At 38.2% G+C, this 72,089-nt stretch overlaps 1 protein-coding gene across 1 annotated transcript; it reads right to left on the reverse strand.

Moving 5' to 3' along the window:
* Positions 1 to 17,504: 17,504 nt before the first annotated feature.
* LOC122755174 (protein unc-93 homolog A-like) lies at positions 17,505 to 53,964 on the reverse strand. The gene is made up of 8 exons (XM_044003516.1): positions 53,854 to 53,964; positions 46,033 to 46,214; positions 44,905 to 45,134; positions 38,174 to 38,299; positions 34,713 to 34,924; positions 29,990 to 30,125; positions 27,566 to 27,697; positions 17,505 to 17,788 (listed from the first exon to the last, which is right to left on the reverse strand). Exons 1-8 carry the CDS (start codon positions 53,938 to 53,940, stop codon positions 17,505 to 17,507), a joined length of 1,389 nt encoding a protein of 462 aa, XP_043859451.1. The 5' UTR covers positions 53,941 to 53,964.
* Between the last annotated feature and the right edge of the window lie 18,125 nt (positions 53,965 to 72,089).

Raw genomic sequence — 72,089 nt, forward strand, 5'->3', positions numbered from 1 at the left:
TGAGCCTAGTTCAGCAGATTGGGGACTAGATGGTCCTGCACATCATCAGAGGCTCCTGATTGGTCACCATGTATCCTGGTGTCTAAAGGCTTCTTGAAAAAGATAACTGGTAGGAGGTGAAGCCAAGTTAGCAGAATGGTAGGAGATAGTATGATAAACTTGCCACAAAATTCTGTTAAACAGATCTAAATAATATGCCCTTGGGGGCAGCTAGATGGTGCAGTGGTAAAGCACCAACCCTGAATTCAGGAGTACCTGAGTTCAAATCCGGCCTCAGACACTTGACACTTACTAGCTGTGTGACCCTGGGCAAGTCACTTAACCCTCATTGCCCTGCAAAAACAAAAAACAAAAAACAAAAACAAACAAACAAACAAACAAAAAAAGAAAATAATATACCCTTTCTACCCTTGATCTTTCTACAGTAACAATATATATTTCAGGAATAAGTTGGCAATGTGTATAAATGGGAGATAATATAGTGCTTCCTACTCTGGTATATATCCATGGTATATTTATAAGAGGGTTCTTAACCCTAGGTCCATGAACTTTTTTTTACTCTTGGATAACTGTGTTTCAATATAATTGGTTTCCTTGGCAATCCTATATATTTTACTTTATACATCTAAAAACATGGTTCTGATGACCAAAGGAGTCCATGACACACAAAAAAAGATAAAGAATGCCTCATCCAAAAGAATACCTCTCCGTACATGTTATTCCTTCATACCAATGTGCCCCCATTCTGCCCAGAACTTAAACTTCCTTAGTCCAAGGATTGTTCTATTTTTGTTATGGTTCCCAGCATTTTGAGAAGCAGCATAGCATAAAAAGCTGGCTTCAGAGGGAATCCTTCTGGACTTAATTCAAATCCTACCTCTGACAAGGACTGACTGTGTGATCCTAGGCAAGTCACAACTTCTAAGAGCTTTGGATTACTTACTAAGAAGGGTGCAAAGAAATTCCAGGTCTGCCTTGTTAGAGAGAGATTCTTCATCTGGGAGTTTCCCATTTCAGTAAAATCACATAGGGGCAGCTAGGTGGCACAGTGGATAGAGCACTGGCCATGGAGTCAGGAGGACCTGAGTTCAAATCTGGCCTCAGTTACTTAACACTTACTAGCTGTGTGACCCCGGGCACTTAACCCCAATTGCCTCACCAAAAAAAAACAAAAACAAAAACAAAACAAAACAAAACAAAAACAAAACTCAGTAAAATCACAGGTCCAGTTTCTATCTTTATCTCTATGTGTCTCATACCCCTTCCCCCAAGCAGACTACGAGCTCCTTAAAACTAGGAACTATTTGGTCTTTTTGGAGTCACGGAAGAAAGAGTGGGGTTTCCCTTTCTATGTATTTCCAGCACTTACCACAGTGCTTGGCACATAGTAGGTGCTTAATAAATGTTAAATAATTTACTGTTACTGTAGAATAAGGAGTGAGACAAGGACACTCTCAAGGTCTCTTTAAAGAACTTTGCAGTTGATTGCATGACATGGGAGATACTGACAAAGGACTGTCCAGCATGGCACGCCTGCATCAAAGAAGGTATTGTGCTCTATGTGTGAAGCAGAATTTTAATAGCTCAAAAGAAATGTGAGATACACAAATTTAGAGACCTCTCCAACCCAAATATTCAAATGGACCATTTGTGCCCAACTTGTGGTGGAGCTCTCTGAGCTCATATTGGTCTGATCAGTCAGAGTCAGACTGTACTTTGACTCCAACATAGGGATGCCATTTTGTTCCTCTTTGAGAACTAAGGACAACAACCAACCTTCCTCAACCAATATATTTCCAAAGCCTGACGAATTTATCTATAAAATATCACTCAAATCTATGCCTGCCTTTCCATTTTTACTGTTAACATTCTTAATTTAGCTAAGGCCCTTATGACCCCTCCTGTGAACCAGTCAATGCTTCCCAATCAGTCAGTCTCCTTGATTGCAATCTCTTCTCTCTACAATTAACTCAATGTAAAAATAGTCTTTCTGATGCACAAATGATTCGATCCTTCCCCTACTCAAAAATCTTTCAGTAGTGTTCATTGCTTAACAAATAAAACTTCTGATCTGACTAGAGTTTCTGCAGGCTGACTCTAGTCTAGCCTCCCTGCCTCCCCACACACCATTTGATGCCTTGGCTAAAGTAGCTTACTAGTTGTTCCCTGAGTTGCACCCCCTTTTGGAGTCATGATTTCTAAAAGTACTCACAATCATTTCACTGATTTCATATTTTTATATTTTACTGAGGCAAAAGAAAAAGGATTATTTTAGTCTGTATTCTTTAGTTATTCAGAGCGCTCTCTGATGGGTCCTAAAATTCTTATAGTACATTCCACTAGGAAATTGATTCCACAGACTAGGCAGAATGTCCAATCACTGGTTTGGAGCCAAAAGAGAACTTGAACATCATCTGCCACACCCCACACCCCACACCCATTTGACAGATGAGGAAACGTAAACCCAGAGAGATACAGGGACTTGCCCGGGTCACACAGTCATATGAAAAGCAAATTCTTGTAGCCCATAAGATCATAGATGTTGAGTAGCAAGGTATCCTAGACATTATAACTACTCTCATTTTGTAGATGAGGAACCAGGGGTCTAGACGGGTCTAGTGACTTGCCCAAATTCACACAGGAACTAAGTAGAACCAGAATTTTGGTCAATGTTTGACAACCAGCTCTCTGGGGGAAAATGTACTCATGACACACTTATAAATTTCACTTGCGCTTATTAACATTTTCTCTGTTGCTTTCTTAAGTCTAGATAATCACCAAAAAACAATAAATCAAACCCTGATTTGTAGGGTTTGCCAGTTTGGGGGGTGTAAATGTTTACATTGAAAACTTAACAATTGGCTTTTGTAAACTGATAAGATTTGGCTCCAGCATACCCCTCAATTCAGATAACTTTCCATTTTATCAATGCTATCTCCATGGCTCAGACCCCTGTCAATTTTTTTTAGCAGTAGATGGAGATATGACTACTAGGAACTGACATCTTGGAAAAAGCCTGGAAAATCAAGTAAAACTTCTTCTAGCTCTTTGGAATTTAGTGTTGAAGTGTTTGATCAGGTCTAGAACTAGGGAAAATTCTGATGGGATTCTAATTTTCAGTGGAAGAACTGGCAAAGGGAGAACACTGGCAAACAGTGGGAGAATAGGGGCAGCTGGGTGGTACAATAAATAAAAAGCTACAGCCAGAAAGACCTGAGTTCATACCCAGCCTCAGACATTGACCAGTTATATGATGCTGGGCAAGTCACAACTTCTTAATTTCCTCATCTGTAAAATGGGGATAACAATAATACCTAATTCCCAGGATGGTTGTGAGGAGAAAATGAATTAATATGTGAAAAGTATTGTATGAATGCTAGCTATTAGTAATATGCTGGATAAAAGAGCTTATGAATCTTTTTGCATGATGAAAGGACAATTGTATAAGCCAAATGCTTTACCTCAAGTATTATGTGGACCATAGCAGTCTATAATAATATTCTCCACTGATTCCCTTTCTATATCAAGATCATATTGTATACCTTCCATGTACCAATTTGGTAAATCTCACTACTTAAGTCTGGTAGTTAAGTAGATTGTATGTCAGTGGCAGCAATAACTGCTCTTAAATTATTATGGCTTTCAAAGCCCAAAATTATGACTTGGTCTCAGCTCCTCACTCCCTCCTTTTCTTGTTTTGACTTTTTATATGTATAATGCTAATAATATGGGGCAACACAATAATGGCAGGAAAAAATCTACTTTTGGGTTTCCTTAAGCCTACAGAAAGGCAGCATGTAGATACATTCATTATTAAGAAAGGGAGTGTGATGGGGGCAGCCAGGTGGCACAGTGGATAAAGCACTGACCCTGGATTCAGGAGCAGCTGAGTTCAAATCCAGCCTCAGACACTTGACACTTACTAGCTGTGTGACCCTGGGCAAGTAACTTAACCCCAATTGCCTTATGAAAAGAAAAGAAAAGAAAAGAAAAGAAAAGAAAAGAAAAGAAAAGAAAAGAAAAGAAAAGAAAAGAAAAGAAAAGAAAAGAAAAGAAAAGAAAAGACAGGGAGTATGAGGGGCAGCTAGGTAGCACAATGGATAAAGCACTAGCCCTGGATTCAGGAGGACCTGAGTGCAAATATGGCCTCAGACACTTGACACTTACTAGCTGCGTGCCCCTGGGCAAGTCACTTAACCCTCATTGCCCTCCAAAAAGAAAAGAAAAGAAAGGGAATGTGATAGCTGATTTAATAATAATAGCTAGAATCTATATTGTGCCCACTATGTGCCAAGCAATGAGCTAAGGACTTTATGAGTATGATCTCATTGGAGCCTCACAACAACCCTGAGAGGCAGATGCTATTATTATCCCCATTTTACAGATGAGAAAACTGAGGCAAACAGTGCCTTGCTCAAGGTCACACAGCTAATAAGTATCTGAAGTTGGATTTGAAGAGTGTTTCACCCACTGTGCCACCTAGCTACTTAGATTTGTCCACCATGTATCTCTCTTCTTGAGTAGCCACCAATTCAGTAGCCAACTTAGTTTCTCTTTGGTACATGTGTGGTATCTCTTCCAAAAGGGCTGCAGTATGCTAAATAACTACTGGGAGACAGCTAATAAATATATAAATACTTAGGCTACTCTTTCACCTCTGTGGCCAATAGCTTTAAGCAGCGATGCCAAGAAGTTGAAACAATACAACCTGGCTTTGAATTTTAGCTAGTCAATAAACATTTTAGGTAGTCAGTAAATATTTAAATTGCCTACTATGTGCCCAGCACCGTGCTGAGTACAAAGAAAAGTAAAATGTAGTCCTTGCTTTCAAGGAGTTCATGGTATAATGGAAAAGAAAATAGGTGAGGGCAGCTAGGTGGCACTGGCCCTGGATTCAGGAGGACCTGAGTTCAAATCCAGCCTCAGACGCTTTACACTTACTAGCTGTGTGACCCTGGGCAAGTCACTTAACCCCAACTGCCTCACCAAAAAACAAACAAACAAAAAAGAAAAAGAAAGAAAATAGGCAAATAACTATGCACAGACTATGTATAGGACAAATTGGGATGATCAAGGAAGGGAAGACATTAGAACAATAGGGAATCAAGAAAGGCTTCCTGTAGAATGTAGTGTTTTAGCTAAGACTTGAAGCTAGGAAAGCCAGGAGGCAGAGATAAAGAGAGAGAGAATTCCAAGCATGGGGGACAACCAGTGCAAATGACCAGAATTAGGAAATGGAATATCATGTGCAAAGAATAGGAAGAGTAGTGTGACTGGATCACAGATTTCATGGGGGAGGTAACAGGAAGGTGTGGTGGTAAAAGGGGTAGGAAGTTATGAATGCCAAACAGAATGTTCTAGTTGATCCTGGAGGGGATAGAGAGCCTTAATAAACTGGAAGTTATTAGGGAGGGGCGATGCCTACAGGTAGGGTAGGTAGGGTAGTGACATAGTCAGACCTGGGCTTTAAGAATCTCATTTTTGGCAGCTGAGTGGGAGATGGACTGGGATGGGGAGAAATAAGGCAGCATTAGTCAGCAGGCTCTTACAGTAGTTCAGGAATGAGGTGATGAGGGTCTGTACCAGTGGTGGCAGTGTTAGAGAAGAGAAAAGGGAATAGACAAGGTGATATTACAAAGGTAAAAACCAACAGTATTTGGTAATGGACTCATATGGGGTGGGCTGAGAGAGTGAGCGAGAAGTCAAAGTTGACTCCAGTTGGAAGCCTAGGTGACTGGGGAGGATGGTGGTACCACCATTGTTGAAATTGTTACCCCAACAACAATAGGGGAGATGGGAAGAGGAGGAAGTTACGGGGGAAAGTGAATGAATTTAATTTTGTACACATTGACATGTACAAAAGGGATTAAAAAGAAATCAAGGAACTTATAATAGATTGTCTTCTCAAGGTGTTTAGACACAAAAGAGAGGAGAGATATGAGATGATAGCAAGGGGGTATAGATGGATGCAGAGAGAGGGTTTGGGGAGATAGGAGAGACATAGGAAAGTTTAGAGGCAGTAGGGAAGCAGCCAGTAGAGGAGAGATGGAAGCTAAGTGAGAGTTTGAGGGTGATAGAAGACGCATTCTGCTGGAGAAGAAGGAATGTTATGGTGCCACTTGTGCCTCAGAGACATTTGCCTTGGCAAAGAAAAAACCACCTTATCATATGAGACAAAAGGAGCTCAAGACAGCTTATTGAACAATACAGTAATGAAAGGGAAAAGATTGAGAGTTTCTATGTTTCCCCAAATATGGTGCCACTTGCCCTCCTACTTCCTTGTAGTGAAAATATTTTCAACCACTGTATACCAGTAGATGATTTTTTTTTTGGTGGGGCAATGGGGGTTAAGTGACTTTCCCAGGGTCACACAGCTAGTAAGTATCAAGTGTCTGAGGCTGGATTTGAACTCAGGTCCTCCTGAATCCAGGGCCGGTGCTTTATCCACTGTGCCACTTAGATGCCCCCCCCCATTATTTATTTTGCAAGCATTATTTCCCAGTGAGGTATGTAGTATCGAATCTCCAAGCTCTCTTTCTCCCCAATCATTATAACCTCATGCCCAGAGGCTAAATAATAACTCTCAAAAGATAGAAGGGCATGGTATAGACATTGTGGCAAAATATTTGTAAAGGTAGAGAGCCAGATAAATCCTCACTGGTCAATCTCCAGAAACTATTACAGAGCCACAATTATAAGCCTAGTCAGCATGTAGATTTATCCAGCCACGATTCATGCTTTCGGACAGAGCTAATGCCACAGATATAAGGCCAGGGTGGTGGTAACATTTTTGCGATGAACTTTCTGAGTCCATCTCTCTATTCTTGGTATTGAGAAAGCAGTTCCCCTCCAGACTTGGCAGTGGGCCTCATTTGGGAACAGAACAGATCTGTTCCTAATAACATTCTGGCCTTTTGGGAATCAGAACATGAACCCTCCCTTAGTCTCATGTGACATTCAAAATTTGTGAAATCCTTTCCTCCCTTTGTTCTTGCATGATTTTGTTCTTCCTAGTCTTTTTTCTTCTAAAATAAAATCTAAAATAGAATGAGACATTCTATTTTAGAATAAGATATTCTATTTTAGAGTTTCCTCAAGTATTTCTGAGGAAAGATGATAAAGGCTGCTAAGTTAAAAGAATAATCATAAAACTTCCAGCATGGCTGTGATGAAAGCATATAATCTCTGAATTAAGAAAGCTCCCCAAGACAGAGTATATAATGCTTGTGCCTTGAGTAAAATTTTGTGAATATCTCTTGGAAAACCTACTTGTTTAAATACTGTAGTTCTACCCCCCCCCTTCCTGCCTCCTTTCAAGGTAGCTCAATATTTTGAGTAGTTTCTGATCTTGTGCTTTTTCAGTTAGGATAGCTTTTATTAAAAAAAAAAAAAACAAATTCCCAACAATCTGTATGATATCAAATCCTAGACGATCTAACAGTGTTGTCTTTATGCAGACTGATGTGAGGACACCTGAATTATTGATCGTCTCTACCAGTTTGTATATTATAATAAGATGACTTCTGAATTTGAGGTTCCTTTTTATTGCAAATTATTTCAGCTTGTTAGATGAGAGAGAGATACATCACTTGTTGCTAGCTGTTTCATGGTTTGGAAATTGTCCTGGAAACACCAGACAGCTTTATTTGGTGACTTTTTTTTAATAGATGGGGCATGGTGGTTATGTGGGATTTTTAAGTGCTTCTGTACTGAGAATTCTTTGCTCTGAACAGAAAAATCTTTGCTAATAGTGAACAAATATGAGGAATTTATTTAAATTTGTTTTCTATCGAACTAAAATCATATTTTTAAAAATTTTACATGTCACATATCTACTCAAACTGGTAAAATCGGAGTTCAAATATCTTACAATATGAGGATCTGAGTGCAAATATCTTGCAATTGGGGAAGTAATTTTAAAATAAAAGACTTCTAGTGTCTTTAAAAAAAAAAAAGCTCCCCAGGAACCTTGCACAGAAAGTCCACATTTAGCTTTGTGGGTTTGACTGGAGAAAAAAAATATTGCAGATTAATTCAAATTCAGCAAACACTGAGCATCTAGTTTGTGCAGAACATATACCATGAATCTGAAGTGCCCATCATCCCCATGGCTGGTCTTAGCATGTTTCAATTTATGGATTCTCTGCCTAAAGGAGCTCCCAGGCTTTGTACAGCTAGCTCCCATTTAGTACAAATAATGAATCCAATGAAGTGGTTGCACATATTCAAATTCATACCATTTGAAGTTATAATTATGTAAACTATGGTCATTGGTTTCGGCCCAATGGAAACACATGGTGCAAATTTGAATAATGTGGCCACTTCAGGGAATTCATTATTTGCACTGAGACTGAGCAGTACTTATACACCTATACTCAAATATTTCAAAAATTGAACTCAGTATGTGAAAAGGAACTTTAAGCTTTAAGCTGCATCAAATAAAACAAGTTAGTGGCTCCCAGGGTCCTTGAAGAGTTCATTTGGAAAGTTTATAATTTACTCACTTTTAGGCCAGTTATAATTTCTGTTATTACTCTCCTATTAAATTTCTTTGATTTAGAAGTACTCTTCTACCAATTAATCATGATTTCTATTTCAGGGTTTTAAATGGTTCCCATGAGGCCTATTTCCTTCTCATCATTACTATTTGGATTTCACTTTAAAAAATAGATGCTCAGAATTTTAAAACTCTTAAAGATGAATTTAACTGAGACATCATTTGCATCAGAGAAAAATACTCATCTAAGTGCACTTCTTCACAGTGTGGGCCTATAACCATTTTTATGTTCCATATTATGTAATGTGCTTTGAAACTGGAATAAGAGAGTGAACAGAAGACTTCTATGACGATGCTCATAATTCTAGGTTGTTTTCCTTTTCATTTTGGTCTGGTCTTTTGATTTCATTGGTGTAGAGAATTCTTGTAAGGAAACACCCATTGCAATTTATAGTCTTGTTGTTTGTCCGTTATTCTCCAAGAGGATTGGGGTGATGTCATAACTTGCACTGAGTTGAATGTAAGTGAGGGAGGCCTGTGCAAGGTCAATCTCTCCTCCAGAGATATCTGGGTCTAGTGACAAGATATACATCAGGATGACTGGAGATGGCTCTGAATGTTTGAGGCAATCAGGGTCAAGTGACTTACCCAGGGTCCCATGGCTAGTAAGTGTCTGAGGTGAGATTTGAACTCAGGTCCTCCCAACTTACCGGCCAGTGCTCTGTCTACTATGTCATCTACTGCATTTATGTTCTTAGAGTTTCCTGGGACACTAAGAGGTTAAGTGACTTGGCCAAGTTCAATCAATCAACACATGTCCGAGGCTGAACCTGAATTGAATGCAGATCTTACTGACTCCCTTGTTGGCTTTCTCTACACTATGCCATATGACCGCTCCTAAGATAATAGTCTCGGGCATAGTGGATAGAGTGTTGGGTATAGTACTGTAGTAAAAATTATTTGTGGTAAAGATTAATATTCCTATTTTTAGCTAACTCATTTGGGACGGGCCACACCTGGCCCACCCTGAGCTTAGGAGGTTACATATGCTACTGAGCTCAGAAAGGCAGCTTTTGAAGGACTTCCGTTTTGGGGGTAGAAGAGATTGAACTCTCGCTGAAGGGAGGCAGGCTGCTTCCGGAAGGGGAGGAGTCTTCCGGAACTCAGCCTTTTTCCTGCTGGGCCCTTGAGCTGGGCCTTGAGTGTGTTCATGCTCTGTCTTGGTGAGGCGACTTTGGTCCGGGTGGTGCGCCCACAACCTTAGACTGGTGGGCTGTTCAGGTGTTTGGTGAATTTAATTACAGAAAACCCTAATAAGCTAAGTTTAGAGTTAAGAGCATTTCTCTGTATTTCTATTTTCCTATTTCCTTATCTTTGATTTTTATTAGTTTCACCTTTGTTGTTTAATTCCCAAGTAATAAAATCTGATCCTTTTGTGAATTAAGCTTAGAGGCTCCTTTCTTATTGGGAGAAATATCTAAAAAGGGCAGTTCAGAGGGGAGGTTAAACCTAAAAGGGACCCTCATATTTCTGGGACCCCAATATTAAGGTAAGTCACCCAAATAATGCTCCACATATCAAATTTTGGCCCTCACAGTACATAGAGTGCTTGAGCATAGTGGATAGAGTTCTGGTCCTGGAGTCAGGTTCATCTTCCTGAGTTCAAATCTGGCCTCAGACACTTTCTAGCTGTGTGACCCTAGGCAAGTCACTTAACCCTGTTGGGCTCAGTTTTCTCATCTGTAAAATGAGCTGGAGAAGGAAATAGCAAACTATTCCAGTATCTTTGCCAAGAAAACCCCAAATGGGGTCATGAACAGTTAGACACAACTGGAAAATTACTGAACAAGATAATAGTATTGCTACTCAAATGTAGCATTTCCAAGCATGCTGTTTTATGTATCCTTTTGTTCTTTCTGTAGTATTCAATTAAACAAATTTACTAAGTTCTAACTGTGTGTGAAGCAGTGTTCTAGGAGCTGGAGTTAAAAAGACAAGGGGGGGTGGCAGCTAGGTGGCGCAGTAGATAGAGCACCGGCCCTGGAGTCAGGAGTACCTGAGTTCAAATCCGGCCTCAGACACTTAACACTTACTAGCTGTGTGACCCTGGGCAAGTCACTTAACCCCAATTGCCTCACTAAAAAAAAAAAAAAAAAGACAAGGGGGGAAAATTCTTTTTCCTTTAGAAGTTTCCATTCTCTTGGAACAGAGCATTTACGGTCCTAGTAAATATATTTAACCAATAAGATCTTTGAGTCATTTTCATTGTACTGATTGCAGGACCCCAGAAACATCATTCCAGTATGAATCAAGTATTCTCAACAGCCATAGCTAGTCTTCCTTTGATGCTGTTTCTCAAAAACATTGATTTATTATGTTTTTAGCAAGACTAGCCTAAAGCAAATTCTGAAGTAGACACTATTTGTCTTAGTGCCCCATGTCATCCCTCTCCTCCCTTCTCTCCCCACCCCTTTAAAAAAAAATGCTTCCCTCTACTTTCCTTCTTCCTTTCGGGTGCCTAATATTCATATTCATTTACCTTTCCCCATCAAACCCACCAAAAAAGGTGTCTGATTTATACTTTAGTGTGATATCAAAGATTTCTGCTTTAGGGTGAATTCAGGTCAGATCTCACCCTATTGTATTTATATTTTTAATGAGAGCCTAATCTATAGGAGCCATTTTCTCAGAGCATTTTCTCTGATTTCTGATGATTTTGTCTCTAAGGCCCCTCTAAAAGGGGCCTTTTAACTTGGCTGCTGAAGCAGGACTGAGAGGTGGACAAAAGATTCCCCCAAGAGTTACTTCACCTCTTTCCACCTTGACTTTTATTGAGGGAAGTCTTTGGGTAGATACACCTTGGGCTTTAATGTCTTCACACAGGTCTTTCCACACGACTGTGAATATGAGTTTGTTCATTTCTTCTTTGCTGATGTTCTTTCTAGATCTTGGCTGAAGGAGCATTGACTAAACTATGACTTTGTCCACTTTGAGCAGTCAGGAGAGGAAGCTTCTTAGCTTACTGGAGTCCAGGACAGATGGACTAAACAACCCGCTTGTCTTAGGACAGCAATGGATCAAAGGTGGCCCAAACAGAGCATTCAGAAAAGAACTCAGTGGGGTGAATGCTTTAATGTTGAGCTCATTCTCTCCGCAGATTGAGATGGCACAAGAGATTTTCTTTGGTTTGGGGAATACCTGTACTTCTCTTCTTGCTACATTTTCTCAATAATCTGCCTTTGTACAAATCTTGATCTTCCCCTTGTAAAAATTGATGTTAATTCATGATTGATATTGAGGATGCCAATCAATGGTGTTGATTATATAAGGAAGATGCTAAATATAACTAGCAATCGACATTGGGGAAAACACACTGGAATAAGGGCAAGTCAATAGCACTAAAGAATAGCCCTACTTCTCCCCATGGGTAACCTTAGATCTCTAAGGAGGAAATGTAGTCTTGTTCTGAGAACTCAACTATTAGTGCAAGTAGAAATTGGGATAAGGATCTTCAGAGCTTGTAAATCAATTTTAAAGCTTTATTACTATTATGGAATGGAACGTTTTGTCACTTTTTCAGAAATTTCAAGTGCAGCATACCTTTTTTTTTTTTTTTTTTGGTGTTTTATTTTGTTTTGTTTTTGCAGGGCAATGAGGGTTAAGTGACTTGCCCAGGGTCACACAGCTGGTAATCAAGTGTCTGAGACCAGATTTGAACTCAGGTCCTCCTGACTCCAGGGCCGGTGCTCTATCCACTGAGCCACCTAGCTGCCCCTCTCATTATTATTTTTAATGAAATTGTTATTTCTGATTTATTCTTTGACCTACTATTTAGGATGAGGTGGTTTAGTTTCCAAATGATTTTTAATTTTTTTTTGGTGAGGCAATTGGGGTTAAGTGACTTGCCCAGGGTCACACAGCTAGTAAGTGTTAAGTGTCTGAGGACGGATTTGAACTCAGGTCCTCCTGAATCCAGGGCCAGTGCTCTATCCACTGCGCCACCTAGCTGCCCCGCAGCATACCTTTTTAATAGGGCTTCCCAAAGCCCAGGAAATCAAAGTAGTCTATTTGGCCAGGTTTCCAAGAATTTCTCCTACTACCTATAATAACTCATAATACTCAGGAGCCAATTCTCCATTGACAGTTAATTGTGAGGCAAGATTTACAAAGGAGCTATTTGCCACTCATGAATCACACACAAAAATGGAGACAGGCAACCTATGTATGACTGCAAGCTCAACCAAGGAATAGTTTCATGGGATCATAGAATGTCAGACCTAGATGATTAAAGATCATCTCACATAGTGTGGTGGGAAAAGCAATGGATTTGACATCAAGGGATCTGAGTTCAATTTCTGGCTTGAGTGATGACACCTGGAGTGGAAGTGGCATGGTGTGGAAATTGTCCAGAATTATTTTGATTATAGCCTCCAGATGTTCTGTAGCTTATCAATTTCTTTCCTAAAATGTGTTGGCCAGAATGGAACCCATTAATCTAGGTGTGCTTTGACCAGTACAGTATATATTGAGGACTAGCACATCCCTAATCTTGGATCCTGTGCTTCTCTTAATGAAACCCAAGAGGGTCTTAGTTTTCTTGATGTCCAGGTTACACTGTTCACCTGTACTGACCTTTCAAATTGCTAAAAACAAAGGTTAGCAAACTAAATCCCAGGGCCAAATCCTGCTTGGTGAATGTTTTCATACAGCTTGCAAACTAAGAGTGTGTGTGTTTGGGGGGGGGGTTGTTTTTAAATCATCAATATTTTTTATTATAGTTTTGGGTTCCAGTTTTTATCCCTCCTCTCCTTCCTCCCCTCCCCCTTCCTTGATTTGGTAAGCAATGAGATATGGGCTATACATATGCAATTAGGTAAAAGCTCAAAGATGCAAAAGAACAGGGCTGGATTTATTTGGCTCTAAGGCCATAGTGGACTGACCCCTGCACTAAAGGCAAAAAATTTCTTTTTTCAAATAAACTGTTGTTTAGCCATGCTTCCCTCAACCTACACTTGTAAAGTTGTTTTTTTCTTGAACTCACGAAAGATTTTATATGTATCTGACAAAATCCATATTAATTATATATTTGGTATTCCTTTCCTCTTTTTGTCATTTGTAACTATGATAAATATACCACAATTGCCATTGTCCAAGTCATTGACAAAAACACCAGCTTTCTGCTCTTTCCCCAAAGATCCTATTGTAGGCCTATGTTTCCCAGAGAGGGATGTAATCTCTAGGCTCTCATTCTCCCCAAATGATCATAACCCCATGCCCAGGGATAAATAATAATTCCAAAAAGATAAGAGGACATGTTGTGGACTGATTGCCTCAGTCTTCCCTTTCCATTTCCTCTAAGATGTAAACATTTTAATTGTCACAGTGACAAAATAGTGGTAGAGAGCCAGGTAAATCTCTATTGACAGTTCTCCTCAGCACCACTTGGGGCGTTCCACCAGAGACCTCTTTTTCCACTGATACTGACCCATCAATGACTATTAATGATTATACTTTGAATCTGGCTATTAAACTGGTTCCCAAATCCCAGTAACTATTCTCATGTAGTCCACATCTCTCCATAATGTGTACAAACATAGTATGAGACACTGCCAAATGTGGTGTAAAATCTATGTAAATTGTATTTACACTACTTGCCTGAGCAACCAGTATAATAACCCTGTGTAAAGAGAAAGAGAGAGAGAGAGAGAGAGAGAGAGAGAGAGAGAGAGAGAGAGAGAGAGATGGGGTTAATATGGTATAATCTATTCCTGTTAAATCTATACTGTCTCTTTGTCATCTCTGCTTTCTTTTCTGGATCATTTATTCAATAGCATTTATGAAGCATCTCCTCTATGCTAGGCACTGTGCTAGGAGTTAGGAATACAAAATAGAAGTATAAAACCGATAAGGATATTATGTTCTTTTAATATCCCTTTAAAAATGCTGTTTCTGGAAGGCAGCTAGGTAGTGCAGTGGATAAAGAACTGGCCCTGGATTCAGGAATACCTGAGTTCAAATCTGGACTCAGACACTTGACACTTACTAGTTGTGTGACCCTGGGGAAGTCACTTAACCCCCATTGCCCCCCCAAAAAAATGCTGTTTCTGGGGGGCAGCTAGGTGGCACAGTGTATAAAACACTGGCCCCGGATTCAGGAGGACCTGAGTTCAAATCCCACCTCAGACACTTGACACTTACTAGCTGTGTGACTGCACAAATCACTTAACTGTCATTGCCCCACCAAAAAAAAAAAAAAAAGGAAAAATGCTGTTTCAGATTGAACCAGGAATCAATATACACTGTTGTAGACTCTATTCTCCTCCTGTTTCTTGAAAAATATGGACAATGTTTGCCCTTCCTTGATTCTGTAAAAAAAAAAAAAAACATTATCTGCAGTCTTTTCAAGATCACAGCCAATGGCTCAGCAACCACATCTACCTGTTCTTTCAGTACTGTGGAATATTCATTTGACTCCATTAACTAGAGTTCTTCAGGGTCAGCTAAGTGTTCTCTTAAAATCTTCTTCTGTGTCTTCATTGCCCTTAAATCGACCTAACAAGAGGTATTGAGTAAGCCTCTACTGTGTGGCTGAGGATGGAAAAACAAATATGAAATAGTCCCATTTATCCAAAGAGCAATGCTAAGCACCATCGTAACTGGGTTGTCACTCTATTCTGTGAATGAAAATGTTCCCTTTAAATATTTATCTGTATTATTGTTCAGTCACATACAACTCTTCCTGACCCCATTTGGGATTTTCTTGGCAAAGATAGTGGAATGGTTTGCCATTTCCCTCTCCAGTTCATTTTACAGCTGAGGAAAATGCAGCAAACAGGGTGAAGTGACTTGACTAGAGTGACACGGCTACGATGTATCTGAGGCTGGATTTGAAACTCAGGTCCTCCTGACTCCAGGCCGAGCACTCTATGCCATCTAATTGCCCCTTTACGAGTCTATGTTATTTAATATGGCATGTGAACAGAAGTTATTTGCTATTATGTGGGTCCAAGTTCTTGAATGCAAGGTTTGAGAGAGGGGCACTTATCCTTTAGACTTTTTTTTTCATTTAGCAGAAGCTTAGGATAGATTCTAGAGCTAAGAGACTATAAAAATCAATTTTCTTCTTGAGTACAAATGAAGAATTTGTGCATACGGTTTTCCTGTCATTACTAGAGAGAACATGGAGGAGACAGAAAAGAAATAATACCTTCTTTTCTGATGAAGCTGTTATTACTTTGACTCGCAATTTAAGGTTTGTAAAATACAATTATTAACCACATTTTCCAGATGAAGAAATTGAGGCAGACAGAGGTTAAGTGACTTCCCCAGGATCACACACCTAGAAACTGTCTGAGATTAGCTTTGAACTCATGTCTTCCTGATGTTCCAGAGTTCTTACCCATTGTACCATCTACCTAGCTGCCTCATGAAGTTGATTACCGAGAGAAACTGAGTCATGTGGGACTGTGTTTCCAGAGGTTAAGAGAAGATAGTTGTAGTTACAAGTTATAGTTTGAGATCACTTGGGGTGACATTTCTCATAGCAAAAACACTGTTAATGATTATTGTGTTATCATTGCTTATGTTGTTAATCAAATGTATAGCTGGTACTTTTTTTTTTTTTTTAGTGAGGCAGTTGGGGTTAAGTGACTTGCCCAGGGTCACACAGCTAGTAAGTATTAAGTGTCTGAGGCCGGATGAACTCAGGTACTCCTGAATCCAGGGCCACTGCTCTATCCACTGCGCCATTTAGCTGCCCCCAATAGCTGATACTTTTGATATGAATACAGATGAGCGTTTTTTATATATAAGCAATCATTAATGGGAAGAGAGGTTTCTCCAGTTTATTAAATAAATACTATTTAATGAATTGGGGGAGGTTCAAATTAATTAATGAGAAAGAGGACATAATTTATTAATTATTAAGAACATATCAAAAATACACCTGGATCATCTTAGAGATCATGAGAACAAAATTGAAAATAGGCAAAAAATCAAATAGAAGAGGGAGAGGTGACATAAAAGTGAGCTTGTCCAGTCCCTGGAATCTTTAAATTACTACACACACACATACACACACGCGCACACACACACACACACACACACACACACACACACACACACACACCCCCTTTGGATACTTCCCTTTGCAGATGATAGAGGTCTAATTTATTAAGCCCCAGAGTAATATGATACCTCACTTAGATATGTTATTATGTAAAAGATTTGTATAACAATCTATCCAATAAAAAAGAAAAAAATCAAACGGAAAAAATGGTTATCTCACAGCTTATGACAAGAAATCAGATGGTTATTCCATTAAGTTAATCCTCTGGTACATACTACTACAGGTATTACAGATAGATGCTGATTTGGGGCCAGAATTGAACAGGAGGAAGAGAAAGTATTATATTGCATTTGGAAACTTGTGCATCAACTTTCAATCATGCCAAGCTATTCCCTGGCATGAAGACTCAATTCTTTCATACAAAATTTCTTTCAGAGAAGCTGTGCGGTTTTGAATCTCCTAACACTACAGTCTCTAAAGAATCAAGACTGACAGGGATTGGCCAAAGTGGGCTGAAGCACATTTCCAACAATGAGCCACATGCAAGAAGTGGAATAAGAAATACAATTGAAGAATTCTATACAAAAAAGGGAAGTGGGCCAGTCAAATAGCAAGAGTAAAGGAAAAATAGATAGACAGTCCAAATATTTATATCCTTCCTCCCCATAAAAAGGTCCAGAGGAAAGTTTCCAGAACATTGTACAAATTCCCTATGGAATATCTATGGGAGAGTATGGACAAGAATTATACAAGATGAAAAGGCCTGGATGGGTCAAGATCTGCACCAATGGAGGGAGAGAATACTCACATCCATGAGATCACAGGTACATTGAAGTATCGTTACCAATGCTGAAATTATTCTGAGAAAACAATTTAATACTTTGGTGCCTCTATAGAGAACCATTCTGAGGCCTTCTAACTATCTCATCAAGCAGTTTGTCATTCTGTTGAATTTGTTTGAGAAACTGTTTGAGAAACTGTTTCTTCTGGTTGACTTTCCTTTTTATCAGCAAGTGTCTCACGGGACTTCCTATATTCAAAGTACTCAACACTCCCATAGGACACCATTGACAAAATCAGTACCCCGAGAAGGATATATAGCTTGGTTTTGACACACAAAGATGTGCTGTATCCAAAAGCAATGACAAATCCGAGAGAGTCCCATAAGCGGTAATTGGCAAAAGCAGCCTCTTTGTTCTTCACAAATAGAACTCCATAGATGACTGCAAGGGGAAAAAAAAAAGAAATGATAAATTTGTCCTGAAACCATGCTATTTTTTTTTTCATTTCTGAGACTAGGAAACCATATATCACCATCCCCCAAATAGTTCCATCAAAATGTGTTTTTTTTCAAGTAAATCTTCCATTTTTGTACTGAAGCTAAAACAAATTATTGTTATTTGTTCAAGTTACCTTTTTCCATGCTTTTCTAGAAGTGAAGAATAATAACATGCTGTTATTAATTCATTATGATCTAGGTCAAATATAATATTTCAAAAGCAAATACAAACAAAGGAAGCAATAACAATTAGCATCAAGTATTTATCCGTTCACAGAAGTAGACTCAAGAATCACCCACTTTGTGCCTGGCAGCAGTTTTAATTGTTAGGTATACATATATGCATGCACAAATGCATATACATGCATGCATGCACGCATGTATTAATACACATGTGTATGCATATACATGTACACACATACAATATATAATACACATGTACGTGTGCATGTGTGTGTGTGCATATACATATACCTAAACCTATAATATACATACATTAGGAATGCTGCCCATCAAAAAAGTCATATTCTAAAATAATGTCTCATCTCCCTTAAGAGATGGTTAGCTGTGTTGGCTGCTAATTTAGGATAAAGGGAGTAAGTATATTTTCCTTGCTTGTGAGAGAAAGCATGAAGAAAATCTTCTGAGAAAGTAAGGGGAGCTTATCAAAACTTGGGGCTCCTAGTGCTTTGCTAAACTGAGTCTTTGTTTTGAAAGCAAAAAACGAATCTACCATTTAACCCAGACAGAAACAGGTTGGTTGACAGTAGAGATAACAAGTCGAATTGAGAAATCAGTTCCATGAAAAAGGAAACACATGACTTATTTCTTCTATGTGTCTGAGACCACCAAAATAGACTGAGAAGACCTCTATAACTCTCTTAAACTATCTTCTTATTGTGATTCCTACTCCAACCTCACACCATGGCTTACTCTAGGAAAACTCTTTAAAAGACCAGAATGTTCTAATATTATTTAAAAAAAAATTTAAATAATAATATACCTTTTATGTAAAGTTTTGAATTCTAAATTCTATTCCTTTCTTGTTCCCTGCTTCCCCCCTCCCTTAGGCGGTAAGCCTCAGGTTTTCAGATATGTTATACATGTGCATTTATATAAAACATTATACCATCTAATATTATTTTTAAAGGATAGAACAAGGGATAAGAGAAAAAACTGTGTTCTCTCTGCAAGGTTACAGTGATTTGAGGGGAATCAAGTATATAAGGAAGAGACTGACAGCTAGAAAGAAAGAAACACCAGGTTATTTTTGCAAAATTCATTTTAAATTCCAACACTGATGAAAATGACAGAAGTAGGTAACATTTACAAATTGCTTATAGTGAAGTAGGTGCTATTATTATCCCCATTATCCTATTCCCAAACCAAACTTGCTTCACTGGGTATTGGTTATTCCTTCTCCGGGGCAGCTATGTGGCACAGTGGATAAAGCACTGACCCTGGAGTCAGGAGAACCTGAGTTCAAATCTGACCTCAGACACTTACTAGCTGTGTGACCCTGGGCAAGTCCCTTAACCCCAATTGCCTTAAAAAACAACAACAACAACAAAAACAACTGGCCTCGCTCCAGTCATCCTGATATATATCTTGCCACTGGACCCAGATGGCTCTGGAGGAGAGAATGAGCTTAGTGACCTTGCACAGCCCTCCCTCACTTATATCCATTTCATTGCAAGTCTTCAAGAATGAAGGACAAACAACAATGATTATTCCTTCTCTTATATGCTATAAGAGAAGCAAATCATCTCCTATCTCTGTGCTGTTGTATTGGCCATCCCCAATACCTGGAATGCAGCCCCAGCTCATATATTCTTTACAGAATAATTCTTTTCATATGTCTTTAAGGTTTGCAAAGTGCTTATCTTTTGTGATTTCATTTGATTTTCACAACTCTGAAGGAGATGCTGTTCTTATCCCCATTTTAGAGAGGAAGAAACTGAAGTTGGGAAAGTGACTTGCCCAGCATCACAGAGCTAGTAAGTATCTAAGGGAAGTTTTGAACTCAGGTCTTCCTGATTCAAAGACCAATACTCTGTCCACTGTATCACGTAGCTATCTTTTTTTCTGGACATGGAAGGGATGAAGAGGAAGATCTTATTTTATCAATTATCGATTAACTTTTTTTAATGAAAATATGGCATCTAAGCACTGAATAAATGAACTTTTGTCTTTCTGCCTTCATCGATATTTCTGAAATAGTGGAAATGAGCCCTCTCACAACTTTCAGGCATACCTTCCTGAACAGAAGGTTGTTTTTCCTCTCCTTGCCTTAGGGCACCTGCCAACAGACTACTTAGCAGCTGTGCATCTGGCAGCTGCACAATCTCATGTCTTAAATGCCAAAATCTTTGGAGAATTATCTAAAAATAATCAAATGGTGCAAAGTACTAGGATTAGCACACTCCTGGGAACATTTTAAAACCCTCTCATTTCTTCCCTTTCTTTTTTTTTTCTTTACATAAGTCTTTAAAATTCAGTCCAAAAACAGAGTCAAAGAGAGGGAAATTTTAATTGAGTTGAGAGGCTTTGTTTAATATTGCATTGGTTATATTTTTAATGCCAAGTGCATTAAACTTGAACCAAGTGCAATAATTATTTGGTTTAGGGACAGCTAGATGGTGCAGTGAATAAAGCACTGCCCCTGAATTCAGAAGGACCAGAGTTCAAATCCAGCCTCATACACTTGATACTTAATAGCTGTGTGACTCTGGGCAAGTCACTTAACCCTTATTGCCCTGCAAAAAAAAGAAAAAGTGGGAGAACATAAGTCCTAGCCAGTCAGAACCAATTGAGAGGTGATGAGTGAAAAGGCAGATCTAGAATGATACTGAATCTGATATTCAATTATAGATAATATAATATATACTTTATTTTCTTAAAAAAACTCAAGGAGGTAAAAATAAGATTGTAAATTTGGCTCAAAGATTACAAATAATTAAAAAGTGGGGAGAGGAAAAGGTAATTTCAGAAATTTGGAATGGTGGCAAAAGGCTGTGTGCAATTTCTGATGCCATATGGTCTTGACTCATTTCTTTCTTTTTTTTTTTTTTTTTTTGCAGGCAATGGGGGTTAAGTGACTTGCTCAGGGTCACACAGCTAGTAAGTGTCAAGTGTCTGAGGCCGGATTTGAACTCAGGTACTCCTGAATTCAGGGCTGGTGCTTTAACCACTGCACCATCTAGCTGCCCCCTTGACTCATTTCTTTTTAATGGACACAAACTTACAAATATAAGATGGTAAATACTGGAAAGGACAAAGTGAAAATAATTCAATTCACTTATTAAGATATTATTTAGAGCTAAGACAAAATATAAGGTGAACTAATATTATAGCCAGAATGTGATTGATAATGATTCTTTAAGCGCGATTTTACTGTTTTCCAAAAGTTTGTTTTGTTTGTAATTAAAGATAGGGAAGAATTATTCTATTCACATTAACACTAGTCAAATTTCCATTCGATTAAAGCCCAATGGGTCAATAAACGTTTATCAAGCACCTGCCACATTCCCAGCATTATGCTAAGCGTTAGGGGTAAAAAGACAAATATAAAGCAGTTCTCACCCTCAAGAAGCATATATTCTGTTGGCAGAGACTGAATTCATGCATGAATATATATATGTAATATATTATATATATATATATACACATACACAATATGAGGTATTGGGGTGGGAGTGGACTAGGCTGGGGGGAATTAGGAAGTCACGTCTGAGTTGAGTTTTGAAGGAAGCCATATTCTAAGAGTTGGAGGTGAAGGGTGTTACAGCGAAATAGAATCTGGGGCCTTGAGTCAAGAAGTTAAAATCCAGCCTCAGAAACTCACTAACTGTGTGACCCTGGAAAAGTCACTTAACCTCTGCTTTCTTCAATTTCTTCAACTGCAAAATGAGAATGAAACAGAACCTACCTCTTAGGGTTGTTGTGAAGATCAAATGAAATAATATCTGTAAAGTGCTTAGCACAATGTCCAGCACATAGTATGAACCATATAAATACTAGCTATTATTGTTATTGTTATTATTGTTATTATTATTATTATTAATGGACAGGGTAAAGTGGTAGTAGGGGCAGTCTGTGAATTGGAGAAGGGAGAGACCTGAGTCAAGTAGACTGATTTAGATACTACTGCAACTATTTAAGAGAAAGGTGAAGAGGACCTCAACAATACCGATAACAATGTGAAAGAAGGTGACAAATGCAAGAGATTATGGAGGTAGAATCCCTAAGATTTAGCAACTATTTCTATAGGTGGAGTGAGACAGTGAGGAATCAGGGAGTACTCTGAGGGTGAGACATAGTGACTATCCCATGCCAAGTGAAAATGATTCTTCTCCCTATAACCAAGCTCCATATTCCTTTGACCCTTGATCCCAATGTTTTTGCAAATCTAATGGTAGCTTGTGGAGACTTCTACACCGCAAAATTAATCCTGTAATTCAAGGAAAAGAAAGTCAAAATACTCTGGTCTCATACATTGAATGGGTATTTAAGTAATCATTTTTTATCGAAACTACTTCTGTTTACTTCTACTTTTAATGTATAGATAGATATTCTTGAAAAAGAATAGAGACTTGACCTATGATTTCATTGATGTAGTGAAGTCATAGATGAAGAAATTCAATTCACCAGTGCAAGTCAGCGCCTTCTCTGAAACTTATAGACTTTGAGAATTGTCTTAAGAACTAAGGGATTAGGTGACTTGTCCAGAGTCACATAATTAATGTCTTTGAAAAGGACCTTTAAGCAAGACCTTCCTGGCTCCTAGCTAGGCCAGCGCTCCATCCACTAAATTATATTGCCCCTCTAGTCTTTGCCAAATGAAAGAAAATTGAGAAGAGTCAGTGAAGACTAAAACAATCTTTTTCTTTTTGTATCCTTCCCCAATATACATACAACACCTACATATGTGTGCATATGTGCACATGTACATACATGCACACACGCACACAAACACACACAGAGAGAATCTAGTGTAGACCTCTATACCTTATGAGTGTTCAAGAGAAGTTAAGGCTACTCCAGGAAATTAACAAGCCACTTTAGAAATAGTGGAGTAGACAATGTTATAGAAGAAAATGAGTTCTGCAGTGGTTAAATGTTTTGCCCTGGATCATACAGCCAGTTAGTGAAAAGAAAAAAGGTCAGCCCAATAGCCATTTTGAAATAGATCTAGGATTACAATGCATAACATTCTTCTACCATATAATCCTGAGATGCCATGAATAGATAGCATTTTTGCATCATTTTCTCCTTGCCTAAACCAATATTTACATAGTTTTCCAATATTGTAAAAACACTTGCAAGAAGAGTTTCACTCTTGAGCCAAACTAAATAAATTATGGCATCTAGCCATGTATGTGTTTGACCTACTGTTCTGTAAGGAACTTCATTTAAAAGGAGTTCAGTTCAGATTTATGACTAAAACAAAAACACTGGTATCTAAGGATATGTAATAAATTGGCATCAATTGTGTCTACACAAGGGAAGTCAAAAGTCTTTTGTTATCCAATTTGTCACTAGTTTAGGAGCATTGAAGGTAGCATGCTCGGATCTTGAGAAAAGGGATAGGCACAGAGAGCGATAGATAATTCATGGACCTTTAGGGTTGGAAGGGATCAAAAGAGGCATCTAGTCTATTATGGAGTGAGTAAACTAAGTCCATAGAGATTAAGCACCCAGAGTCACACAGCTGGTAAGTATTATGGTAGGTACTTAGGCTTCTGACTTCAAATACTGTGTTTATTTCTGTGGAATACATTGCAATTTTGTACCCTTTCCGGTGGAGAGTGGTAGCTTACCACCTCTAAGGACAATGCTTAGTGGTCTAGTTTCATGGGGATTTATTTCATGTTCCTAAATGGGTTGAAATAAGAAAAATCCTTTTGGAATCTCAAAGTATCCTACAGTCAAGGACACAATCATGGTATTTGGAGGAGTGAAGGCTGTGGCAATTTGGAAAGCCTCTTGATTTATGTTCTTCTCTTGTTGTCAACACAACCAATATCTCTCATAACAATCCTAATTTCCAAATCTTATTCAATAAGTGTATTTATTGTGTGTGAATGTGTCCCACATCTAACATATACTACCTATGTGACCCTGGGCCCCGCAATGTTCTAGACAACTCTCAAAAACACAAAGTTACAGAAAAGGTGCCAACTTGCTTTGATACAAACATCTAGGTGGTGCACTGGGTAGAGTGCTGGGCCTGGAGTTAGGAAGACATGAGTGAAAATATGACCTCTGACAATTACTAGTTATGTGACCCTAGACAAGTCACTTAAAATGGTCTGCCTCAGTTTCCTCCACCTTGAGAGATCCTCAATGATTGGTGAGCCCCTACCCCAAACTGCCATGACTTGAGGAGCCTCAATCATGTTTACTTCCCTTCCTGCTTGCTCTCTGGTCTGCTCTACCACTACATCATTTGCCTTCTGTTTTGTCATCCCCTATTTGAATGTAAGCTCCTCATGAGTAGGGACAATCTTGTTTTCCTGCTTTCGCATCTCCCGTGCTTAGCATACTGCTTGGCATATAGTAAAACAATTAAGTGCTTCATCATTCTATCTGTCCATCTAATTGATTCACTGTCTTACTGTCCTTAGAGGCCAAAGTTGATCAGTTCTATGAAAACTACATCTTCTAGAAATAACACAGACAGAAAAAAACTACACAGATATCATATTTATCATAGGGGATTAAAATGTTAATGTAAGAAATCAAAAGTAAATTGGAATAATGGGCAATTTTGACCTTAGAACACCAAATGAAGCAGAACAGAAACTAATAGAGTTTTATGAAGTTAGCTTGTTGGTTATAGCAACCCAAAAGGTGACTCCACATATGGATATCACCAGATAGTCAATATCAAAATCACATTGATTATGTACTTTGCAGCTAAGGGTGGAAAAGCTCTATACAATAAGTTAAAACAAGAGCTGGAGCCAACTATAACTCACATCATGAGCTTCTTGTTGCAAAATTCAGACTTAAATTGAAGAAATGAGGGAAAAACATCAGACCAAATAGATATGACCTAAATAACATCCCTTATGAATATGAAGTATAAGCAACAAATAGTTTTAAGAGATAAGATCTGGTCATTTGAGTGCCTGAAGAGCTATGGATATAGCTTTATAACAGTGCAGGAAGCAGTAATAAAAAACATTCCAAAGAAAAAGAAGAGCAAGAAAGGAAAGTGGCATCTTATGAGGCTTTATAATTGCTGAGGAAAGAAAGAAAGGGAACGGATGAAGGGAAAGATATACCCAACTGAATGCAGAATTCAAGAAAACAGCAAAGAAATATAAAGTTTTCTGAAGTGAGCAATATAAAGAAATAGAAGAAAGCAAGGAAGTTCCAGGAAAAAAAAAATCTACTTCTGCTTAATTGACTACACTAAAGCCTTTGACTATGTGGATCACAACAAAACGTGACAAGTCCTTAAAGAGATGGGAGGGGGGCAGCTAGATGGCACAGTGGATAAAGCATCAGTCCTGGATTCAGGAGAACCTGAGTTCAAATCCAGCCTCAGACAATTGACACTTACTAGCTGTGTAACCCTGGGCAAGTCACTTCTGAGGCTGGACCTGAACTCAGTTCCTCCTCAATCCAGGGCTGGAAGAAATATAGTGTCAGATTTTATATTCTTGGACTCAAAAGACCACTGCAGAAAGCGACTGTGGCCATGATATTAAAAGATGCTTGCTCCTTAGAAGGAAAATGGCAAATCTGGACAGCATACTAAAAGGGAGAGACACCTTTCTGGCAAAGGTCATATAGTGAAATTGATGGTTTTTTTCACTAGCAATGTATGGTGATGAGAGTTGGACTATAATGAAAGCTGAGAGCCACAGAATCCATGCTTTCAAACTGTGGTACTGGAGAAGACTTTTGAGAGTCCCTTGGACAGCAAGGAAATCATATCATTCAATACTTACAGAAATCAACTTAGACCATTCAGTGGAAAGTCAAATACTGAAGCTAAAGCTTAAATACATGTAATGAGAAGACAGGACATTGACTGGAAAAGACCTTGATGTTGGGAAAGATTGAAGGCAAAATGAAAAGAGGTTGGCAGAAGATGAGACAGGATAATCTTGGACAGATGTTGGGAGATAGTAGAGGATAGAAGCACCTGGCATGCTTATCTTTCATAGGGTCACAAAGAGTTGAACACAAAGGACCAACAATGGAAACAGACTCAATAACCTTAAGCTATTTTTCTATCTCTTCTTTCTCAGTCAAACTCTGAGTAAAAGCTGGCTATACTCATAGCCTCTACTTCCTCTCATTCACTATTAAACCCTTTTTGTAATGTGACTTCTGGTTGCCATTCAACTCAAGCTTCTCTCTTCAAAATTGCCATTTATCTCATAATTGCAAGATCAGAAAGGCTTTTCTTGATTCACATTTTTTACTTCGCTATTGCATTTGACTTTGTTTGCCACTCTCTCCTCCTTCATACTGTCTCCTTTATGGGATTTCATGACTCTAATCACTTTAGAATCTGCTCTGTTCTGTTCCTTCTCACTCTCCTTTGCTGGTTCTCCATGCCCTCTATGCTCTCTAATAGTGAGTATTATTCAGACCCAATCCTGGGTCTTACTCTATTCTTTCCATACATATTCCCTCAATAGCCTTATCATTTTTCATGGATTTAATTCTCATTTCCACAAAATTAACTCCCTGATCTATATATCCAGTGCTATCTCTCCCCTGAACTTCAGTCTCACATCACCAACCTACCTAGTATATTTCAAACTAGATGCCTCAGAGATATCTCAAATTCAACATATTCAAAATAGAACTTATCTTCCCCTCCCACAAATCACTTCTCTTTCAAACTTCCCCATTTCTGTTGAAAGGCTACCTTTCTTCCCATCTCTTAAGTTCATATTTTTGATATCATGCTTGAATTCTTGCCCTTTCTCACACCATATATCCAATCAGTTGCCAGATCTTTCAGATATGATCATATCATTCCCCTATTTAATAAACTCCAGTGGCTTCCTTTTGCCTCTAGGTTATTATATAAAACATGTCTGTTTATAAACTGTCTTTCTGACCCCAAAGTATCTTTCTGGCTTCACTGGACATTACTCTCCCTCCTACACTCTGTATTTTAAGCAAAATGACTTTATATTCTTTACACTTGGCATTCCTCCTACCTCCTTCTTATAGAATCACTCTTTTCCTTCTAATCAACCACTGGTCAACCACCACCTTCCTCATAAAGCCTTTCCTGATCATCCCAATTGTTATTGCCCTCTTTTTCTAAGTATTTGGCTACCCTGTATTTATTCTATAAATATTTTTGTGGGCAGGGCAATGAGGGTTAAGTGACTTGCCCAGGGTCACACAGCGAGTAAGTGTCAAGTGTCTGAGGCTAGATTTGAACTCAGACCTTCTGAATGCGGGGCCGGTGCTCTATCCACTTCACCACCTAGCTGGCCTTATATATATTTATCCTGTATAGATTTATGTATGTACTTCTTCTTTCCCACTTAGAACCTAAGTTAGAATACGGTGCATTTCACTCTTTGTATTTGTGTCTTGAAGGCCTAGCAGAGTACCTGGCACACAGTAGGCACTTAATAAATGATCACCAATGGAACCATTGTTTGATTTCTCAGCTTTGCTTTCCCTCCTAGAAGCCTCCACAGTATTCATGGTGCAAAAGTTGAAGAATGGCACTTACCATTGTTTTGTGTCTGGAAAATAGAATCTCCGACTCCCCAGAGGGCAGCAAATAAGAAGATGATAATCTTCTGAGAGGGATCAGGTCTCCACGTCAAAAGGAAAATTATGCAAGTCAAGTGTACCGCTGAACCTACGAGGTTAAAGAGAGAAGGGAAAATAAAAAGGAATCAAATGATCACTGTGAGTAAGTGAAAGAATAGGAGGTGAAATTTAGATACAAAGAAGGAACTCTTTCCCTGAGTTTTTGGCTTCCTTGATTTGAGCACTGTTTCCTTAAAATACCACTAAGCATTTTCTTTGTGCAGGTTAGTGTGCACTCACTTCACTAAGTCCAAACTGGTGCTTGGACTTTTAAAAGTCTCCTTTTTGTACTAAAATAAAGCACAGATGTTACTGCAATGAAGACTTATCTTATCAATACAAACCTACCCTAGAGTTTCTAGGTCTTCTTCAGCATACATGGGTTTTTTGTCTCTTTTATTAATAATTTTCTTTGTGCCCCAAGCACTTAGAATAGGATCTGACACATAGTAATCATAGGGAAGGTTTTATTGGCTAGTTAATTGATAGATATATTGGTTCCGAAGACTAAACTCAAAATACCAAAACAGTGGAACCTTGAACCTGAGACAGCCAATGGGTTACTAAGGATCTAACCGAACAAGAAAGCTCATCAGAAGCAGTGTATTCTGAAATTTTAGTACATATGATGGTATTAGAATGTAAAGAAAAGGTAAGTTAACTATTAGGGGACCCAGAAAAGTTTTCTAAATTGAGGGTTCTTTCCACTACATCATGCTGCCTTACAATGTTTCTGACAATTGTGACTTCTACACTGTGTCAACATCATGACTTCCTGCTCATAAGACATTTTTTATTCCTCTTTAAGATGTAATAAGTATCTCTTTGGAACAAGAAGGTATCTGCCCACATGCCTTACTGATGAATTTCTCCATCCTCCAATTCTTTCAGGCCTTGATGGGATATATGTTTGCAACTTCATAGTTTAAAATCCTTGCTTATTATCATTTATACTGAGCCATCCTCTTTCCTCTTCATGCCCAAGATGAAAGACTATTAAAATAATGGTTGGAATAACATGTTTCTAATTTGAAGCCTTAGATAATGAGTAAAGGAAACATGCTATAGCATAGCAGGCTGGGAAGGAAGCCTTCCAACATTTGTAAGGCATGGTAGCAGCAGTAAATGGACTTAGTAATAATCTTAATGATGATGTCTTAATAAATGAGTCTTTTCCCATGTCAGTCTTCCAAATTCCATATCACCATACAAAAAAGTGGGAAAAGACCCTAGATTTAGAGCAAGAAGACTGCCTTTGGTGAAATCCTAGCTCTACTACTATCTTTAGATAAGTAAACCACTTTACCTCCTAGGCCTCAGTTTCTTTATCTGTAAAAATAAAAGGATTCGGGTAGGTAGACTTTAAGGTTCCTCCTTGCTAGACACCCCAAGTTTACCTCTAGATTTCTCCCCAATTTTATTGGGGTTCGATAGTATAATCCTAGAATATATATCATCAGTATTATTTGGGTTAATTTCGTTTTCTCCATTCTTTGCCTTCAAGCTCGTCCCCTAGGCCTGGTCCACCATCTGGCCAATGAATGCTATTAACCGTGAAGTGGATCATGGGAAAATGAGTGTGAATATCTCTGAGTGCTTCTGTAAGGATCTAATGAGCTAGTTAATATTTGTAAAGAGCTTTGTTTAAAAAAAAAAGTTTAAGTTCATATAGAATAGCTAAGTACATTTTCTGTTGATATAACAATCATAAAATAATAATATATTACAAGTGAATGAAAGTACATATGTGTGCATAAGTATGTATACATAAAGTGCTTTCTAAACAACATTCCTGAATGATAGCCTCCTAAGATTTAGAGTTGGATGGGACCTTTGCTGTGATTTACTACACAGATGTCAAAATCATGGTCTGTGGGACATATGGCCCACAATACTCCCACATGCTGGGGAATGAGATTAAAATGTAATTGGGAAATATTAATCAATAATAAATAAGAAAATACAATAGAACGTAGATGATGTTAACATGTGGAATCCTTATGTGCAGTTTAGTGATCCCCATTTGTATTTGAATTCAATACTACTGAAATTGTCTAAAGCCCCCATTTTACAGGTGTGTGGGGGGGAAACCGAGGTCCAGAGAAAAATGGAAATTAACTTCTTCTCAATTACAGGAATAGTAAAGGACCCAACAAGAATCCAGGTCTTCCAACTCTAAGGCTGAAACTCTTTCCCTACCATGCTGCTCAATGAATTAAAAGCATCAGCTCCAGATAGAAAAGATAGTGATTTATGGCTATTAACAGATAGATAGATGGATGGATAGAAACATAGATAGAAACATAGATAGAAACATACATAAATAAAAGCCATTACAAACCTAGTGCATACAAAGCCATTCTTCCAGTGTACTGGGAGATCTTTCCAAATAAGAATGAGCAAAGGGAATTGGTGGCTGCAAAGCAGATCATCACGAAGCCAACGTAGTGTATCCCCAGAGGACAGGTGATGTATGACTGAAGAGAAAAGAGGCAAATGTTAAAACAATGTTTGCACTCATGATTGTTTTTCCTTCTGGATAGGGATTGAACTTGTGACTTCATGGCTACAAGAAACTTCCAGATGGAAACTTGACCAATGCAGCTTAGCCGTTTCTCTCTAACTTTCCCCATTTCACAGTTGAAGAAACTGAGGCAGTCAGAGTTTAAATTACTTAGGAAGTGTCTAAAGCTAGATTTGAACTCAGGTTTTTTTTTTTTTTGTCTCCAGGCAGCCCAGCACTCTGTCTACCATGTTAGCTAGCTGGCTCCCATGGAAATGATGAAAGAAGGTGATAAAAATAAGAAAAATTTCAAAACAAATGGGACATTGAAAAATGTTGTGCTTAAGCTCCTCGGTACATATTCCAGCATGCCTCATCCTCTTCGCCAGGAAAATAAAGTCAAGGAAGGGTAGATCTTAGGGTATGGGAAACAGTGATGGCCTATTAGGCCATGACTAAGTTAAGCCTTGCATGATAGGCATTGCCATGGATTGATATACTAGGATTGTCCTGACCATGAACAATAAAATTAACCAAATTAAGACTGGTGGTCCTTCTAGTTTCCTCAGTACTTCCCTTCTAACATTTAATCCCAAAGTTCTTGGGCTTTATTGCTGTCATTTGCAACTGACTAGTATTCTCAAGTCTTATTGTGGAAAGAATATACTTTAACATGAGTAAGGACTCAACCATAAGATCTAGCTCAGAGGAAACACATAGAAATTAGTTATCAATGATTATAAGAAAAGCAGCATGCTTCCAAAAAGAAGTTAGATTTGGAGTCAGGAAACACTTTAGTTTCTATCCTGTTTCACACATTTATTCATTATCTCGGCCAGTCATTGAGCCAACTCTGTCATCCCTGAAAATAGAATGACAGGAGTAGTAATATCTCTAGTGCCTATACTACATAATTTCTAGATTTAGATGGACCCCAAAATCACATAAGTTAAAAGTTCAAACTTTTTCTGAAATACAAGCCACGACCTTTTAGGAGGCAACTCCTGAGACAGTTGATTTTCATTTTGAGATAGCTTTCATAGGCTCACATTTATCTCTTTGTGACTTAAAATTCACTGATCCTGCTTTTGCCATTTGCAAACAAAACAAAACTAATCCTTCTTCCAAGAGACAGGTCTTCAGATACTTGAATAAACTATCATGCCCCTCTATGCTAAGTATCCTGAATTCTTACAACCAATTCTTACATCATATGAACTCATAAGCAATTAACTCAAGGCCCCTTTCTTCGCTGGTGTCCTTCTTCCAAATACCCTCCAAACCATTAAAGTTCTTTATTAAATATGTTTACCCAGAACTCAACATAGTATTCCACATTTGGTCTGACCTAGGAGTACCCACTCCTTCATGGCAATACCTTTCCTTTTCCTTGATTGACCGTCTATTGTATTCCCCATGATGTCTCTTCCAAATCTCTTTTCTTCTTGTCACCTACTCCCTTCCCTCCTCTCTCCACCAGCTTAGCAGAGAACCTTACCTCATATTTACTAAGAAAATTGAGGCCATCCATCAGTAGTTCTCTCTTTCCCCCACTTCTACCTTTCAAATCTCCTGGGCATTTTCTGTCAACTTCTTTTTTCCTTTGTCAGTGGAAAAGGTAACCTACTTTACTGAGGTCAACCTCTCTTGCAAGTGCCCTTGGATCCCAATCCCTCCCATCTCTTCTATGAACTTGCGTCTTTATTTTCTTTCTTTCTAATCCAAAGTCTTTATCTTTCCCCTGTATCCTTTCCCTAATGTCAAAAATACATGGACATTTTCCCCCATTCTCAAAAAATAAAAAATAAAACACCTTTCAGTAATTCCTACCATTCACCCAAGCTACTTCCCTATATTTCTTTCCTTTCACTGCCAAACCCCTAACAAAAAGCTGTCTAGGGGAGCAGCTACGTGGCACAGTGGATAAAGCATCAACCCTGGATTCAGGAGGACCTGCATTCAAATCCAACCTCAGACAGGACACTTACTAGCTGTGTGACCCTGGGCAAGTCACTTAACCCCCATTGCCTTGCAAAACAAAAACAAAAACAAACAAAAAAACCCAACAAAAACCAAAAAGCTGTCTAGACTCATTATCTTTACTTCTTTACTTGCTACTCATTTTTAAAGCCCTTGTTATGACATCCCACCCCACCAACAAACTTAAACTTCTCTCTCTAAGGTTATCAATAATTTCTAATTATCTTCCTTTATATACAATGATTTAATTTTCCCTCATGAATTTAGTTATCATTCTATGGAAATGATTCCCAAATCTAATTATTCAGCTCTTATTTTGTTTTGAGCTACAATCCTACAGCACCAATTTCCTGTTGGACCTTTCTGTCTCCCTATAAGTTCTAGGGGGAATCTCAAAGTAAAATAAGTCCAAAATAGAAATCATTATCTTCTTCCCCACCAAAGAACATTTTTCCTAATGATCTATTCCTTTCAAGGGTACCACACCATTTTTATAATCACTCAAGTTCATAATTTCTAAATCATCCTTGACTCTTCAGTCTTCCTCACTCCACCTGTCCAATTAGTGACTATCTTGTCTATTCTTCCTCTGTAAACACACAAAAACAAAACAACCAAACAAAAACCTCTAGCATCTATACCCTTCTCTCCACTCACATAGCCACCATCCTAGTTTATGTATTATGATAATAACTTCCTGTCTCCCTGTCTCAAGTCACTCTAATCCATCCTCCACAAGGCTGCCAAAATGATATTCCCAGAACATAGCTTTGATTATATAACTCTTCTTCTCAAGAACCTTTAATGACTCCCTACTTCCTTAAAATGAAAATGAAAACTCCTCTCTTTATCATTTAAACCCTGCCATAATCTGGCTCCAATCTATCTTTCCAGTTTTATCCCACATTACTTTCCCTTACATAGGAAAATGATCTTTATTCCTGTCAAACCAGCCTACTTACCATTTTCATTGCATGAAAGTACATTCCCCACCACTGTGCCTTTGCATCACATGTCTGTCAAGCCTCCCTCACCTCAAATTTATAAAGTTCCTAGGGTAACAGATGCCACCTCCTAGAAATTTTTCTTGATATTCCCAGTTGTTAGTGCTTTCTTCACCCACCTAACAAAATTATTTCACATTATATATATATATATATATATATATATATATATATATATATATATATATATATATATATATTCTACATATGATCATTTCTAAACATGTGTTTTCTCCCAGTATTATTGTGTGAGCTCTTCAAGAACAGGGACAATTTCATTTTTACTTTTGTAACCCCAGTGCCTAGCCAAGAGTAGGTACTTAATAAATGCTAAATGAATTTAATTCATCAGGGGCAAATAGAGTGGTACTATTACTTCCCTGTTTCTTTCAATGCAGACCAAGACTTTATAGGACCTCCCATAAGTGCATAACTAACCAACGTGCCAAGGGAGAGGATGGGAGATGGGGAGATGTGCTTTTTCTTGATCTCTTCACATTGCATGGATAACAAAGGAACATGTGGACTACCCAACCCTAATTCTTAATTAACAACTTTTCCATATTTCTTTTTCAATAATACACATCCCTGTGTTTTTGTCTGGTAAGGTGTCAGAGTATATTCATACACACTCAAATTTTGCCCTTTGGATGATCCTCGATCTTAATTCTTTATATATGGTATGATCACGTGACTCACGCCCATACAGCAAGAGCAGAAAAATATTGACAACTAATTGGTACAGTGGATACGGATCTGACCCTGGAGTCAGGAAGACCTGAATTCAAATCCAGTCTTAGAAATTTATTAGTTGTGTGATCCTGGGCAAGTTACCTTAAACTCTTCTATGCCTCACTGTCCTCATTTATAAAATGGGAAAATAAATAATAGCAACCTTCAGAAGGTTGCTATAAGGATCAAATGAGAAAAAGTTTGTAAAGTGCTTTGCAAACCCAAGGTAATATATAAACGCTAGCTATGATTATTGTTGGAGTTCTTATTGTTACCAATGAAATGGAACTTTGACTCAGGAATTGCTTCAGGATCATTAAACATGCTGCTTAATTTCCCCAAAGAAACTCAAGCTTTTTTCCTCCTCCTATTCAATTCTGAATGCATTTTATTTGTTTATACATAATGTCTGTCCAAACTGCACGTACTGATGGACTAAACTGGTGGGTCTTCTATCAAATTGTCTATCATAGTCTAGTAGGCATTCTTGATCTACTTCTTTTTCCTTTATGACTAGTTAGCTCAAAAGCTTTAAAGTAATTATGCTTTTCATGAATGAGAGGTATACAGTAAGGACATTATCTACAAATAAAAGCATGTGGAGGACCTAACAATCTATAATTAATCTCTCTTTCATTTTGGATAATGCATTGAAAATTCTTCATGACAATGTCAGATCTCTTTGGTGAAGCTCTGTATCCCTGCATAATTCCTCATTTGATATTAATTATTTGAGGGAAAACCTTGGGGACTCACAGTAGACACTTACGGCATGGTAAAAATAGCACACACAACATCACCATTAGTTATACATACTAATACATGATTTTCATTTTTTCCCGTACCTTTGTATAGTCACCAGAAAGGAATCCTTGCTCAAATCCACCATACATTGTCAAAGGAATGAGAAGACGCTGCCGCTTATCTTTAAGTTGCTGGAAAGTCTCCAGCAAATGGGATGAAATTGACTTGTTCTTTTCTTCTTCATTTTCTTCTGAATCATTTGGAATTGAATCAAGAAATAGAACTATCAGCAACACTGCCAAAATACCACTTCCTATGGAGACAAAAGGAATGTGATGTGACAAGTGTGATACAAAGGTGGCTTTTTTGTTAAACTTTTTGGCTGTCACAGAATATTGGACCCATGATTCTTGGAACAATTGGATTCTTTCTAGAGTCCAGTAGCAAATTAAGAAACCTGGAGGTATGTGAAGTAGCAAACAATGCACAGAAATACAGTGCATACAAACTTGAATTGCCTGTTGCAAGGGAATTCCCAATGAGTTCCCCATTACAAGAGATCTTTAGATTGGAGGCTGGATGTGAACTCATTGAGGAGGTTGTAGGGGGAGTTTGTGCTTGAGAGAGAAATTGGGTTCTATGAGCTCTAATGACTTGCCCATCACTAACATTCTAGGAATCCAAAGGATTCTTTTTCTTTACCTTTTACATGCTAATATTGAAATGTATTTACTTTTTCTTTTACACTGTGTGTATACATAATATATGTAAACATACACAGAGAGAATATATACATACTCACATGATGCAGTAATGAATATATAATCTATGTTTGTTTACATGACATACAATGTATGTATATGTGCATATATATCATATATTGTGTATATATGTATACATCTTTCTTCCAATTTGTCCCAATAGGTTTTACATTTCATTACTTGGAAAGGCCAGGGTGCAAAAGTTTTCAAATAAATGAAAATTAGATTTCACTGATTATGGCCAGTTCTAGAACATTTATAAAGTTCAATATGACCAGCCTCAGCATTGATATCTGAGGATCCACACATTTAAGGACTGCTTCATTTAGAACAATTCTCATTTATTCCTCCTCTTTGTTTTTTGTGGCTGAGTCAGTTAGTGAGTTTTCCATTATCAAATATATCTTTATCACCTGCCCCTAACTCCATGTCCTTCCAAATATCATGTTAATTTGATGGTGCTAATAATTTAGGATGGAATCTTATTGAAGACTGTTTGGAAATCTTAAGAGGCTATGCTCACTGTCATTTCACTGATCTCTCATCTTTATGATATAAAGGTATTATATTTTACTATATATGGTATATATGGTCCATATCCCTGAGTCATTCATAGTTCTCTCTGATAGGTTTCTAATTATTATGGTACTTTTCTAAATCTATGACATTAGCTGATTTCTTTAAACACTATTGAGATATCATTCTCTATCTCCATCTATTGCATAGAATAGTCTTCTTGTATTTCCATGACGTTATAAGATCTGTAGTTTCAAAGTTACTTTATAGGATGTTGAAACATTCTTTGAAAAGGAAGAATGAAAGGAAAAAGGCAAAGCTGCCAAGGGTGTTACATATAAATATGTGGAGTCCCAGACCTGTCTTGGAGGTGAGAATTTGAACATGACCAAAAAAACACACCACATCATATGCTTAAAAAATAAAAATAATGGCTCCTTGAAAGAGATTCTAGTAGGAAGACATGGTTTTAGGAGCCTGAAAAATTTTCTCATGGTGGAATACTCTTTATTTTTCCTTTTTTCTATGTCTTATTATATTGTTAGCTTTTCCTTAAGTAAGACTGATTTTTTATCATATGTGTATCTTCAGGGAAGTTGATGGCTCAAATTAAGGCAATAATAGATTCTTTATATTTTACACGTATTATTTGGACTTCACACTTTTAGACTTGAAAAGTCAATTGGCCACTGCATTTTCCTAATCCAAGCCATTTTGTGGCCTAGGGTCACCCAAGATTTTTTGTTGTCTGCAAAGCTGATCTAAAAGAAGCCATCATAAAAGATGTTAAAATTGGGCCTTGGGGATATGCTCTTCAATCAAAAGCAAAGTCATAATGATTCATTTATGTGCAGGCAAGAAAGGAAAACAATGGGATGGATATCTGTCAATAATTAGGAAGGTTAAAAATGAACTCACTATAATGGAACAAAGAGGAAAAACATAAAAACACTAAAAACAAGTATGCATAGAGGGCTAAAAGACTTTAGAAATCATACAATCATAGTTCTAGAGCAAGATAGTTCTGTTGAAGTCCAGTCCAGTCATTTTACAGATGAGAAAATTCTAGGTCTAGAAAATTTGAAATTTCCCTAGCTTCCGCTAACTGGCTAGGGGAAGAGGTAAGATTGAAAGGCAATGCTGCATTGTGGCCCCATCCCCTATTTTTACTCTTGGATACCCAGCAGAATCTGTGGCAGAAAACATCTGAGTAACACTAGTATGTATGTGTGTGTGTATACATATACATATACATATGCATATACATATACATACACATACACATATACATATACATACATATACATATACATATACATATACATATAAACATGGTTGATAGAACTAGTCTAGAATAGAAAGAGATGGTATAAAGGGTGCCACCTTTAGGCAGAGAGATCAGCTAAATATGACCTTAGTTTTTTGTTTACATCATTTGTCCTTGGCTGTGTACCTATAGGTTTCAGAACTTACTGTATTTAAAACTGGATCTCAGGATGAGTGGTGAATTATTGTCTTACCACTCTATGCTTAAATTATGCAACCACAGAAATAAAACATGGCTACTGGTTCCTGATTGTGAGAGTAATTTATCACCTCTGGTTGCACCTTCTAATCTCAGACACAAGTGAGACCTCAGAAATACTATCTCACAAAAGTCTGTGTAAGTACAAGTTGACTCTTATCAGTAATTCCCAACCCTGCATCATTTGAATTGTTTAGAACAGTTCTCTGGATCCTGTGAACCTGAGGTAGGCAAATAGAGATTTATAGAGTAATCCTGTGTTTTTTTCAGGTGACATAAAAGAGAAAATGCCTTCCATGAATAAGAGTCCAAGATACTAAAAGGAAAGAAAACAGCCTCAGAACACAATGGGGAATGGGCACAACCACCAGATGCTACAAGCCTGAAATTACATGAAAAATTGGCTTTATATGGGAGCTTCTGCTAGGGTTATGGTGAGACCACCACCAACTGTGATAACTTTGGTTCACCAAACCTTTCAGCCCTTTTATCCAAAAAATCATTAGTCTTACCTTTGCCAATACACTGAGATAGGAGTAACTAATATCTCTAACTTTACTTAAGCAAATTGAACCTACCGCAAACTACCAAAGAAAACCAGCCCCTCACAACATAACAGGTCTCTTCTAGGAGAGAAATTGTATAATGTTGGAAGAGGGGGTGGCCATTCTGAGTAAACACAAGAAAGAGGAAGAGAATTTCAGTTGCCCACAGTTTCCTTACCATCAACAGCTAAATAGTATTTACTCTAGACACATACCAGTATAGATACCCAGCAGGGTGTAGATTAACTCATCTGCTGGACGCTTAGTACTGTTTGAAGATGCACTGGTTGCAAAACAATCATTTGTTCCACAAGTTGTCAATTGTTCTTTTGATATTTCTCCTGTAAAATAAAAATGTAAACACATTAGAGTACTGAGGACTGTCCAACTGGTTTCAAAAAATAAACAGAAGAATAAATCTCTAGAACCTAGCAATGCTACATCATGACCCTGTGTTGTCCCTTGACACTAAAATTTCCAAAATAACGATCACTAGGATGTCACAGGATCTCTTCTCTGATGCTTCATCGTGTTTTGGAGATGACCCCAGGTCCTCAAAAGCTATGTCTACTAACTGGAAACTCTGGCACCTCCTCCCAAGTACTGCCCAGAAGTCAACTCTTATTAGTAATTCCCTCCTCATTTGAATTGCTTCCTTCGTCTCCAAAAATGTGACGATAGACTGTTTCTTCTCTGAGGACCATCCTACCTATGTTTGGAGGGCTTTATCCCCACAAAACTCTCTATCATGATATTATTACTGAATACTGTGTTTTTCTCAATCAAACAACCAATTAAGCCTTTAACAGTCATGCATGTTTGTTCCTGGTGATATAAAAGCAAAGGAAATAATCTCAAAACTCAAAGATTTTACACCTTAACAGGGGATACAAGTACATCTATAATTATATTAAGAAATACAAATAAAAACAAAGTGATATAATAAATGATAGCTTGGGAAAGAAGGCCTTAGCAGTTGGGGCAATAGGAAAGGTTTCACGAAGAAAGTTGTCCTTCCTTGCTTGAAAGAAGAAAGTGATTCTGTGAAGCAAGGAGAAGCCACTGCAATGGTATGGAGACAGAAGCTGTAGGTTTGTACAAGAGAAGGAAAGAGAAATGCAGTTAGGCTGTGGTGCAAAATGTAGAAAGGGAAAGAACTTTATCATCAGGTTAGAAGGTTGGAGCCAAGTTTGAAAGGACTTTAAAAGCTGAACAAAGAAGTCTGTGTTTTTTCCTTGAGGCAACAGGTAGACATTGGAATTTATTGAGTAGGAAAGTCATATGACCAGATCTAGTTTATGGAAAATAACTGACCACAGTGTGGACGATGGACTGGAATCCATCTCTAAGATCATGTTAGCTTTCTTGACCACGCCACTGATTCATTATTACTTTTGAAGTTCACTAAAATTTATAGTTTTTTTTCCTAACAAAATGCTACCCAGCTCTGCCTTTCCTGTCTTGTACTTGTGAAGTTGCTTTTTTTAACCCTAAATGGGAAGCTTCACATCTATTCTTTATTATATTTCATTTCTCTTTTTTGACCCCATTTGCTTTCAGTCTAAGTTTTTCTGAATCCTGACTATTTATCCAGTGAATTAGTTATCCATCCCAAAATTGTGCCATCTTCACAAATGTAATGATACCATTTAACCCTTTTTCCAAACCATGGGTAAAAATGTTAAATGTCATACCAAGTCCAGATCTTTGGGGTGCCCTGGATACCTTCCAATTAATATGGACCCACCATTAATGACTACTCTCTGGTTCTGGCCATCCGGCCATTTAAAATATCCACATATTTGTATTTTCATCTATCTTATATCTATTTGCTTTTCCCATAAAAATATCATGAGAAACTATCAAATTCTGCCTGAAATCTAAGCAAACATCATCTACAGCAGAGGTATCAAACACAGAGCCTACAAACCATGATGCCAAACTCCCAAATATACCAAACTAGATTAAAATGCAATTGGAAAGTAAATAAAAATAAATAAAAAATATGATAGAACATTTGTTCAGTCATTTCAGATCCTTTGTGACCACATTTGGGGCTTTCTTATTTTTTTTTTTTAGTGAGGCAATTGGGGTTAAGTGACTTGCCCAGGGTCACACAGCTAGTAAGTGTTAAGTGTCTGAGGCCAGATTTGAACTCAGGTACTCCTGACTCCAGGGCCGGTGCTCTATCCACTGCACCACCTAGCTGCCCCTGGGGTTTTCTTAACAAAGATATTGGAGTGGTTCACAATTTACTTCTCTGGTAGAAACTTTCCTAGGGTCACACAGCAAGGAAGTATCTGAGGCTGGATTTGAACTCAGGTCTATCTTAACTCCAGGCCCAGTTTTCTATTTATTCACTGCACCACCAGCTGCCTCACAATAGAACATAGATAATGTTAATATGAGGTTTTCTATGTCAATATGCAGCCTATAAAAATCTTTCTATGCGGTTTAGTGGCCCCTTTTCTATTTGAGTTTGATACTACTGGTCTAAGGCATTTTCTTGATTATCTGCTTTTCCACATGAGAAAAAGAAATAAGCAGATTGTGGCATGACCATATTCTTGAAGAAAACATGATGGATCATTGTGAATGGCTTTTCTATAGGTATACTATTCGTGCCTTTAATAATACATCATAGAATTTTGCCAAAAACCAAATTGAAGCTCTCTAGCCTATTAGCATACATTTTCTTACCTTTGGTAAAAATGGAGGTAAAATCTGCCCTTTTATAATCCCATAATTACTTCTCCCATTCTTCATGATGTTTCAAAGATAATAGTAGTGGGTCACCTGCTATCAGTTTTATCAGCTCTTTTGGTACCCTAGAATGTAGTTCAGCTGATTCTGGTAACTTGAACTCATCAAAGGAACCTTACTCTCTTACCTTCACCTTACCAACAAAGCCAACCAAGAAGGAGTGATCGGAAATCTAGGAGATAATGAGGAGAATGTAGTATGGCAGAAAGTATGAGAAGAGAGGATTATGAATTAAGGGGTGCCGGGGGCAGCTAGGTGGGGCAGTGGATAGAGCACCGGCCCTGGAGACAGGACATGAGTTCAAATCCGGCCTCAGACACAACACTTACTAGCTGTGTGACCCTGGGCAAGTCACTTAACCCTCATTTCCCTCCAAAAGAAACAAAAAAACCCCCAAAGAATTAAGGGGTGCCAAATGCTATAGAAAGATCAAAGAGGCCACTAAAAAAGAAGTAACTGAATTGTGCGATTTGTAGATCATTAGGAAGCTTAGAGAGAAGAGTTTCAGTAGAGTACAGGGTTCAGGAACCAGCCCGAAGAATGTTGAGGAATGGGTACAGCCTGGTGCAATGGAAAGAACATCGAAATGGGCATGATGAAGTTGGAGTCACTGGACTAAGGTTAAATTCCAGCCCTGAACAACTTGGTCAAGCCATTCAGCGTCTCTGAACCTCCTTTAAGGTCCATCCCAGCTCTTTAGGATACTATGATTCTATGTGTGTTCTGAGAAAATTTAGAAGTGAAAGACTTCTACCAAGAAGATAATTTTGAAGGAAAGCAAGGTCAAATGAAGGTCAACAATTAAAAAACATTCAAGGGTACAAAGTACATTGAAGGGAGATAATTGGACATTGAATCTAAAGAATTAGATTCTATTGACAACTCTGTCATTAGTTGTATGACACTGAATTATTCACTTCTCTAACCCTCAATTGCTAAATGTAGAAAATAAAGGGGATTGCTATATGATTTTTCGGGTCTCTTCCAGATTTTTATTCTTTAATCATTTAGAAAACGATGTTCATCTATTTGAATGATGATTAGAAATCAAAGTTCCCTTCTACCATCAAGAAGTGTAAATACCACAATGATGTTATCAAGACTATGAACTTAAATCTTAATTTGGGTTTTGGTATTGCAATAGTTACAGACAAAATAATATAATATAGATTTTTTTGATTACTTACATAAAGAATGCTAAGGCATGTATCACCATAATGTGAAGCAGCCTTCTGCCTGATTAATTAAGAAAAATTAAAAATCCACTCTGGATAGTCTCTCTTTTAACTAATACTGCAAAGTGGCACCATCTTGGATGGTCCAGGATCATGAAGGGATATGCTTGAAAACTTCAGGCTGACTGCTACACCATGATTCTATAGCAATGTGTGGGTGATGAGAGGAGTAAAAGTAGTGTTGGGAAAATATATTTTGACCACATTTTCAAGTGTTTAAGACAAACTTATGCTTCCTCTTTTCCAATTCTTCTTGGCAAATGACCAATCACCTTCATTAAAGTACAAAGGGAAAAAGCAAAAGAGAGTTATTATCTTAAAGCAGTTCCAACTTGGCAATATTATATGTGGTCACGGCAGTGTGATGTGACAAATGTGTCACTGTTTCTTGAAACCCAGAAATTTTTAAATTCTTTCAGACCCTTCTGACAGCAGGCATTCTAGTATACTGGAAAGAGTCCCAGGCTCAGAGCCAGAAGGCTTGGGTTCACATTTCAGCTCTGTCACTTACTAGTTGGGAGACTATGAGGAAGTTATTTAAATGCTCTGACCCTCTATCTCCTTATTCATTAGGTAGGAAAGGTCATGACCTTTCTAGTCTTATTCATGCACTCTACAATTCAGCTACACTGGTCCACTGGTTATTTCTCAAATATGACACTTTATTTTCCAATTATACATTTCAACTGAAATTCCACACACACACACACACACACACACACACACACACACACACACACACACATGCGCGCACACATGCCTGCACCCAGAATCCTCCCCTTTCATACCTTCTTTTCAATTTCCCTCAATTCCTTCCAAATTCAGCTTAAATCTCATCTTCTCCCCAGTGCTTTCTCATTGGAGGTCCCCTTCCATTTATACTCTTTTACATGTTTGGTTACTTGTATGTTGTCTCTCCTATTAGAAGATGAGTTTTGGGGGCAACTAGGTGACACAGTGGATAAAGCACCAGCCCTGGATTCAGGAGGACCTGAGTTCAAATCTGACCTCAGACACTTGATACTTACTAGCTGTGTGACCCTGGGAAAGTCACTCATTGCCCCTCCCCCCCAAAAAGAAAAAAAGATGAGTTTCCTTGAAAGAGGGACCCCATTTTTACCCTTCTTGGTATTCACAGTGCTTAGCACAGTGTCTGACACATAGAAAAACACCTCATAAATAAACACCAACTGACAAGATTTTGATATTGGGATGAATGAGAGTGAGGAATAAAGGATAACACTGAGGTTATGAGCCTGTTTGAGGGTGATAGTGTTATTGATAATCATGGGGAATCAATATTTGAATTGTTGAATTGAATATTAAAGCATTTACTGGTGGTCTATGAAAGAAATAGATCTATTAAATATTTTTTCCATTGGTAAGGGTAGGGTGGTGATGGAGATGGGGAACAGAGTCCAGTACTCTGCTGTCTCTTTTAGGGGTTGTTATATGAAAAGCGTTTTTAAATGGTAAAGTATATCATATAAGTGTGAGCTATCATTACTAAAATAATCTCTTTCCTTTTTTTTTTTTTTTTAGTGAGGCAATTGGGGTTAAGTGACTTGCCCAGGGTCATACAGCTAGTAAGTGTTAAGTGTCTGAGGCCGGATTTGAACTCAGGTACTCCTGACTCCACGGCCAGTGCTCTATCCACTGGGCCACCTAGCTGCCCCCATCTCTTCCCTTTTATCATTGAATTTTAAGCAAAGACACTAAAGATAAATGGGTATCATAATACAACACAATTTAATAACTAGGTGTGCCCAAAGGCAGCTAGAGATGGGTGTAGGAATAGAATGAATGCAAGGAAAACTTTGATACTGAATGACTCAACTAAACTAATCTTCAAGATAATGGCAGTCCATAGTCCCCAGTCCTCAGTACATCCAATAAAAAACACAGTTAATTGGAAGATAATTATTATGTGTCCCTTAAACTAATAGAGAACTGGGGTGATTCCATTTGTGTATGGAGGTGGGGGAGGAAAGTCAAGGTAATTTTGTATTGTCTAGAAAGTCTCAAAGGGAAAACAATTACTAAATAATCCTCCAAAGTTCATTACATCATACTATGCTTCCTCAACATAGATAGAAAAGGGAATAAAGAAATATCCTCACACTGAATCAACAGTTGTCTAATAGATAATTGGTCAAAGGATATGAAGAAATCTAAGCTATTAACAACCATAATTAAAAAGTACTCCCAAGGGGCAGCTAGGTGGCGCAGTGGATAGAGCACTGGCCCTGGAGTCAGGAGTACCTGAGTTCAAATCCAGCCTCAGACACTTAACACTTACTAGCTGTGTGACCTTGGGCAAGTCACTTAACCCCAATTGCCTCACTAAAAAAAAAAAGAAAGAAAGAAAGAAAAAGTACTCCCAAATCACTAATAATCAGACAAATAAAAATAAAGAGCCTCTGAGATTCTACTCACATCCACCAGACTGGCAAAGATGGCACAGTTGGACAACGACAAACGTTGGATGGACTGCAGGAAAAGAGACATACCAAGGCATGGTTGATAGGGCTTTGAATCGGTCTAGGCATTCCGAAAAGCCATTGGAACCATGCTCCCAAAGTCCCTAAACTATGAACGCTCTTTGATCCAGCAAGGCCACTGTTAGGCCTCTATAAAGACTGAAGATGAAGCATGTTCCTGATAGAGAAGGGATGGATTCAAAATTGAGATTAAGCCATATATTTTTGGACATGGCCTGCGAGGGAATATCTTTTGCTTTACTATGCAAATTTGTCACAAGGGTCTTAATTTTCTTTTTGTTGTTATTTTTCAATTAGAAGGATGGAACGGGAAAGAGCGAGAAAATAGACATTTGTTCATTTAAAATCATAAAATATTTTTAAAGACTGAATCAACGTGTTTCCCTTGTTCATCTCCACAGAAGTTGTGGTCACTCTTGGAGCAGTATTCCAGCCAATTCCATTTACCTTTGGGGGGCTCCTGCTGTAACACCAGAGATGAAATCAAATTTCCCCAGATACCAGAGGACTGAAATATGAGATAGAAGATGCCAAAATATTGGTTGACAATATCCTTCCCACGTTTTCCTGTCTTCTTTGCATAAATATTTCCACTTATTGTAAGGTAAGTAGATTCTGCAGACCACAGCGGGCCTGCTCCTAGACCTAGGATTATGGCAGTGGGGATCAAAGTATACCTACAAAAAGAGAATCTCAATTAGTCAACATAAATGTTTACTGTTTGAGAGAATTGAAGTAGCTCAGCTCTGCCTTGTTTGAACTCCCAACATGCCCCTCCCAGGATAAGCTGAACATTTGGATTCTCATCATCATGCCAACTTAACCTTGAATACCCAATACCTCTCCAATTTTCTCAGCCTCCTTTTCCCTCTGATTGAAGGGGTGGAGGGTGGAGGAAGCATGAAAATTCTCCCCAAGCCTCTCTTTATATTATGGCAAACACAATATGGACTTTCTGGCTCACCCTGCCCTTTTGATCTGTAGCTCAGCTTGACCTCCACAGTACCAGATGTCCTTGTGCCGGGTACGCCTTGGAATTCCTGTCCTTTCCCTTTCCAGCTACCTTTTGTGTGCTGTCTTCCACCATTAGATTATAAACTCTTCGAGGGCAAGGAATGTTTTTCATTTTCTTATTTGAATCCCTAGCATTTAGCACAGTGCCTGGCACAGAGTAGGTGCTTAAAAAATGATTTTATAATTGAATTGAATTGAATTGAAAGCCAAACCATCGTCACACTTAAAGCAATAAGTAAGCAACATGATTTTTAGCTGAGTTAGATGTGGAGAGGAGACACTATGTGCCAATGAATTCTGGTAAAAATTCAGCCAAATAGTTGCCAGGCATTTCATACAATGTGAAGGTGCTGAATGATAAGAAAGCCTTGTCCTCCTCAACTGAAACGCTGTGTGATGCTGCTAGAGTACAAGGAGGAAGGATGCTAATAGCAAACTGATCTTTTCTGGCATCTTCCATTGTTGACTTCTCTCCATATCCTATACCTATACCTAGTGTGTAACAGGAGGCAGCTGACTGGAGGTCAGGGCTTTTACTAGAAGAGAGAAGAGGAGATATACCAGCTGGCGTAGAAGTTTCCCAGAGAGAAAATGATATAGCAGCACATGGAGGCTATAATGGTCCACTTGCAGCCAAATTTCTTAATGAGAATTGAAGGAAGGAACATGGAAGACACAATCACGGATGCATAGATAACACTAAGTGTAGCCACTCCTAGTCCTTCAGCCTTATTAAGGCTGCTCTGTAAAAAAGAAACAAGCAAACAAAAACAGCTAGTTACACAAATTCAAGAGAAGGACAAAAGAAAAGATTCTTCTCTTATTTGGGGTTTTTCATGAATTTTTTTAAAAAAATCGTTACGTTTCCTTTTTAAAATAAAAAATAAAAATTTAATTATACATGCATTTAGAATCCATTCCCTCCCATTGTCTTCCCCACCCACAAGTGAACAAAGAAAAACTTGATCATAAACATAGTTCAGCAAAAAAAAAAAAAACAATCCTATATTAGCCATGACCAAAAATTAATGTGTCTCTTCTGTATTTTAAATTCATCACTTCTGTGGCAGCAGGTGAGTGGCATAGCAAGTGCCATCTCTCAAGTTCCATGTGGTTGTCTAAAAAAAACCCACCACCAAAACAAAGTTGATGTTGATGATTATATTAATTGTGGTACATAAATGAAATAGAATATTACCTCTCTGTAAAAAAAACCAACACAAAGTAACGAAGAAGAAAACAAAGAACCATGAGAAAACATATGACCTGATGCAAAGCAAATTGAAGAGAACCAAGAAAATGATATACAAAATGTCTATGAAAGTGTAAATGTAAAGAATAGCAAAAATCAAAACCAAATCCTATAAAATTACCATGACTATGATAAGCTTAGAAAAAGAAGTACAAGAATGCAACTCCCTCTCTTCTCTGTGCAGGTGGGAGACTGAATATGATGCCAGACTTGGTGATATAGAATGAAATATAACTTTTTTAAAAAAAATCTGTTTAGGGAAAGGAGGGGGGAAGGCCTACAAAAGCTATAAAGGTAACAAGAACCACTGTTCCTTCATAAAAGGAGTGCATATTCTGGTTGAACACCAAAGTAGCCATAACTTGATGGTAAGATGTAGTCATGGGGGCAGCTAGATGGCACAGTGGTTAAAGTGTTGGCCCTGGATTCAGGAGTACCTGAGTTCAAATTTGACCTCAGACACTTAACACTTACTAGCTGTGTGACCCTGGGCAAGTCGCTTAACCCCCACTGCCTCACTAAAAAAAAAAAAAAAAACCAAAAACAAACAAACAAACAAGATGTAGTCATGGGGGTAGAGGGGCAGCTAGGTGGTGCAGTAGATAAAGCACTAGCCCTGAATTCAGGAGGACCTGAATTCAAATCTGACCTCAAACACTTGACACTTACTAGCTGTGTGACTCTGGGCAAGTCACTTAACCCTCATTACCCCACCCCACCCCACCCCCAAAAGAAGATGTAGTCATCAGGCTGTAGGCAAGTTTATATGCACCAGAAAAAAATGAAATCCGAAATTTTTTCTCCCTCTTATTTGACTCAGATCTCAAGATTTGCTAACTCCATTTCCCAAACTCTTTTCACTCTGCCATATTGCTTCTTTTGGCGACAAATGTGATAATCTTAATTTATTCTATCAGGAGTTGAGAGTAAAGCCAGAGTTGTTCAGACCTGAGACTATTTTCCTATTCTTGAGGATTAGCTATTGAGTTTATCCCATTGTGTGTTCCTGAAAGCCCTGCAGCATTTCACTAAATTGGTATTTCATCACCACACACAACTTTGCCACAAATCCAAAAGGAAAACTTTGGTCATTTGAGTCTGATTACAAGGGGATGAGAAGAGAGATTTAAATCAGTAAAAGCAAAACTTAAAATGCCAAGTCTATTTTCTGTATGAAAAGAGCCCACTGACCCTGAACCAATATTAATATGTATAAGTGGAGCAAACCCTTTCCCCTTCCCCTCTATTACATATCTACAATTTGGTAAGACTTGAAAATAGAATTGTAGAACCTTCTTTCCATGTTGTGTTCCTTAAACAGATCTGGGACCCTGTGCACATAGAGCTCCATCTCTTCTCTTTGGGGCTTGTCCTCTATTTTAATAGGAGAGGAGAGGAGAGGAGAAAGGAGAGGAGAGAGGAGAGGAGAGGAGAGGAGAGGAGAGGAGAGGAGAGGAGAGGAGAGGAGAGGAGAGGAGAGGAGAGGAGAGGAGAGGAGAGGAGAGGAGAGGAGAGGAGAGGAGAGGAGAGGAGAGGAGAGGAGAGGACAGGAGAGGAGAGGAGAGGAGAGGAGAGGAGAGGAGAGGAGAGGAGAGGAGAGGAGAGGAGAGGAGAGGAGAGGAGAGGAGAGGAGAGGAGAGGAGAGGAGAGGAGAGGAGAGGAGAGGAGAGGAGAGGAGAGGAGAGGAGAGGAGAGGAGAGGAAAGGAAAGGAAAGGAAAGGAAAGGAAAGGAAAGGAAAGGAAAGGAAAGGAAAGGAAAGGAAAGGAAAGGAAAGGAAAGGAAAGGAAAGGAAAGGAAAGGAAAGGAAAGGAAAGGAAAGGAAAGGAAAGGAATAGCACTTGGCTATTAGTACAACCTAGTGATTGTCAATCCTAAATTAGGTCTTAGAGGTGGAAGGGCCCTTAGAGATCATCTAGTGGAGTCCAATGCTCTGATTTCACAAATTAGGAAAATGAAGCCAAGATAAATGAGTCAGGCAGGGATTCATTTGCAGAGCAAAGATAAAAACATACGTCTCCCAACTCCTTAGACTTTATTGGCCTGAAGGTGTTGGTGGTTTCAGCAAATTGTTATTAGCTGCCTAATACATTTAAAACTTTAAAATTCCTTTGGTTGAACTACATGACTACCGATTTCTAAATAATTAAAGTCAGGGGTTACTTGGAGAATGAAAAGGCACATGGTTGGCAATGGACTCTAGCATATTCCCAAGGAAGGATTGACTACACTCCAAAAGCTTCATAAAAGTTGTCATCCAAGAATTGTAAAGCCCAAGAAGCAGTTAGGCTCATTACATAGCAAGAGCAAGGGATCACAGAGGCACAGACCACATGAAGGTGGATGACATGTTACATAGAGTTGCTGGGCCTGTAGTCAGGAAGACCTAGGTTCAAATATGGCCTCTGATACTAACTTGCTGTGTAACCTTGGTCAAGTCACTTACCTCTATTTGCCTCAGTTTCCTCAACTGTAAAATGAGTATAGTCATAGTTCCTGCTTCTCAATGTTTAAAGAAATGTGATATTTGTAAAGCATGTAGCATAGTGCCTAGTACAAAGTATGAGCTATATAAAATGCTACCTTTCATCAATATTATTATTAAATTCTTGATGCCTATACAATGTCAAGAGGGAGGTCCCTATCAAGTGGACATCTCATGGAAGATTTATTAAAGACAATAATAGCCCTACAGGATGAGTGATAGGCAGTGATGGGTAATAAAATCTGCACCAAAGTATATGGAAGGGATTGTTCTAGGCCTGGGGCTGCAAAGATAAAAAGGATACAGTTCCTTATTTCAAGAATCTTCTAGTCTAGTAGAGGAGATGACGCCGAAGATAATAATTCATAAAATTATAATATTGGTTAAGTGTATAGCAGAGATCAAAGAGAGTGGACCTCCTTGAGATTCATGGAAAGAAAGCAACTGCTTGCTGAGGGATGGGAAAAGGCAGACCCTGTGGGATCCAGAGGGGCCCTACCCCTTAAGTCAGAGTAGCCAAGTAAAGGCCCAAAGGTCACAGCATACACAGTGCAAATCTCAAGGCTCATTGTAGTTAAAGCAATCCTTTTCTCTGGATTTTAAACCCAGAATCCTCTGGAATCTAAATCTAAGTTTGCAAACAGTTCTCTTAGCAACTCCCAACTCCTGAAGCCCATAACCTCTTTAAGCTTAACTTCTGGGGAAGATGCTGAATTTGCGGCATCATTGGGCTCATGCCCAGGCCTGACCCATGATCACAAAATTAGCTATTGTCTCCTATTTGGGGGGAAGTTTTGTTATTGAAGTAGTGAAAAAGTATACCTGTATCTCCCCTATTCCATCACCACCTCAGTAAATTATAGCCTATTTTACATATGAGGAAATTGAGGCAAAATGGACTGGTTAACTTGCTCAGGGTCACACAGCTAGGAAGTGCCTAAGGCCAAATTTGAACTCATACAGATGGGTCTTCTTAACTCCAGGTTTGGCATTCTATCCACTGTGTCGCTTAGCTACCTTATGCATTATAATGCTACCCCTTCAAAAAGCTCAGTTGACACTATATCGTCAATGAATGTCTATCTGACATTAGACTCAGTAGCATTAAAAAAAACCACACACATACCACCTTATACTCTTTAAACATGGTTACTAAAAAGAAATATCAATATTTCATTTATGTTGTTAAGTCTTACATAGGGCAGTAACTTAAAAAAACTGAAATAGAAAGGCATTTCAAGGAAATTGAGGTATGTTTTTTTAGTAACTCAATATTATTTGTCATTTATTCTTTAAATCCAAGTGAGGCAGCAGCCCCAGAACCAAAGTAGAAAATGGGTGATGACAAATTCAAAACTGAATTTGAGCTTTTTGACAAATTGATTTCCTTTTTCTTTTCTTTTCTTTTTTTGTTTTTTATTTTGGACTGTTGGTTTTGTTTTACGTAATAGAAGGGAGACCAGTCAGCTTTTTTGCCTCCCTAGTTCACTGTCACTGAATTCCAGATTCTGAACAAGCTTCCTAACTCAGTAATTGTGTCTTCTTCTTCTTCTTCTTCTTCTTCTTCTTCTTCTTCTTCTTTTAGTGAGGCAATTGGGGTTAAGTGACTTGCCCAGGGTCACACAGGTAGTAAGTGTTAAGTGTCTGAAGCTGGATTTGAACTCAGGTACTCCTGACTCCAGGGCTGGTGCTCTATCCACTGCACCACCTAGCTGCCCCAAGTAATTGTGTCTTCTAAAACAGTTTTTTTTGGACTTCCCTCCAGAGCCTAATAAAGTGCTTGGATGTTGTGGTCTAGAACAGTAGTCTCCAAGGTGGGGAATGACCAAGGTAGGCAATGTACATCCCATGGAGTTGTGGGGGATGATCCAGCAGAGTGTGTGAAGAAAATATTGGAACTGAGGAGAGCAGCTCAGTTGTTCTAGCTGCTGATAGCTACCACCTGCTTTTGTCATTCTCATTCTTCATCATGTGCCCCAGGGAGTGCTACAATGGGCTAACAACCATGAGAGTTCATCTGTAGGTACAACTAACCCCAGCCCCCAACTGGGTGACAAGGCCAAGTGATGGATAAGGATCACAGCTTTAGAGCTAAAAGGAACCATCGATTCCAATCTCATCATTTTACAGATGAGGAAACTGAAGTGCAGACAGGTAAAGAGACTTGTTCAGGCTCATATAAGTATGAAGTATCTGACACAGAGTTTGAAACCCTGGTCTTTCAGATTCCAAACCCAGTCTCCTTTTCCATACACTGTACTGCCTTCCAAGGTTTGAGTCTCACTTCCTCTCACCTGGAAAATGGTGCTAATTCTTGCAGTTCCTACTTCAAAGATGTGTGAAGCTCAAATGAAGTGATGTATTCAGTGCTGTCACTTATGTTGCTCACTAGGTCATGATGCTAGTGAGCCTCAAAAACATCACCAGAAATGCCAATAAATATCGCAAATGTTGCCCATCATAATGTTTTTGTTCAGTAATGTCTGACTCTTTGTGACCCCAGTTGGGATTTTCTGGGCAAAGATACTGGAGTGGTTTGCCATTTCTTTCTCCAGCCTATTTTACAGATGAGGAAATTGAAGTAAAATGGGCTGGGTAACTTACCCAGGGTTGCCCAGCTAAGAAGTGTCTAAGGTCAAATTTGAATTCATAAAGATGGGTCTTCCTGACTCTAGGTTTGGCATTCTATCCACTGTGTCACTTAGCTGCCTTACACATTATAATGCTACCCCTTCAAAAAGCTCAGTTGACACTATATTGTCAATGAATATACCCAGGGTAAGCTAAAATAGCAATTAGACCACATAGTAGCTAAAAAGTTTTTATTTCAGGGATACCACAAAGAGGCATTGCTCAAAGTGACATCTTTTCAAATCTCTTTCCTACCAAAATATCTGAAATACCTTTAACATTAAAAAAACAAACAAACCTTTCATTGAAGAATCTTTAGAAAAAAATTCCAGGAAAGGTAAATGACCCCACATGGGCATTTCATTTCATACTAAGGTATAAATGACTGATGCATCTTTTTCTACCAGTCAGTAGCTTTTGAAAGGAGAAGGCACCAGGACTAGAAGAAGGAATAATGTTAGAGGACACACAAGGGACAAAAAAGGGGCATGGAGGCAGAATTGTATCTACTTCACAAGTTTGTCCAGGGTCTAACCTGTTTGATATTTTTATGGATTCATATAATAGAATCAGACCTCAAAATCAAATGGTTCAAAACATAGCATAATTCATAATACTTTATCTTTACTAGTCTTAACCACTGCAAAAGAAAGAGGGGGAAATCACATTCAAAATCATTAATCCCAAATCTTTTCAATCCCTATCTAAGAGTTCAATGTGATTTATTTTGTAGACACACAAATGCACTATTAGTGGAGTTGGGAACTGGTCTGACCATTCTGGAGAACAATTTGGAATCAAACCCAAAGAGAAATCAAACTGTATATCCTTTGACCCAGAAATACTACCACTAGATCTGTACCCTGAAGGGAACAAAGGAAAAAGAAAAAGGATGTACATGCACAAAAATTCTATAGCAGGTCTTTTTGTGGTGGCAAGAAAACTGAGAGGATACCCATCAACTGGGGAACCACTAAACAAGTTGCGGTGTATTATCAGTGATGAAATACTACCGTGCTATGAGAAATGATGAAGGAGATACATTTGGAAAAACCTGGGAAGACTTATATGAATTGATGCAAAGTGAAGTGAACAAAACTAAGAGACCATTGTACTCAGGAACAGCAATATTATAATAATAATGAACTGTGTAAGACTTAGCTACTCTAATCAATACAATTTGTTGATGTTGTTCAGTTACTTCAGTTGTGTCCAACTCTTTGTGACCACTTTTGGGATTTTCTTGGCAAAGATACTCATTTTATAGATGAGGAAACTGAGACAAACATGTTTAAGTGACTTGTCCAGGGTCACCCAGCTAGGCAGCGTCTGAGGTCGGATTTGAGATCAGGTCTTCATTACTCCAGGCCCATCGCTATATGTACAGCACCAACTAGCTGCCACTTCATTGCCCTCTGAACAATATGGTAGTCCATGACAATTCCAAAGGATTCATGATGAAAAATGCTATCCACCTCCAGAGAGAAAAGTGACAAGCTCTGAGTGCCGATTGAAACATATTTTTCCACTTCACTTTCCTTGGTTTTTTTCCTATAACATCCCTAATGTGGAAATATATTCTGTATGACTTCATAAATACAGTGGGTATTATATTTTGTGTCTTCTCAATAGATAGAGAAAGGGTGGAGGGAGGGAAGGAATTTGGAACTGAAAATAAAAATTAATTTTAATTTAAAAAATGATTTATTTTGTTGGCAAGGCAGAGTGAAAAGGTAATTAATAACATGTTTATAAATAAAATAAAAACAAACATTTCATTTTAAAAGGTCTTGGGAAAATGAATACCAATTCAACTGAAATCTATCCCATTTCATTCTATTCATGGAACAATTCTCTGCTATTGAGATGAGATGAGTTCTAGTCCCATCTGATACTATCTGTGTGACAATGAGCAAGCCACTTTGATCCTTAGGGGGTACCAACAGAGGCCAAGAAATGGGTAGGTCACAGGCCCTTTGAAGACTCAAGGTATCCAAGTTAAATACATACACCTACCTGCAAATTCTGAAGAGCTCCATAAGCTGTAAATAAAAACAGAAATCCAACAGCTATGACGATAATGTTCTTTAAGTTAGTTTCCATTTTGTTTATTGAAAACTATTAACCATCAACTGAGGGTATAAATCTGTAGTTCTTGAGCTTCAGTGGAAAAAAGGAGTCGGGGCTTTGAAGTGACAGCCTCTCTTCATCTAAAGAGAAAGAACTTGTGTTAGTCATTAGGGCTAGTTAATAAATTTTCTTATGACGAACACATAATACTCCCACAAAGCACTCCCACAAAGACTCATGTATTATTATTCACTTTCTGTACAACACCAATAGGAATGTTCCCAACAAGACAGAAGATTAGGACTTTTGACAAATGGCATGTTTTTCTTGCTTTCTGAATGGACAAGGTCCTACAATCAAATAATGACTTTCATATTGTGATTATGATGGGGTAGTACCAATGTAATGGGTAAAAATTGGTGTGGTGTCATAAAAAAATGAAAACTATTTCACCCCCAGATAACAAAGAGTAAATACCAATTTTTGCCCCTGAAAAAAGCCAACATGATTATAAAACAAAATGATGGTCAAAGATTTATTAGGAAATACAAATGACTAATATGAAAATGTTTTATATGTTTGCACATGTATAACATATATCTGATTGCTTACTATCTGGGGCAGGGGAGAGAGAGAAAAGGAGGGAGAGAATTTAGAATTCAAAACTTTTTTAAAAATGTTAAAAATTGTTTAACATAATTGGGGGTAAATCTATATACACACACATACATATATGTATATAAATCTATATGTATGAAGATTATGCTACATAGCCAAAGCAAGCATAATAATTTTCCTATATACTAAGAATTATACATTTGGAGGTTAATTTCTAAAAGCCAATATATGCAATTTAAAAATAGGTTTGGGTTTGCATGGCAACACTTATATGAGCTGTAGCAAATGTAACCAATTTGTATAACAAAGAAAATCTGTTTAAGAAAGTGTAGACTTTATGCCTTTGGAGAGATTAACCATTTCATGTGTCCCCTCTTCTTATCACAGCCCCATACCAGTTTAGAAGGTGAGAAAGGAATCATTCAGCTTGGGTGAAAACACTCAAATACCATTCCTCATTTTAAAGATACACCAGGATCAATAAGTAATCCCTGGGATAAAAAGCTGTAGGTCCCCAAGGGTAATAGGTCCAAGAGACATGGCAGAATACAGGATTGTAGATTTTGGAGGTAGAAACGACCTCAGAGATCTAGCCCACTCCCCTCATCTTACTAATTAGAAACCTGTAGCCCAGAGAGGTGACATAATTTAATAAAGGTTGCACAGGTACTAAATGGCAGAATCATGATTCAATCTTAGATCTTTGGACTCAAAATGTAGGCCCTCTTTACACTGTTCTTATCTAATCTGCATTTGGGAACATTAGGTCAAAAGCTAGGGAGAGTTTATAAAAGAAAAGGTCAGGAATACACTAGAGAGAAAAAAGTAAAGTCAAGGAAATATTCTCTTAAAATGGTGAGTTGTTAGTTATAAGCCCTCCCCCAATCAGCAGATGGTAATGAAACTGTGGACTTGAGACACCATTCTTCCTTATTCCACGAGGTGAATAGAGCTTGTTTTTATATAAACTTTGTATCTGCTCTATCACTGAGCACACACACACACACACACACACACACACACACACACAAATGGTTATTAAATGTTGTTGCTCAAAGAATGAATAAGTAAGCATCTATCAATCACCAACAATATGGCAATTACTGTGCAAGGCACTGAGAATATAAACATAAAGGTGATACGGTCCCTGGCCTCAAGGAGTTTACATTCTAGGATCATATAGTTAGAGCTGGAAGAGAGCTGAGAAGTCATTCTGTCCAATCCCTTCATTTCAAAGACAAAGAGAATGAGACTGCTAGATCTGGTACTCTATCTACTGCTCCAGCCAGAACCTCTTTAGGTTCAATGAATCAAGACAGAAGATGTTTTCTGGTTGGAAAGAGGGACTGAGATAACCTATAGTCTTTAATTAGTAGTGGTTTGTCTAAATTCTCCTATACATGCCAGGTGTTTAATTACATTTATGTTTTTGTAGCAAATAGAGACAATACCACTGATAGCCAACATCTAGGAAAAGGGCCTGAGAGGGTGAGTACGGTGTCTCCTAGATCATTTAGAACTTCTCATTCCCTAATGTATATATATAACCCAGAGCTAGAATTAGGAAAGATTCTTAGGGTGAGTTTTTTTTTTTCTAGTGGCAGAGCTAGTTTTCTATAGAGTTGTCCCTCTATCAATGGCAAAATATTCTTGACTCAATGGTTATGATAAAATACTTTGCGATTGTCTTTGTAGGTGGCATCAGCATGAGCTAATGAACAATTACCACTCTATGGAGACACTGTCACTGTAAGACTTCCTGTATTTAGATGAGTAGTTTGTCATACTTTTTATAAACCTCCCGGTTCTTAACCATGCCTCTGTAAACTTCATAAAAGATACATTGTGATTACCCTATTTTAATATTTTTTAAGTTTCCTCTATAATCCTAGGTATTTTATTGTATGCATTTAAAAACATTATTCTAAGGAGGGGTCTTTAGGCATCACCAGACTGTGAAAGGGGGTCCATAAAAAAAATATTTAAAAAAAAACATGTTCTAAACTATTACATATTTATTGAAGACCTCATTCAGACTTGAATTGAACAAGCTGTTTCCTTGGAATACTTATCCTATCTCTCTGTCCTTTAACTTATTTTCCTATTTCTTTGGCTTCTCTACGTATCCAGGAGACCCTGATGTGGTATTTAATATTTGCAGATGAGAAATGTTAAAGACACAAGAAAATTTGGCCCTCAACAGTAGTCTGGAAGATCACTAGGAGCAAGATTATCTTCTAGCTTTCCATAAAATGTCAGCTCCTTGGGGAAAGGGATTGTTTTGTTGGTGTTTTGTTTTGTGTCTCCAGCAGTGTACCTAGAAAATGGCAGGCACTTAAATATCCATAAGATCACAGATTTAGAGCTGGGATGAATCTTAGAAGCCATTTGGTCTAATCCCTGCATTGTTTTTAAAGGGTCACAGCAATGGCAGGTCTTCTCTTCAAACCAAAGACCCCTGATTCTCAGTCTAATGCTCTTTCCACTGTATCAGACATTTTCCCTCTTAAATTGAACTGATTTGTCATTTCAAAACTATCAGTTGTAAGTATTTAAAGGTTTCCTCTTACTCTAGCTATACCAGAGAAGCAGACTATGAGTGAAATAGATTTAGATCTTGCCCAGCATCCTGAAGTAGGCTAGACCATGGGCTATCCTGTCTCTCCTCTATCCATGGAAAGAACAGGCATGAAGACTAAAGTCTCACATACCATGGGCCTTGCCCAGCAACAAGACCCCTTTGAGAATGTAAGCATTATTATTCATCTGCTGTCCACTATTACCCCATGTCTAACAAATCCCCATAACCACCTGTTCTTCTCCCACTATTACTCAAGTATTGGCCACACATGAGCAAGATATCCCTACCTCCCACTTCCCATTCCCCAATTCTCATACTCTTCCACTTTTCCCCATCCACATTTCGCTCCAAGCCTGCCCACCTCTTTCACTGTACTTTTTGGAATTGCTGTTCTACATTGAACAAAGTTCCCATTATTATGAACCTCTCACTTTCATTCTCCTTTGGGTAACAATAGCTGGCTTCCCCTGCTGACACAGCATCTTTTGTTATCCTCTGAATCATTGGCTAAAGAAGACTTCATTCCCATTCCTCCCCATCCCCTATCACACACATACAAACCCTTTTCCTGGAAGGGAGTAGTTTACTTTCTATTATTTCAAGATTCAGTTTATACATTAAACAATTTCTCTTTCTTTGAAGTTCACTCCAATAAAATTTTTTCACCTTATCTAGGTCATGGTGGTTGTTGTGTACCAGAATCCTTTCTCAAGGACTTTAGCACCTAGCTCACCATATTTTCCTCCTCCCCAATTCCTGACTTTATCCTAGGGGACTTCAACATCCATAATGATACTCCTTCAAACTCCCCTGCCTCTTAATTCCTCACTTTCCTACAGTCTTATAATCTACTCCATCCCACACAAAGGGATGGACAAACAATGAATGTCACCATTACCCGCAAGTGTTCTATTTCCTTAATTAACACCCTAACATTCCTTGATATGACGATAGCCTCTTATTATTCCAACTCTCCCTGCCTAGTCACTCCTAAACTGATTCTTCATTCTTTTTGTGTCCACTAATCTTTCTCCCCCTCAAGATTTTCTCATGCCATTAATAATTCCTGCTCTGACTTCATTTTCCTCCCTTACCAATCTAGATCTTATGTTAGTCAATTAATTGCATACTATCCTGTACTCTTTAATCCTTTAGTCCCTTGTCCTATTGCTGCTCATCTCTGGCTAAAACTCAGTCTAGTATTACTCCCACCACTTGCTTCCCCACTCCTTTGTCAATGAATGGAACTAGAGGTCATGTGATTATGCTAACTGGGTACACTCCAAATTAATTTAATCTAACTTCACCTGAGCCCTCTTGAGAAAAGCAGATTTTTCATACTTATGTAATTGACACCCTCTTTCTCTATAGAAGCTATTCCAGACTTTTTCTTCTCTTCTCAAGTCTTCTATACCCCCTTCTATTTCCTCCTTCTCAGCTGAGGATACTGCTTCTTATTCTACTAAGAAAATTGAGACCATTTATTGTAAGCTCCCTCTTCTCTCCTCTTCATTTCATAAATCCTTAACATTATTCTACAAATGCTCTCATTTCCATTTACTCACATTTCTTCCTGCAGATTCTAACCTCAGTAATCCCCCTCTCTCTAATCTTCAACCTCTTCTTATCTACTAGTTCTTTCTCTACTGCCTTCAAATAAGCCCAAGTCTTCCCCAGCCTTGAAAACCCCTTAATAGACTTTATTATCCCCTCAAACTCTTATCCTACATTTCTCTTCCCTTTCTCAGTCAAATTCCCAGAAAAAGTTGTAGTAGTAGTAGTAGTAGAAGGAGGAGGAGGAGGAGGAGGAGGAGGAGCTGAAGTAGGAGGAAAAGGAGCAGGAGGAGGATGAGCATGAGGAGGAAGAGGAGGAGGAGGAGGAGGAGGAGAAGAAGAAGAAGAAGAAGAAGAAGAAGAAGAAGAAGAAGAAGGAGAAAAAGAACAAAATTTATATATTGCAATGTGCTTTAAAACTGTTATCTCAATTGCTCTTCAAAACAACTCTGAGATGTAGGTGATATTATCCCCATTTTATAGTTGAGGAAACGAAGATAGACAGAGGTAAAGGAAATTTCTCAAGATGACATAGCTAGTAAATATTGAAGGTCAGCTTTGAACTCAGGTCTCTCTGACTCTAGATCCAATACTCTTTCTATACCTGGCTGCCTCAAAGAAGTTAAATCCACATAGAACTGGTGCCCATTTGACTTGATGGATTTCTGAAGACTACCATACCATACATATCACCATACCATACCCTGATAAAAAATGTTTTCATATGGAGATGAGGAGTTCTCCACCCAGAAAAATTAAGGCCTCTATATCCTTGTTACATGTCTCTGCTGCCTTAGAGTTAAATAAACTTCCTTTTGTTAACTGTTCAATGATGTCCTATCACCTCATTTTGTCACAAAATTGAACCTGAACTAAGAAAGTGTAGGTGTGTGGATACCTCTAACATTTGGTACAGTCAACATGCAAATAACTACATACATACTAGATAGTGTAAAATAAAGGTAATTTGGAAAGACTTAAGTGGACTGATGTGGAGTGAAGTGAACAGAACCAGGAGAACATTGTACACAGTAACAGAAACGTTGGGTGATGATCAACTGTGATAGAGTTGGTTCTTTTCAGCATTACAATGATCCAAGACAATTCCAAAGAACTCATGATAGAAAATGTTCTCCACATCCAAAAAAAAGAACTGTAGATTCTGAATGCATATTGAACCATACTGTTTCTACTTTTTTTTTGAGGTTTTTCCCTTTTGTTCTGATTCTTCTTTCACAGCATGACTAATGCAGAAATATGTTTAATGTGATTGTACATATATAACCTATATCAGATTGCTTTCTGTCTTGGGGAGTGGGGAGGGAAGGGAGAGAGGGAGAAAAATTTGAGACTAAAAATCTTTTGAAAACAAGAATAAAATAAAATAAAATAAAATAAAGGTAATTGTTGAGGAAAATTGCTTTGGCAGCTGAATGGAAGATAGATTGGAGTTGAGAGACATGTAAAGCAGAGAAAACATTCATTCATTCATTCATTCATTCAATAAACATTTACTAAGTGCTATTACATACAAGGCACTGTGCTAATCACTGGGGATTCAAAAAGAGGCAAAAGAGAGACCCTTTCCTCAAGGAGCTTACCATATAATGGGAAAGACAACATGAAAAAAATATACAAGGCAAGCAACATACAGGGAGAAAGCACAGGAATTAACAGGGATTTGGGAAAGCTTCCTGTGGAAGGTAGGATTTTAGTTGGAACTGAAAGGAAGCCAGGAAAGCTAGTCGTTGGTAGAGAAGGAGAAAGAGCATTCCATGGGAGGTGGAGCCAAGATGGCAGAGGAAAGACATTAAACTCACAGAGCTCCTGATACAATTACCCCAAAAACAGCAATAAAAGAGCATTCCAGGATTGAGAGATGGCCAGAAAAAAATACCCAATCAAGAGACGGAGAGTTGTTCATTGAATAGTCAGGAGGCCAGTTAGAAGGCTATAGGATTAGTCCCTTCCTATGATGATGTTTCCATAGAGTATGACAAGTTCCTCTGTGGTTAGGATTAGTTTTGCTAGAGTGTAGTATTATTTCTCCAATAATGGAAGTTCACATTTTTAGATAACTTAAGGTTTATAAAATGCTTTCCTCATATAAACCCTGTGAAGATATATAACAAAATTACCTCTGTGATATACAGATCCTGTTCATATAGTTTGGGAGTATTGGGGTTGGAGAAATAGTAAAGCTGGCATTTGAATCTAGCTTTCTCCTAACTCTTAAATCTAATATTCTTTCCAGGATCCCTTCCAAACTAGGTGGCACAGTACATAGAGTGCTGAGCCTGGAGTCAAGAAGACTTGACTTCAAATCCAGTCTCAGACATTTTTATGTGCCTTGGGCAAATCATTTAACCTTTTTCTGCTTCAGTTTCCTCAACTGTAAAATGAGGATAATGATAGCACCTACTTCTCTGTGTTGTTGTGAAGATAAAAAGAGATAATAGTTGTAAAGTACTTAGCACAGTGCCTGGCAGTAAGACATTCATGAATACTTATTTCCTTCCCTTCTTGGTGCCTCTCTGACAACTTAATGCCAAAGAGAGAATTCGGGACAGCAAGCTGTTCTGCCATTGCAACACGCTGTCATGTTTTTGTTTTTGTTTTTTTGGTGAGGCAATTGGGGTTAAGTGACTTGCCCAGGGTCACACAGCTAGTAAGTGTTGCAACATGCTGTCATGTAAAAGGCACCACATTTGGATTCTGAGGTTGTTGTGAAATTGTTTATTCATGTTGGACTCTTCATGGACCATAGCATGCCAATGTTGTCCATGGAGTTTTCTTTGCTAAAATACGGGAGTAGTTCGCTATTTCCTTCTGCCTTGGCTCACCTTTTGTCAGCACTCTCCACTATGACCTGATTGTCTTGGGTAACCCTGCATAGTAGTATGGTTCTGGGTTTCATTTAGCTACACAAGCCCCTACACAGAGCAGTGCTCCAGGAGGGGTTGGATTCTGAGGACCAAAGTTCAAATCCGAGCTCTATTACTTGGATAATTAGCAACTTGTGGAAGTAACAGTGTCCTAATTTATAAAGGGAAAGAGTCCATCTTCGAAAATCCCTTGCAGCAATAAAGTTGTGATTCTAAGACAAGAAAAAGGGTTGTGCATTGCTTTTTGTCATGTCCACATTCCCCTGAGATCCCAGTAATTGGTACATTATTAATAGGAAGGGAATCATAGGAGATATAGAAGACTAGGTTTGGAAAGAGAAAGACTGAATTCATCTTTCTTGTGGCATATACTGGTTATATGATCACAGGTAAGTTGCATAAACTCTCAGTGATCTAAGCAAACTTCCAAGACTTTAAATTGAAAGTGAGTTGCTAATCTTCATTGGCAAAGGGAATTTCCATACCAGAAGTTTCCAACATAATGAAATCACATTTCCAAATGTCTTCAAAAATGAACAGAAAGTATGGAGGGAGGGGGCAGGAAAGTGTAAATCAGCCTGTAGGAAAAGGAAGGTGATCTAAGTATAATTTCATGTTCTAAAAGTCCCAAATAGTAACTGATAAGCAATCTCCAGTCTACAAGTCCGAAGTTTTACACAAAGTTAAAATTGAGACAGCTGGATAAGAAGGATATCTTAGTCCAATACTAGGAACAACTTGGAGCACAAAGGGTAAAGTTAAATAAAAAAGAACCATAGGGACAGCTAGGTGGTACAGTGGATAGAGCACTGGCCCTGGATTCAGGAGGACCTGAGTTCAAATCCAACCTCAAACACTTGACACTTACTAGCTGTGTGACCCTAGGCAAGTCACTTAATTGCCTCACCAAAAAAAAAAAAATAACCATAAATGAGGAAGTTCAGTATGTCTGATACTGATGAATTAATTACCTTTCACAAAGAAATATCCTGAGTCAGTATGCTAGGTAATACACATATCCACTCAGCTGAAATTAGCTATGGACTCACACAGAGAGAAATGTGATTAAGTTCATGAGCTGGTCTTTAAGTGGCCTTTTTTATTAAAAAAAAAAAAAAGAAAAAACTTCAATAAAATCATATAAACATTAATTAAACACTAATTACCCAGGTTTTTATGCTAACTATAAGTGCAAATACTGTTTGGAGCAAGATTTTTAAAACTATAACTATAGAATTCTAGAATATAAAAGGATCCGAGAAGTCATATAGTCAAACAACTTATCCTATGTAGGATTTTTCTCTACCATATCCCTTATAAGAGGTCATCTAGTACTCATCACCACAATACTTGCAGTAGTGGTAATTTCACAAATCAGGCCATCCCTTTTGATGACGACTTTAACTATTATAAATGGCTTCTTTATGTTGATCCAATATTGGTCCCCACTTCCCTTCAGCTACACTGCTTTTAGTCTTCTTTGGACTTCTCAATGTATGCCTGACTTCTCAATCATGCCTTACTTCCCCAGGAAACCCATCATTTGGAAATCTCATTTTTCTACAAACAAGATTAAGTGACTTACTCAGGGCCATACAGATACCAAAAAATTAAGAATGATAAATCAAAAGCAAAACTTTTATTTAGGATAGAATAGCAAAATAAATAAATAGCAACAATCCCTCTGAATTCCAAAGTATATTATTCTCCTTGTCACATGACAGAGGAATACTCCCTAGACAAGTCACATCGTGGGACATTTTCCTAGCTGGAAAAATCCTTAAGGCCCCATTTCCCAACAATCAACTATGCCTCATTCCAGCTTTACTCTGTCTGTAACTGTTGTTCCTTTTTATCTCTGAAGCTGTTGATTGTTTTTGCTCTGTAGATCTGTTGCTATCCTCTGCTACTGGGCTGCTTCTCTGCTGATTTACTGCCATCTGCTGACACTATCACCAGCAGCTAAGTTATGTTAGATAAGGAATGTTAGTAGGGATTCTTTATGTGATACTATTACACTGGCCAAAACATACTTTTGGGTGGAGGGGGGTGGGTGGTGGTGGAGAGAGCCCAGATGCAAAGAAAAGGCAGGGAGTCCCCTGAGCTCTCCCTCAAAACTCTCCAAATATCTTTAAATATTGCCTCAAAACAAATTCTAGAGGGACAGAACACACAAAAGGATGTAGCAAAACAATTGTCCAGCCCAAGGCAACTTAGAAGGTCAGCAGGAAAGGCCTGTTGCATTAGAATGAACATGGAGCATAGTCTAGCAAGACTACAATGCAGACCAAGCCACCCCCCCCCCCCAAACCAGGAGTAGGCCTTGGGGGCACTGACTCAGTAACAGCAGTGGCAGCAAAGCCTACAAATAGTAAAGTGGTTGAACAACTGGTCAGAAGGAGATTACAGGGGTCCCTTTACTGGTTCCAGGAACAGGACTCTATTGCATTACCTAGGGGCAGCTAGGTGGTGCAGTGGATCGAGCACTGGCCTTGGATTCAGGAGGACCTGAGTTCAAATCCAGCCTCAGACACTTGACACTTACTAGCTCTGTGACCTTGGGCAAGTCACTTAACCCCAATTGCCTCACCAAAAAAAAAAAAGTCTCTATTGCATTACCTATACCTGGATGTCATCACAGTCATGGGTCTCAGTTCCAGGGTAGAGGAGCACCAGCACACAGAGCTTTTAGCCACAAGGGAACAGAGGCACTGGTCACAGAAAAGAGTGCTTATGGTCATTCAGACCAGTTCACAGTACAGGAGAGTAGTAAACATGTCTCTCCCTAGATCATAACACTTTGGAAAAAACAAAAATGTATAGGTCTCCAGAATTACCTCTGAAAAGGGCTGCACAAAAAACTTCAAATTTGAGACAGTGGATGGCATAGAATATGATATTTCAAAGAGCAATCACCTACTCAGCAAAACTGAGTATCATCCCTGGAGGGGGGCAGAGAATGAATATTCAATGAAACAGAGAACTTTCAAAGACTCCTGATGAATAGACCAGAGTTGAATTTGACTTTCAAATAAAAAGACTTAAAGAACTATAGAAAGGTAAACAAGAAAGAGAAATCATATGAGATTCAATAAGGTTAAACTCTTTACATTCCTATATGTTAAAAGAATACTTGTAACTCCTAAAACCTTTTTCATTATTAGGGCAGTTAGAAGGAGTATACATAGACAGAAAGCACAGGTGTGAGTTGAATATGGTGTGATGACTATCTACAAAAAAACATTAAGGGGTAAGAAAGAAGAATGCAGGGAGAAGTAGAATGGGGTAAATTATCTGACATAAATGAGGGCTGAAAGAGATTTTACAGTGAAGGTAAAAATGGGAGGGGGGAGAGCATGTAATCCTTACTCTCAATGAAATTGGCTCAAAGAGGGAATAACACACACTCAGGTTGGTGTAGAAATCTATTTTAGCATACAAGAAAGAAGGAAAGGGAGGGGACAAGAGTACAATGTGGTGGGGGGGCTGATAGAAGAGAGGGTGGATTGAGGGAGGTAAAAGTCAGAAGTAAAATACATTTGAGAACAAGCAGGGTGAAAGGAGAGAGAAAGTAGGATAAACAGGGATAATAGGATGGGGGGAATTCATAGTTGGTAATCACTATTATGAAAAAAAAATTACAGCAAGTTTCTCTGACAAAGAGCTCATTTCTCAAATATATAGAAAGCTGAGTTGAATTTTAGAAATAAGAGCCATTCCTCAACTGTTAAATGGTCAAAAGATATGAATAGGCAGTAATCCAAAAAAAGTAGTCAAAGCTATCTAATCATATGAAAAAATGCTCTAAATCACTGAGAGAAATGAAAATTAAAACAACTCTGAGTTATCACTCTATACCTATCATATTGGCTAATATAACAGAAAAGGAAAATGACAAATATTGGAAAGGATGTGGGACAATTAAAACACTAATACATTGTTGGTGAAGTATACAGATTCATTCTGGAGAACAATTAAAAAATATGCCCAAGGGGGTATAAAACCATGCACACTCTTTGGCCAAGCAATACCACTACTAGGACTGTATCTTGAACAGATTAAAAACAAAAATAAAAAGGACTTATAGGTACAAAAATATTTATAGCAGCTCCTTTAGTGGTGGCAAATTGAGGGGATATCCCATCAATTGGGAAATGACTGAACAAGTTATGGTATATGATTGTGATGGAATACTACTGTGCTATAAGAAATAATGAGCAGGGAGCAGCTAGGTGGTGCAGTGGATAGAGCACCAGCCCTGGATTCAGGAGGACCTGAGTTCAGGTCTGGCCTCAGACACTTAACACTTACTAGCTGTGTGACCCTGGGCAAGTCACTTAACCCCAATTGCCTCACACCAAAAAAAAAAAAAAAAAAGAAAAAGAAAAAAAAAGAATGAGCAGAAAAACCTGGAAAGACTGATGCAAATTGTAGATATTAAAATTTTTGTGATGTTGATGTAAAGTTTTACACTTGAAATCCTACCATTGAAAATAAATAGAAAAGTAAGGGGTGTTCCTCTGCCTCATTCATGTATTCTCTGTAGTATATGTGCAGCCATCATCAAATACAATGTCATTTAGTTACTCTGTACCCTTACTTCCTGGGGTAATTGTGGCTGGAATATGTTCTTCCCTTGTCTATATCTTCAAAGAGTTGGAAAGGCCAGGCATAGACTACCACTAAAAAGAAACAGGAGATGAAAAGACTGCTCTCACTATAACTGAGCAATTATTGGTTCACTCAATATCACCAAGATGTTCAATAACATCCAGGATTTAAAGAAAGAACAACTTATTTAAAATACAGTGTTCTCTTTAATCCCTTGCACAATCTATATCTTCCTTACCCCTAAACCATAATCTTTCCCCTTTCCTTCATCATGGACTGGGCAAGACTTTCCATTTTATAAGTTGTTTATATCTGTCTTCAGGAGAGATGATGTTTCTTGTAGAAAGGTGTAGAGAATCACTCCGGGATTTCCAAAAGTACATTCTTTGTTTCTGAGCCCTTGCAATAGAAAGAATTTGGGTTCAATAGTCTGTGGCAGCCATCCATGGCAGCTATGGTCTTGTAGAGTATTGTTCAACTCTTCTTATCACAATTTTTTAGAAGTCAGTAAAACATAAAGAAAAAATTTTCCTACAACATACTTTTGCTTGAAGAGCTCCAGTGATGAGGACTCCCTTACCTTTTTTTTTTTTTTTTTTTTTTTTTTTTTTTTTAGTGAGGCAATTGGGGTTAAGTGACTTGCCCAGGGTCACACAGCTAGTAAGTGTTAAGTGTCTGAGGCCGGATTTGAACTCAGGTGCTCCTGACTCCAGGGCCAGTGCTCTATCCACTGCGCCACCTAGCTGCCCCTAACTCCCTTACCTTTTAAGGTAGGCTTTTCCTCTTCAGGATAGCTCCAGTCAGCCTCCCCACCTCCTTAGATTTGTGACTGCTTCTCTAAATGCTATTTCAGAAATCCCCTAGCCATGCTTCACTACCTCTTCTCTGGCCACTTCTTTACCAATTACCTCACTTGGGCAGGTACACCCTTTCCTCTCTCTTCCTTCTTTACCCCCTCCAGTTCAGGAACTACAAACCATGATCACACAAAATCTGTATCTCATTTTGGGGTGTGTCAATCTAGTCCACTATGGCCATACTTATCATGCCTCTAACTTTCAGGACCAATATGCTCCTTCCTGGACACCACTCAAGTCTCTGTGCTTTTTCCTCTACTAAAAAAGGTACACCCATTGAGAGCAGGGACTAACTTTTCTTTTGTATTTGTATTCCAAAGACTTAGCATAGTTCTTGGAACCTGATAGTGCTTAGTAAAGGTTTGTTTGTTTGTTTATCATTCGTTCATTTATTTGTTAAGAATTTTTCCTTAAATCAAGCCTGAATTAGCCCCTGCAACTTCCTACCATTGCTTCCAATTCTGCCATCCACAACTAAGCAGAAAAGTTGAATCCTTTTTCCATGTGATAATAGCTCTTTAGGTACTAAAAAATAGTTATTGTATTATAATCCCTGTGTGCCCTGTCTTTTTCAGGATAATTGTCCCCACCTCCTTCAACCGATTCTTGTATGACCTGAACTCAATACTCTTCAGCCTCCTGATTGTTCCACTCTTAACTATCAGTCCATCAAAGACTATAATATCTCTAGAGATGGGCACAATATTGCTCTTAGTTCAGGCATTAATTTATTTTTTATCTGTTGTATCTACTTTTGACTCGTGTTGAGCTTGACATTCCCTAGGTTTATAAGTTCCTTTATGATCTTCTAAATTTATAAGCTAAAATGGATCTTAGAAGTTACCAAATCCAATTCCCTCATTTTTATATATCAGGAAACTGAGTCCCAGAGAGGGCAAATCACTGGCCTGAATGTACTCTGATGGGCAGAGCTGTGGTTTTAACACAGGTCCTTTGATTTTAAATCCAAAACCCTATCCACCATTCCAAGCTACCTTTATAACCCACAAATCTTACTCAGATCAATTGATGTTCAGCTACACCATTCCCATCTTGAACTTAAGAAGTTGGGTTGGATGGTTTTGGGGGGTTTTTAGCCCAAGTATGAGAGATCTTATCTTTATCCCTATTAATTTTCAGTTTATTTAATTCAGTCTGCTATTCTAGCTTATCAACATCTTTCTTGGTCCAGATTCTAAGCTCCAATGTGTTAGGTATCCTTTTAGTTCTATGTCTTCTGAAAACTTGACAAGGGTTCATCTTTGTCATTATCCAAATCTTTGATAGAAATGTTAAACAGGACAGGGTCAATCAGAAATCCCTGAGGCTACCTTCCCCCACTGAACATCTTTTTTCCAAATTGACATTTAACCATTAATGACTACTGTTTGACTTTGGCCATTTAACCAGTTCATCTATCTAATTAAATTATATCATCTAGCCCTCATTTCTACATCTAAACCATTACAGTTTACCATATGCTTTGCTGAAATTTTAGTAAATCATATTACTACATTCCCCTGATAAATCAGTCTAATAATCCTATCTAAAAAGGAAATATAGTTAGTCTGGCATGATCAATTCATGAAGCCATACTGCTTCTTTATCATCTCTACTTCATTTTTGGAATGGTCACTAACAATCCCTTTTAAAAATATTTTCTAGAATTTTCCCAGAAATCAAAGTTATTTTCACTGAACTATAATGTTCATATTTCATCCTCTTCCATTCTTAAAAAAAAATAAGACATTGTTTGCCATTCTCCAATCCTGTGGAACCTTTCTTGTTGTCTCAAGTCTTTCAAAGATCACTGAGAGTGACATAGGAATCACACTACCAATGCACACACTGTCAATGTCCTTATTGACTAAAATTCATCAAGAGCCACTAGGCATTCTCTTATTCTGCTCCCATTTACCTTCTTTACTTTGAAAACCCATACAATACATATTATATTGGCTCCCAGTTCCTCCTTTCTCCTATTTATTCCCTTCCCACCCCCACTACCCTTATAAGAAATTCAGGGTCCTTGACCCTGACCTGTCAAAATTAACTGCTTTGCAGCTCTCTTTGTGGTGGTAAAGAATTGGAAATTGAGGGGATGCCCATTCATTAGGGAATGGCTGAACAAGTTGTGGTATGTGCTATAAGAAATTATGAACAGGCAGACTTCAGAAAAACCTGGAAAGACAAGAGAACTGATGCTGAAGGAAGTGAGCAGAACCAGGAGAGAACATTGTACATAGTAACAGAAACATTGTGTGATGATCAGCTGTGATGGACTTAGTTGTCAGCAATACAATGATCCAAGACAATTCCAAAGGACTCATGGTGGAAAATGTTCCCCACATCCAAAAAAAAAACAACTATGGGATCTGAAGGAAGATTGAACCATACTATTTTTACTTTTGTGGGGGGTTTTTTGTTTGTTTTTTGGGCTTTCCCTTTTGTTCTGATTCTTCTTCCACAACATGACTGATGTGCAAATATGTTTAATATGATTGTGTGTATATATATGTATATATATATATAATATGTACAATTGTGTGTGTGTATATATATATAAACCTATATCAGATTGCTTTCTGTATTGGGGAGGGAAAGGGAGGAGAGGGAGGGAGAAAAATTTGGAACTCAAAATCTTACAAAAATTAAGGTTGAAAACTATCTTTACATGTAACTGGAAAAAATAAAATCCTATTAAGATAATAAAAAATAAAATAAAACAAAGTTTGAAATTTTTTTTAAAAGTAGCTGTTCTGAGGATATGTATGGCAAAGAGCTCCTAGGTGAATAATGCAGATGTTTTGTATGTTACTCCCCTCCCTACATGCTCAAGTCCAGCTAGATCTGCCTTTTCTCTATTCCTTTCTAACATCTATGCCTTTGCAGTGCCTGGGTAAGTCATTTAACCCCAATTGCCTCACCAAAAAAAAAAAAAAAAAAGAAAAAAAGTGATTTTTGCTTCTTATCTGGGATGAGCTAGATGACCTCTGAGGCATATTCTAGTCTTCATTCTCTATGATTCTCATACAATTAGTTTTCTCTCCACTTTAACAGAGGAGGAGAATCCAGGTAATGAGTGCTACAAATAGTAGAATTTGGTCTCAAACACAATACAGTGCTCTTTCTCCATATTCCTGCTGCTTTTCCTTCAGACGAAAGAACACATAAATAAATGAATGAATAATTGAATGGATAAATGAATGGATTATAGATGATAGGCATGTTTTAGGAATGCAGTGGGACCTCAAGAAACCTAAAGATCCCAACCCCCCAAGACTGAGGGAAAAGCATCTCTCTCTCCCACCTCAGGTATGAGGTGTGGCAGGACATGATCCCAGTATGATGAAAAGCAATACTAAGGTCTGCAAAAGAATATGCAGGATATGATTGTGTTATGGACCTGGGGTACCTCAGAAGTTTTCTGGGGTAAATCAAAGAACCTTCTCCTTGAGAAACTAAACCAAAGGACAGACACTCCTAAAGAGGTAAGTGACACCTGATCAGGACTGAGCTCCAGTACCACCAACCACTTTATTCCAGACTCCCTCACCCCTCAGGGAGATAAGATATGGTGTAGCTGCTGCCTTTGTGGCAGGAGAGGGAGAGAGAATGGCTTGAGAGATCCAGAGCTGCCCCTCACACAACTTGCCCCAGCCACCACCAGTGAGAGATGGTCCTCCCCCAACAAGGGAACTTTCCACAGTCAGATGATCATCTCATCGACCATTGGTCCTCTACAAAAGTATCTGCCTATCTCCTGGTGGAGGAGATAGGTATCTCAGAGAACCACGCCTCTGTGCCATGCCTTCTCCCCATGAGAAGTCCAAGAATTTCTTTCTTGGTTTCCTTTCCCTAGTGCCTAAATAAACTATGATTTTATTCTAATTGGATTTGTGTGCAAGAGGGTATAATTCTTTAAGGAGGAATTCCTAAGAACCCCTACCCCAAACCCCCCACCCATTTCCCCCACAACAGTTGGATGCTTCATATCTTACTGATACCCTGTTATCAAAGATCCCCTCTTAGTTATCCGGCCCCAGTTTTTGCATTTCCCCTTACCTTGTAATTCCTTTCTCTTTCTTTGTTTTGTAAAGATACAAAACACCAGTCTTTTCTTACTCCAGTGGGATAGTCACCAAGGTGATTTGTTCCTGGGCCACATATTCCTCTCCTAATAAATCCTTATTTTACAAGATTCTTGATGAGCCTCCAATTATTTGGGTGAGCTAGCCCCCCCCAATCTAGGTTGCAAGTCCCAACAGACAGGAAGGAAGGAAGGAAAGAAAGAAGAAAATAAGCTCTTTCCTGTAGCAGTAGACTTTCCAGTTTTCTGTGTGACTCTCACAATCCTTCACTTAATTTTAATTATGAAGATAGTCTTTGAGATGCTTCTTACTTTATCTTCAAAGTAAACCTCTCTTTGTAAAAGCTAGGTGGTAAAATGGTTAGAGCACTAGATCTGGGGATCAGGAAGACTTAAGGACATATCCAGCCTTGGACACTTGCTAACTGTGTGACCCTGAACAAGTCATTTAACCTTTGCCAGTCTCAGTTTCCTCATCTTTACAATAGGGTTAATTATTAGCACCTACCTCCCAGAATTGTTGTCAAAATCAAAGGAGATATTTTTTATAAAGCACTTTACAAGCCCTAAAGTCCTATGCAAATCTTAGCTATTGTTATTCCTCATATATTGCCTCTACTCTCTCTAGCTTATAAATTACCTGCCTTTCAGAGCTATTAAAGGGGAATCTTTCAACAGTATTTACTTTGTTCCTATTTTTTTAATATGACATCATTTCCATGTAAAGTTTCAAATAAGATTATGACAAATTAAAAAAAAAACTCCGGTGCTAAATCTCACAGGTTGCTTCATTATGCTCCCCAACCCTAGTTAATATTTCTCTTTTCTTTTATGGAAATATTCTATGCATTAATCTGATTTATCACTAGCTGAACAGGTAAAGTGGTTTAGTTTTCAGGCATCAGCACACTGTTCTTCTTGTCCCACTCTTGGATAGAACCAGGGATGGAATCTGCTATGGGCTAGAGCTAAGGGCATAGGGCATG

The sequence above is a fragment of the Dromiciops gliroides genome, chromosome 4 (genome assembly GCF_019393635.1).
Source record: "Dromiciops gliroides isolate mDroGli1 chromosome 4, mDroGli1.pri, whole genome shotgun sequence".
Classification (NCBI taxonomy): domain Eukaryota; kingdom Metazoa; phylum Chordata; class Mammalia; order Microbiotheria; family Microbiotheriidae; genus Dromiciops; species Dromiciops gliroides.

Excerpts from the sequence above, each read along its gene's own strand:
- LOC122755174 (XM_044003516.1), bottom strand. The coding sequence starts at position 53,940 with ATGGAAACTAACTTAAAGAACATTATCGTCATAGCTGTTGGATTTCTG. Across the intron at positions 38,300-44,904 it reads ACAGCAGGAGCCCCCCAAAG|GAGAAATATCAAAAGAACAA; the intron begins GTAAATGGAATT and ends TTTATTTTACAG. Across the intron at positions 27,698-29,989 it reads AATGGCTTTGTATGCACTAG|GTTCAGCGGTACACTTGACT; the intron begins GTTTGTAATGGC and ends TTAACCTCGTAG.